This window comes from Malus sylvestris, chromosome 16 (genome assembly GCF_916048215.2).
Source record: "Malus sylvestris chromosome 16, drMalSylv7.2, whole genome shotgun sequence".
In the NCBI taxonomy this organism is placed as follows: Eukaryota; Viridiplantae; Streptophyta; class Magnoliopsida; order Rosales; family Rosaceae; genus Malus; species Malus sylvestris.
Window position 1 is genome coordinate 25,559,612 of NC_062275.1, and position 72,089 is coordinate 25,631,700.

The 72,089-nt window shown below is 36.6% G+C and overlaps 4 protein-coding genes and 1 pseudogene across 4 annotated transcripts; 3 read left to right on the plus strand and 2 right to left on the minus strand.

Moving 5' to 3' along the window:
- Positions 1–5,485: 5,485 nt before the first annotated feature.
- On the minus strand, positions 5,486–11,151 carry LOC126608052 (uncharacterized). Its single transcript, XM_050275811.1, has 7 exons — positions 10,805–11,151; positions 10,036–10,100; positions 9,373–9,407; positions 8,478–9,226; positions 7,894–7,983; positions 7,744–7,805; positions 5,486–5,891 (listed from the first exon to the last, which is right to left on the minus strand). The coding sequence occupies exons 1-7, from the start codon at positions 11,048–11,050 to the stop codon at positions 5,786–5,788; spliced, it is 1,353 nt and encodes a 450-aa protein (XP_050131768.1). The 5' UTR covers positions 11,051–11,151; the 3' UTR covers positions 5,486–5,785.
- Positions 11,152–23,465: 12,314 nt separating this feature from the next.
- Positions 23,466–25,176, plus strand: LOC126608548 (60S ribosomal protein L7-2-like). The gene is made up of 6 exons (XM_050276496.1): positions 23,466–23,783; positions 23,898–23,995; positions 24,231–24,288; positions 24,400–24,479; positions 24,567–24,669; positions 24,765–25,176. Exons 1-6 carry the CDS (start codon positions 23,601–23,603, stop codon positions 24,978–24,980), a joined length of 738 nt encoding a protein of 245 aa, XP_050132453.1. The 5' UTR covers positions 23,466–23,600; the 3' UTR covers positions 24,981–25,176.
- Positions 25,177–25,235: 59 nt separating this feature from the next.
- Positions 25,236–27,483, plus strand: LOC126608549 (uncharacterized). The gene is made up of 2 exons (XM_050276497.1): positions 25,236–25,349; positions 26,974–27,483. Exons 1-2 carry the CDS (start codon positions 25,236–25,238, stop codon positions 27,319–27,321), a joined length of 462 nt encoding a protein of 153 aa, XP_050132454.1. The 3' UTR covers positions 27,322–27,483.
- On the plus strand, positions 27,273–28,565 carry LOC126608550 (uncharacterized). Its single transcript, XM_050276498.1, has 3 exons — positions 27,273–27,397; positions 27,492–27,714; positions 27,971–28,565. Exons 1-3 carry the CDS (start codon positions 27,394–27,396, stop codon positions 28,053–28,055), a joined length of 312 nt encoding a protein of 103 aa, XP_050132455.1. The 5' UTR covers positions 27,273–27,393; the 3' UTR covers positions 28,056–28,565.
- Positions 28,566–51,632: 23,067 nt separating this feature from the next.
- On the minus strand, positions 51,633–52,143 carry LOC126609239 (uncharacterized; annotated as a pseudogene).
- Between the last annotated feature and the right edge of the window lie 19,946 nt (positions 52,144–72,089).

Below are 72,089 nucleotides of genomic sequence, written 5' to 3' on the forward strand. Positions count from 1 at the left end.
CTATCTAGAGAAATCACAACTAGACGCAGGCAAAACTTCTGCCAAACCAGTATAAATCTTATGTGTTTTTAGTTATTCTCTAATTTGTTAAGTCTAGTCTATTGACGGTTACATTAAAAAGCAAAGTCCAGAGGAGAGTCAGAATTATAGTAGAGCCTTGGGTAACCCTATGATTATGGGAAAGCTTTCGATTTGTCCTTCATGAGTTCCTATTATAGTCCTTGCTTCATCATACAAATCTTTTATTGTTTGGATATATGTTACTTGTACTCCTTTCTTCTCTAGAATCCTCTAAAGAATTTCTCTTGGGACCCTATCATACACTTTTTTTTTCAAGTCTATAAAGATCATGTGCAAATCCTTTTGCATATCTCTATATCGTTTCATCGATCTCCGTAAGAGATAAATTACCTCCATAGTCAAGCGCCCTGACATGAACCCAAATTGATCGTCTAAGATCAGTGTCTCTTGCCTTAGTCTATGCTCAATTACTTTCTCCCAAAGCTTCATTATATGACTCATTAACTAGTTTATGCAATTTTGTATGTCACCCTTATTCTTGTAGATAGACACCAAAGTACTTTTTACACCACTCATTTGACATCTTCTTTGTTTTCAAAATTGAAAAGGTTTATAGCTATGCTATACCCGTCTCTTCCAAGGCCTTTTACACTTCGATATGTATTTTGTCGAGACCCACTAGTTTTCTATGCTTCATGTTTTTCAAAGTTACAACCACTTCCTCTTTTCTAGTTTGGCATTAAAAGGAGTAATTTTTACGCTCTTCCGAGTTACTCGACTCACCTAAAGAAGTACTAATTCCATGTCCTTTGTTAAAAAATTATGAAATAAGCTCTCCATCTATCTTTAACCGCATTCTATGTCGCTAGAACATTTCCATTCTCATCATTGATGCACCTTACCTGGTTCAAGTCTCTTGTCTTCATTTCCTTTGCTCTAACCAGTTTGTAGATATCCAACTCTCCTTCTTTGGTATCTAATCGCTTATACATATTGTCAAAAGCCATGAAAGAGCCACTAGCTTTGCTTCTTTCATGGCTTTCTTCGCCTCCTTTTTCTTCATTTTATACTTCTCACAGTTTTCATTGGTACTATCCTTGTATAGAACTTTACAACACTCCTTCTTGGCCTTAACATTTTTCTATGCATCCTTCTTCCACCACAAAGATTCTTTTTCATGTGGAGCAAATCCCTAGACCCTCATAATACCTCTTTTGCAACTTTTCAGATATAACTAGAAGAACGTTAAAACAAAACAAAGAAAAAGTTAAAAAAGGAAGATTGCTAATAATCTAGGTAAATTGTTCAACTACTCTGATATTTATAACTTCGTCTAAGTTTGGTTGTGTATAATTTCACTTCATCTTCCTTGTATCATTTTTCTTGCTAACTGTCCAAATCAGTGGGGGCATTTTGTGTCAAAATTATAGCTTTGAGACAAGATATCATTGTACCATTCCATTCAACTTTGCCTGAGCCTAAAAGGCAAAACCCATCAAGTTATAAAAAAAGAGTGGTTGAGCTGCTCCTCTAACAATAACAACCATGACCCGCAACCACATTGACATTACCTGCTTCTGTCCACGTTCTTTCATTTCATTCTCTTGTAATTTAATCAATTTAAAAATAAAAAAATAACAAAAATATGCATGAAGAGAAAAAAGTTTGTGAATATCACTACCGTTCAAAATCGATGAGTCTATTGTTTGTACCATGTATATTAAAAATATATCTACAAGCAATGTTCTAAAAGGCGCTAGAAGCTAGTCGAACAGCGTGTAAAGACCTAGCGCCTAGGAGTCTAGGCAGGGGCATAATCGGATTTTATAATTTTAATTAAATCTATTATATCATATATATAAATGTTTACTTATATTTAAAAAAAAAACATAGTTGTATTAGGATACATAAATTGCAAGATAGAACGACATAGATTATAAAGTATTAGAATATATTGGAAACATGGAGAACAAGTATGTAATGAGTGTTCATCCAAATATCCAACAAGTATTTTACAATTTATTGAAAAATAAAATGTAAAATAAAAGTTATCTATTTTTTGTTTAAGTAAGTGTCGCACCTAGGCAGGTGGGCGGGTCTAGACGAGCAGGTGGGCGAGTCTAGCAGTTGGGTGGGCGCCTGGGTAAGTCTCGACACTATTTCTTAACTTTTAAACGTCTAGGAATTAATCGTGAAGGTGGCCAGCCGCCTAGGACCTAAGCAGCGCTAGACATAAATTTTTAAAACACTGCCTACAAGATAATCAAACTCTTAAACCAATCCAATTTATTAAAAAATGTATACACACAAACACACACATATATTAGAAGAAAAAGTAATTACTTTGGCCTAAGCTCCAAAAAGCTTGAAACTTACAAGGACATGGTTAACTTTAAAATTTCCAATCTATTTGGGTCGGAAAAGTTATCAATTTGGTTTATTTAAGTTAACTTTAAAATTTCCAATCTATTTCCGTGGAGACTTGCCATATGAATCTAGTTTGATGGCGGAGGCGAATGTGATACGAGCGGCGGGGTTGGTTAGTATTGATAAAGACTGTGCGGTTGTCCAGGTAGAGTCAAACTCCAAGTGTCTTGTGGATATGCTTAATGGGAATATGCAACACGATGTTGTGATTGAAGGCATCCTGTTTAATATTCAGTGTTTGAAACAACAATTGAGGTCAGTATAATTTATCTTCGCTCCTCGAATTTGTAACAAGGTAGCACATCTAGTGGGCTTCGTTTGTTGCGCAGGAAGGGGGCTTTCATTGTTGGGATGATCTTGAGCCACAATGGTTGTTTAATCCGTTGACTTCTAATGTAAACATTTCTATTCGAATTTAATACAATTCTTACCTTTGAAAAAAAAACATAGCTAGATGTACTCTTTTCGGATTACGTAACTTTCTTGGCAAATATATTATGCTCTTGTTTCTTTTCACTAGATGAAATAATAGTCAGAGTTTATAATCAGTTTGTTCTTTTTCTCCTTATTTGATTTTTTTTAACACTTTGGCCTCGCTATTACAAAGCAACCGCACCAACCTTACTTCATATTCAAGCTATGGTTTTATGGTGATTGGTAGGCAAAGTCCTCCTAAATCCCCACAAAAGTATCTTTATATACGGTCCAACTTCCAAGCTTCGCTTCAATTGAAAGCAAGGGACATATGTACAAGAATTTCCAGTTTTCTGTTTTTGGTAAATTATCTTTATTGCTTTTGGAAAGACTAAAGTATCTTGTCACACACACTATATAATCAATATAATTACAAGACTTATTTGTCAATTTGCCTCCGAATTTGTATTGAGCTGTCAATTTGCTCCCTAAATTTTAATTTTATATGATTAACCCACTGATATTTTATACAAGCCAAACTCCCCCCCCCCTCCCCTACTCCGACTTTAGGTTTTGAAAAATTTCATCCAATTTTCAGTCCATCTTGTGTAACATCTCACATCGTCCAGGAGAGTGGATCCTCTAAGCCTTATATGTACATTCCCACCTCCATTTAGCACGAGGCCTTTTGGGAGCTCATTAGTTTCGGGTTCCATCGGAACTCCGAAGTTAAGCGAGTTCACGTGAGAGCAATCCCATGATGGGTGACTCACTGGGAAGTTCTTGTGTGAGTTCCCAGAAACAAAACCGTGAGGGCGTGGTTGGGGCCCAAAGCGGACAATATCGTGCTACGGTGAAGTCAAGCCCAGGATGTGGTGCGGGCCCAAGCCGAGATGTGACATCTTGTCATGTGGACATCACATGTATCACAACAAAAAGATAATTTGATTTGGTAAATAGGGTGCAAAGCCAATACTTTGCAGTTGCTAATTGGACTTCCATGGTTAATTCAAACAAAAAGGATCCAGAGACAACTAGCGGACGAGACGAAGAAGAAAAATTGACAATCTGTTGTCCATATATGGGATAAAATTACTTTATTACCCTCAAACATTTTCCATGTGACCAAAATGGATAGAAAATTGGATGGAAAATCCTAAAATTTAACGTCATAGAGAAAATTGGTTAATTATAAAAGTTCAGGAGAGTAACAATACAATCAAAGTTAAGGGAGAAAATTAACAACTCAATACAAGTTCGAGAGAGAAATCGACAAATACCTCTAATAATAGGGACTCAAATACATGGATAGATATAGCATAAGATGTTGAAAATATGATAGAAGCAAGCCTTTTTTTCGGCATGATGCCTGGAATGTAATCTTTATAGGGTACCGTCGCCTTCCCTTTGTCAAAAGCCAAGAAAAAGTGATTAAGTGAATATTAAACATTAAAGAATTAGATTGAGAAAATGAGCATAGTCCATTGAGTGGGATAATACTTGGATATTCATTAGTTAGGGGCACTTTTGCTCTTCATCATAACTATGGTGTATACTCACTATACACCTAATTATTTGCCATGTGTTCTTTTACTTAACTCTAGTTAAGTTTCACATTTAAAGTTACTTTTTCACTTTTGAAGATAAGTAATTAAAGTTAAGTGAAATGACACGTGGTATATGATTAAGTATATGATGAGTATACGCCGTAGTTTTTTATGGTGAGCAAAAAGTACTATTTAGTGAGTACTTATCTTTTGATTTTGTCTAAAGATATCTTAACATACGTTTTATTGTTTAAAAAAATGTAAACGTTATTAATTTTTTTTGGGCTTTAAAAAACAAAGAACACGTGAGATTTTTTATGAGGCCAAGTCAAAAAATGAGTAACAGTATTCATTAGTGAAAACCTAAATTTTATCCGATTATGTGTACTGTTTAAGTTGTTATTGGAACTCTAAGAAAATTCATCATGCACTATTATTTTATGAAAGCACGAGGGAGAAAATTATACTTCAAAGCATGCAAATACCATTTTGCCCAAAAAAGTAAGAAAGAATGCAATACAATTAGCACACCCGCCACTTTACCTAAAAAATGTGAAACATATGAATTTACAAACACATATTGAGTGACGCAGGAGCACGAGTGGTTGTGGTTTTGAGTCAAACGCATGAGCAAAAATATCCAATCCAACGATGGGCAATTCGTGGAGACGTGGAAAATCTATCAAATTCTAACTCACCTATATTCTCCAATTTTGGCCATGTTTTTTCAATTTGATAACGCTAGAGGTTAATGGGGGGGGGGGGGGGGGGGGGGGCATAACACAACCCAAACACAGAAGATAAAGATTTAAGAGCATTTATCCTTGCACTCCAAACACGTACAAAAATGCGATAAATACATGTAAGCATATCTTCAAACAGCTCCTACAATCTCTATGGGGAGAGGACACAGCTTCCTCGATGAGTTCATTTTATATGGAAAAAGCACCAGTCATGCATAAACTATTTGCGGCTAGACATACAAACTTTTGAAAACCAAAGTCTTTCAAGTTAACAATTACTAGCACGAAAAAAAAAAACAACAAAAGAGAAGAAGAAAAGAACAAATAAAACAGTTACAAAGAAACTTAACTCATCACATAAATACTTTATAGTACATCCTTCGGACCACAATTTAAGAGAAAAATACTATCAAAGGACTGGAGCCAGCCTTCCGTGTTTCAGAAGGGAATAAAATGGCACGTTCCCTCAATAACAGGAAGAAGAGTTATAATAAACTATAAATAGGTAGAAGCTAGCCCCTACGTTGAAAACTTTTGTAAATATAAAATCGGCCGGTATCATGCTAGGTCAAGGAAGAAAATGTTTCAGCAAGTGAATACCGTTCTTGATTTGTGCCTTAGAAAACTTTCCGATTAATCTTCATCAGAATAATTGAACTTGACCGAGTGTGACTGCAGATCAATCAGCCCTCCTCTGTATGTCCCACGCTTCTTCTTGGTCTTTTCATGCCGAAAATCCCTGCAAATTCAATGTAAAGCATAATTAAGAAACAAGTGCCTATAGAGCGCGAGGCATTCTAGCGTGGTGTATGCACATGTGCATGTCTGAATGAAGGACATAAAGCTTGAAGTCTACTATAGTTCTCAACAGGAAGCATCACAATTAGCTCAATAATAATAAGAAAGACTAGTTATTATTTTTATTTTTGAATATTTATGTTTAAGAGTGTCAAATCATTCAGCTCTTTATGTACACAAGAAATATATTTTAAAACCCTTTCCCCATCCAAACCCTAGTGGGACAGATAAAATATAGTTCAGGAGTCCTGCTCTACTGGATGACAGTTTTTGCGAAACTGTGAGCGGCAATTAATTTACACTATAGTGTTGGATTACAAACAAAAGGAGGGGTTATTAGCCATAGGATCCATATGTTGTGCACAGGCGCTCAAAAACAGTGCATTAGTTGAAACTTGAAATACGTAAGAGTTTTCCCAGCAAAACCAATTTCACTATAGTAGGGTCCACAGGAGAAAAAGAGAAGGATGGTTAGAGGTGAAGAAATAGGAGAGAGCAAAGACTTAAGAGACGTGGTCCCTGTTTTTCTGAAAATAATGTAACTCTTAACTTATGCATTTGAAAATGTGGAAAGAAATAAAATTTTGATTAATAGGTCGTACCCAGTGCACAAGGCTCCCGCTTTACGCAGGGTCTGGGAGAGGTGAATGTCGGCTAGCCTTACCCCCATTTTATGGAGAGGCTGCTCCCAAGTCTCGAACCCGAGACCTACCGCTCATGGGCGAAGAAGTAACATGTTTTTTTAACAGTATAATTATTTCCTAACAGACAATATGTACAAAGGATTTATACCATTTATGTTTGTCACAGCTTTCATAGCTGATCCTCTAACCCTTAACCTTTTCCCTCTTCTAGTATGATAATGGATTTTTCTTCTCTGAACATTTTAATCTACTGAACCCCCATTCCATTCTTTATCCAAGTTGACTTGCAAGGCAGTATGAGGGGTCTCCGTTCAAACAAATTAAGGCACAAGAGACATCTAAATGTAGCTTTGATTACAAGTCAGCTAGATGATTTTTTTTTTTAACTGTGAACCCCACCTGCTATTTACCCAATTAACACCCAAATTAACTGTCCGTCTACCTACAACCTGTCTATAGCCTGACTCCAACTTAAATCAAATAAATCCTATCACATTTAACGCCTTTCACTAAACATGACCAAACCATTTCAAACAATTATTCCTCACAATTCATTTTATCCAGGATTGGTGTCATCCTCACCCGATTGCATATACATGTGTGTATGTATATATTGTATATCTTGATTGAGTCATTCACATGAAATCCTTATCTCAACTACACTGACTTAATGGGCATGTTGGTTTGAACTTGCCAGTGATGTGCATCTTTTTTTCATAATTACAAACATGTCCATGCCACCAAAAATGGCAGGCCTTGCAGCAATGCATTAAAGCTTCACAGGTGTTTTATCATCATAAAATACAATATTTTTATATATGCTATCTAATATAACCATAAAAGTTTTCACCAGATAACTATGGTGAAAACTGCAAACTTGTTCAGTTTTTAATCCAACCAACCACTATAAGATTTAAGAATACAAATGGGAACAACACTTTGGACTACAAAAAACTGACCCACTCTCTAATAGAGGTGTGCCCTACCATTTGTATGTGGGAGCCACTTCTATCAGAGTGTCGGTTTTGTTTATCTAACTAGCATTGCTCCAAAAGGAAAAGCAAGATGAAAATTCAAAAGAGCATAAAACAGTTTAAAATACAACATCTTTAGTTAACTTTAATAACAAGTGGCAATCAGCATACACACCTTCCTCTGACTTGCCCAAGAATCTCTTGTGCTTTTGCACCATAGCCAATCTCCGCACCATCCTGCACAGAATTGAGAGTGAGAAATTAGTGGGGACAAAGATAAGTACAGATTACAAGAAGATAATACATAAGGTAATCATTCTCACACCTTTGCCCAGTAAGAATTATCTCGAAGCTTCTCATCAATAAATTCCACCTCATCGGCTTTTACCCTTTGAAATGCATTAACAGTCTTTGGCTGCACTAACAGCATTTATCAACATTGTTTAACCTTGAAGTTACATAAGTATAATGCACAAGAGAGAAATTGAGATATAGAGAAAAGGAAACAAGCATGAATCCAACAACAACATCAGGCACCACATGCAAAACTCATGCATAATATAGAACAGAATAATAGTTGAGAAGAAAATTTCCCAAGAAAGAACTCATTTGAAATGACTTAGTGAACAGTTAAAAGAATACGACTTCATACCACCTGCAAAATAAGTAAAATTAGATCTAAATAATAATAGGACAATAGAGCTTGAAAAAAGTAACAAATGAAGATAAAGAGTTCAATTTGAGACGAGATTTTAATTGATTTCGACATAAAAAAAATGAAGGAAAATGCATCTGACAAGTCATGTAGAACATGTCAAATCATGTAGAACCTAGAAAATCTCAAACGAGGCTGCATGAATAAATCACATCTCAAATGGTTCCTCTCACACATAAAGATAAAGGAAATACCTCAGCTGAACCATTGTGTTGGTTCTTGTTTTTCTTAATAAAAGACTTTTTAGCACTTTTATCTAGTTCACCAAAATTTTCAGCTTTTCCTAGTGATGCATTGTTATTTACTGGTTGCTCACTTCCCTTGGATGCTTTTGAGCCCTCTACCTTTCTGCGGTTGGATACTTCATCTTCTTTGTTGTTGGCAGGCTGTGAATCATATCCTTCAGAAGCTAATCTTTTTCTTTTTTTGGAACCTTTATTCTCCTTATCAGTAGCATCCACATCTGATATCTTGAAATCATATTTTCCAGAACTAGTTCCATTCGTATCTCCTATACTAAGCGCCTTCCCTTTCTCACCACCTAAACTTTCAGAAACCAAACCATCTTTCTTTTTCTTCTTACTTTTAGGTTTGACACTCTTCCCATCCATTGGATTGTCATCAGCAACTGATTTACCCCTTTCAATCGCATCATTTTTTCCTTCCAAGCCATGCTGCTCTACACCAGCACTGACAGAATCGGTACTTGACTTGTTCTTCTTTTTCTTCTTATCCCTTGGTTTCTTTTCTATCTCAGAATCACCCACACCATTTTCCTTTAAAAGTACAGCATCTTTAAAAAAAATTTCAGTTGCACCAAGAAATTGCTCTGATTGATGTTCTTCTGCTGCACCAGCAAGAGAACCAGAAGCTATCTTGGACTTCTTTGCCTCCTTGGATAACTTATCCGCCGTTAACAGCAATTGGAACGTATCCTTCAATACTATGCAGAATTAAAAGACTAACATAAGCGCTACATACAAATAATGAACATACTCATATTCATACGCATGAGAGAGAGAGAGAGAGAGAGAGAGAGAGAGAGAGAGACACGATGAAAACCAAAAATATTTATAAATTCCTGCATACCCTTCTCCTCGCTGTGGACATTTGTGCCTCCACTACTACATAACAGAGAAACACAAGCTAAATTAGAATAGAAACTGAAATTTAATGTTTATCTAAACAGCAGTATAATCACCAAATGTATTTGAGGCATTAGGGCAGTCTGCCAGACAGCATCAGGATTTTTCCCATTAGATTTCATGCTAGTGATTGCCATCAGCACAATTCTAGGATGTTGAACAAAAACCTAAGATAACCCTCTAATTAAAAGTATTATTTAAAAGAAAATCCTTTAATTTGAAACTACTTAAGCATTAAAACAAAATCTATCACAGTTGTGATAACATTGATTTCCTACTATAAAGAACACTACATAATCATCAAATCCCAAATTCTTCTTTCTAACTCCACATCGCTGAAAGATTAGCATGATAACATCCTTCTTTCTAACTCCACATCGCTGAACTTACAAAAAATCAGAAAAGAAAAAAAAAGGTTCGTAATTTATGTTGCCACACAAAAATTATCATCTGTATTAAACTCATACAGTTGAATACTTTAAATAAACGAGTGTAAAGATTTAGAGAACCATTTTAAAAAGTATTTGTGAAGATGTTACAATTGATGACCGTCTTCATATAAATTCATTAAGAGAAGAAAAGAAAGTTGAAGAATTGGTCAACTCACCACATCTCAGAATACTTGCAGTACATTTCTCCCAAATCCAGTGGCAAATCCTTCAGTTCACTTTTCTGCAAAAGGGTCAATAACCAATTCTGAATTCAATTCACTATCAACCACAGAATACAGTATACACTTATCGTTTTGAAAGTCTAATACTTGGTTAAGAAATTGTCCAACTCCATCTTATGCGACAATGTTACTAGTGCATTACTATCCCTTCATATTAGATATGAACCAGGCCAAGGAAAAAATCATAACAGATACGATAACGACACTGGATTAACTACTGAAGGTCCAAAACAAACAGTAAAATACTCTATAAAGAATGCTTCGACCATTTAGGGATTTTTCATGAGTAAATTGTACCTTCAATTTTAATCGAATTGGAGCAGTAATGGAATCTTCGCTCCAATTGGATTAAAGTTGAGTAAAGTTAAGGGATCATTTTTCCCGTTGAATTAAAGTTGAGAGATCATTAATACAAATTTTTTAATTTGATTTTTCATATTTGCCCCTTAATTTAACTTCTCAGTTTGATAGAAGCTCTAACGGAGTTGATGAAAATGACCTTAACTGCACATTTTGATGAGATGAAAAGCCAATGGTAATTAATTTTTAGTTGACCTTAATTGCTACAATTTACTCATTTTTCAAAGACGGTTTCTATCAATTTTCGAAACAACTTTTTGAGAATGCAACAATAAAAATTCATGTATGCTCTGCATTTTCATATTTTTCTAGGCAACCAAACAGAAAATAGACAAGTGCCCACCTCGATTCCAGCTTCAGAAATGAACTTTTTCAAGGTTTTGGAGAACCCATTGTTTTCCAGGAACCGAGCCACGGCGCGGAGGAGTGAACCCTTCTGGTCGGGACTCGGAGTTTGTGCTCCGTCTGCAGAGCTATTGGGCTTCCTGTGCTCCATGTCTCGGTTTGCGAGCAGAACTTGGCGAGGCTTGAATGCGAGAAGGGTAGGGTCGATAGCGTCCTCCTGCGTGCTTGTTAGGGATTTGGGCATGCGAGGATTCTGCTCTGAGTAGGTTTATTGGAGAAGGACGAGGAGGGAGAAGGCACCAACGCCGACTGAGGGTTTTAGGAGGAATTAGGGTTTATTTGTGGCTGTGATTCAATATTCGGACATGGAGTTTGGCATAATTACGAACAATAACATTATATTGGAGTGCTCATCACTCACCGTGAAATGGATTTTTGTGGTTTTTTATTTTTTATTTTTTGGGTCAAACGAAATTACTTTCATTCAAAAACTAGTACAAGAAAGAGAGACCCAAGGGCCTCTCATAAACAAGAGTAGGTAAAGTAAACGGCCCAAACAAAATAAAAGTTGTAACACAAGATACTACGGGAGGTCTAAACAAATTTAGGCATGTAGGCAAAAAAGCAAACAACAAAATACCTAATCTAAAGCAGTATAAACCAAATCATTGTCGCCGTCGCATCCTCAAAGGAAGCTGTTTATACCATATTTAGGGCCTCCGTATTTAGATCTCGTACAAATACTCGGGGGATTTAAATGTAATTACGTAATAAAGGAATGGGCAAATATGTAATAAGTGATGAGCTCTTATTCTATAAAAAGACTCCTCACCCTCACAATTAAGGGGAGGTCATTTCCTAGGCCTGAGGTCTCTCATATTCAGAGGAAGCCTCCTCACCCCCAGAGGCTTCACTCTCACCTCACAAACTTTCTCTCCCTCACCTCTCAGATAAATACAATATCAATGTGGACGTAACCCAAACCTTAAGGTGAACCACGATACATCTTGTGTTATTTACATTTCTTGCAGATTCACGGTCGGATTTACGTTGTTCCAAGACCTCCGGTTTTGTGCATCAACATTTTGTGCCGTCTGTGGGAATCGACACAAAAAGCTATGTCAGTTCTCTTTCATTTTTTCATCTCACCACCATGAGACCTCACCACTGTCCACCATGAATCTGGAAAAACCCAGAAACAATAAAGCTCCAAAAAAGCTCCAAAATTCCAAATCAAAGCAAGCAGCGAAAAAGCTAATCGTACATACCTTAGCTGTGCTTCACCACTGAGCCCCCAGTGTAAGTTAGCAAGCCCATATGAGTGTGGGCAAGCAAAAGTAATCTAAGTCGTCGTCGTCGTCGTCTCCGATGTTGTGCTCTTTACAAGGATCTCTCTTGACTCTCGCCATTTTCACCTTGTTCTCCTTCATCTATTTCTCCCTCAATCCATCTTGTCGAGCTCTCCCGCCTCTTGGCATTGTTCAAGACCGAGCTCTCTCTTCCTCCTTCCATGTTTGTGGGTTTTTCTGGTAATTTAATTATGATGTCGGTGGCGTCGCCGAGAAAATCAATAACAGAGAATTAAATAAGCTGGATATACAAGAGAGGAGAACTTCTGCATGCTATTTCTGGCCAGGATCTGAGACCCTACTGGCATATGTTGCATCCTTTTTCCTATGTTATAGTTTCAGGTGTTGTTGGATCATTCTCAGTGTTGTTTGCAAAAGCTCTATCTTCCTCCTTTAAAGCCCTTTCTCTCCAGGGTCCCCGGCTACACAACCACCAGCGATGCTGCTACTAACAACCACCAGCAACAACGGCGCCGGACCGCCAGCAACAGCTCCCTTTCTTCCCACTCTGATGAGGGTAGCCACCACTCCTTAGCCACCCAAGTTTGATGACGTCGTGCACGATGACGTCGGCGCTAAGCTCACCATGGTCTCCACCGAAGAGATCTTCCTCGAGCGCCCCAGGGTTCCTGACTGTCAGGATTGTGTACGACATCAGTAGGAAGACCATCTGTTTCAAGGTCTGGTTCAAGGTCTGTTTCAAGGTCGAGATACAATGGTTCCTTTTCGAAGTCTGTTTCAAGGTCGAGATACAAGTCAACAAGTCCTCCGTCAATCCTCCCAAGCCTCTCGATTTCGCCACCGCCAAGAAGATCTTTCGTGCCTCCATTGGTTCCCGGAATAAAACCAAGTCCCAGAAACGCCACGACTGAAACTACGTCACTCTCTCATTGCAACTGCAACCACATCCTCAATTTCCTCCGCTGCCTGGATCAGTTCGGAAAGACTAAAGTTCACTTACACGGTTGCGTCTTCTTTGGGCTGCCTGACCCACCTGCCCCGTGCACCTGCCCTCTCAGGCAGGCATGTGGTAGTTTGGATGCACTGATTGGACGTCTTCATGCTGCCTACGAGGAGCATGGATGGTCCCCGGAGACAAACCCTTTTGGGAATAGAGCTATTCGAGTTTCCTTACGTGAAGTGAATGAGTGTCAGGCTAAAGCAAAAGAAAGAAAAGCAAAAGTACGAAAAAGAAAAAGGAAAAGAAGGTCCGTAGCTAATGCCAAAGCAAAAGCAGAAAAGATGTGAGTCCTATTAAAGCGGGGAGATCAAGAAAAGCATCAAAAACAAAAGCAGAAAAGAAAAAAGAAAAGAAAAAAAAGAAAGCAAAAGAGAAAACAAAAGGAAGGAATGAACACCCCACCAGAATGATATGATTTACTTTTCTTGTTTTTGTATGATGTGATTTATTTTTCTTATCTTTCGGAGATATCTGTATAAACCTCATCAGAGGGTAATAATAAAAAATAAAAATAAAAGGCAAAGCCCAAAATAAATAGGCTGGAAAGTTGTGTGGAGGGCGAAGGCCCATAAGCCCAAAATAGCACCAACCAGATTATCAGAAGTACGTCCAATACTACAAAAAATTATTCGGCATCTTACCTCTATTATCACCAACCAGGTGACCAAAAGTACGTCCAGTACTCCAAAATTATTCGACAACCTGCCACTATTACCACCAACCAAATGATCAAAATTACGTCTAGTACTCCAAAATTATTCGGCAACCTGCCTCTGTTATCACCAACCAGGTGATCAAAAGTACGTCCAGTACTTCAAAATTATACATGAGCATTACTCATATCAATCATACATCAACATTCATGAGTATCACTCATATCAATCATATATAAACAGTCATGAGCATTACTCATGTCAATATTCATGAGCATCACTCATGTTAACATTCATGAGCATCACTCATGTCAACATCCATGAGCATCACTCATGTCAATCAACATAAACATTCATGAGCATCACTCATGACAATCAACTTCAAAAGCTTCATTTACATAAGCTATAGCTTCAAAAGCATCATTTACAGAGCTCTAGCTTCAAAAGCTTCATTTACAAAAGCTTTAGCTTCAAAAACTTCATTTACAGAGCTCCAGCTTCAAAGCTTCACTTGCAAAACTTCACTTACAAAGCTTCAATGCAGAGTATACAAATACCGCCTCCAAACAACCGCCTCTTCGACCCATAAATGGATTCAACTTGAAGTCTCCAGCTAACAGACTTTATTGACTGAAGACTTGGTGGACTACACTATACACCATATATTGGGCCTCAACTGGGCCTCATGAAAAATACTTGGGGGACGTAGCCTGTTATTTATGTATTGAGGAGCGATCCCTTATTCTATAAAAATGACTCCCTCACTTTCATTAGAGAGCACCCATTATTCATGTACTGAGGAGCGAGCCCTTATTTTATAAAAGGGACTCCCTCACCTTCATTAGAAGGCATCGCCGCCAGCTGAGCAACTACCTCGCCGCGAGCATCACTCCTAACCCATCAGATATGTATTGAGGAGCAAGCCTTTATTTTATAAAAAGGACTCCCTCACTAGAGAGCATCAACTCTAGCCCATCATTCATGTATTGAGGAGCGAGCCCTTATTCTATAAAAGGGACTCCCTCACCTTCAACGCCACAAGCCGAGCCAACCAAGGCAACATAAGCCACGAGTCGAGCAGCCTCGCGACATGTGCTACTTCTAGTTGAGCATCATTTCATATTGAGCACCGCCTCATATCGAGCATCAGTTCAAGACAACATCTGGTTACTTCGGCCCACACATGGACTGAATTTCAAGTCCCTAGCCAAAATAGTCTATTGACTGAAGACTTGAGAGACTACTATTTATACCATACTTAGGGCCTCCGTATTTAGATCTCGTACAAATACTCGGGGGACTTAAATGTAATTACGTAATAAAGGAAATGACAAATATGTAATAAGTGAGGAACCCTTATTCTATAAAATGACTCATCACCCTCACAATTAGGGGGAGGCCATTTCCTAGGCCTGAGGTCTCTAATATTCAAAGGAAGCCTTCTCACCCCCAGAGGCTTCACTCTCACCTCACAAACTCTCTCTCCCTTACCTCTCAGATAAATACAATATCAGTGTGGACGTAGCCCAAACCTTAGGGTGAACCACGATACATCTTGTGTTATTTACATTTCTTGCAGATTCACGGTCGGATTTACGTTGTTCCAAGACCTCCGGTTTTGTGCATCAACAAAAGCCAAACTCCGAATCTAGAACATATACACCAAATCCAAATTCTCTTCATGAACCCCTGCAAATATATACAAACAAATTATCATATGGATAGAAAGTGAGGTTAATGGGTATGCAAAATACCCTTACTATGACGGAGGCTATAAAACACTTGCCCTGGATAGGAATTGACATGTGGGTTGGGGGAGGGAAAGTGAGGGAAGGAAATGGATTTGATATCCAATTTCAGATCGGAGCCCGTAGATCCAAGCACATGATGGAGGTGCATATGGATATCATGGCTAAGGAGGGGGGATGAAGGAAAAATAACAAATAGAAAGTAGTAAAAACGGATGAAAAACACTAGATTAGGGGCATGAAGCCCAATTTGAGACAAGCTCAGGGTTATTGAGACCAAACTCAAAGAAGACTATGAAGGGAAATGGGGTGGGAAGCTATAAGAGGAAAGGTGTAGAGGAGATGGGATGGGAGGAAAAGAGGGAAAGGGAAGAAAAAAAAGATATGGGAGAGGAGATGAAGGGGAAGAAGGAGGAGAAGTGGGAGGGTATAACGGATTGTGAGAAAGAGGGAATGAGAAGAAAATAAGGGTGGGTTGCCACCAGCACCCAAGCCAAGGGCTAGGGCTGGCTACGAAGGAGAATGTTGGGTTGGTGTTTCAATAAAGAGAGTTTTTTCTAGAAAGAGAAACTAGAGAGAGTTTGTTTGGTCTCATTCTAACTGATTGAGCTTTGTGTTTAAATAACAACCAAGTAAAAATTGAAAATCTACATATTATTGGATCCTACGTCCATTATCTCAGTCTCTCTTTTTCATAATCGTTTGGTTCCAAAGTTAAGAAAAGCCAATACACACTCACACCACAACAGAATTTTTACTTGTTGACAACATCTAACAGCGACACACTCGTAACTTTCTCCTTCAAGCATTTTTGTAGCGTTGAGTAACAAAGAAACAATTGACGAAAATAGTTTGTTCGAACAGTAATTGAGTCCAATTTAAAGCAACACTATCAAATAAAATTTCAAAAATATCTAGTTAATGGGTGAAGTGGTTAATTTATTAATATAATAGGTCAAATTTGGATTACTACTTAAGCTTAACCGGTCGGATTTGGATCACCCATATAAAAACAGTTTTTGCTCAATCCGACCCAAGGAAGAAAATGCCGATAATATCGACGAAATATCGCCGATATTATCGGTTGTTCGCGCAATGGATATTTAAATAGGTATCCGAATGGTTTTCATCAAAATATCGCGATATTTTTTTAACGGTGCAATCGGAGAAGAACGCCGGAGATGGTGTGCCCATTCCCGAGCCGATTTCGTCCCAAAAACCTTGCAAAAACACGATTTTGAACTTAAATTTCACATATAAGGTTCAAATTTCACACATGCAAGAGGTAATCAACATATGTGATGTCGATCAAAGTGCTGAATTTCAATGGAATCTTACCTGAAAACTTGTTATCTTCGAGTCGAAGACGAACCAGAGAGTCACGAACAGTTTGACAGAGAAGTGGAGAGATCGCAGGAGAAATTGTTCGAAATCTGTCAACAACCTCCTTGCTCAGCGGTGCACCGCCACAAACGAGAAGCCGAAGCGAGCTGAGATCATGCTTCTGAGCCAACTCCGACTTCGCCAGAGCCACGATCAACAGCGGCGACACCGGCATTTACGATATTTTGTGCCTCTCCACGGCCCTCAGCATAGCTTCGAATTCGAACCTCTCCATCAAAACCAAGGTTTCGCCCGTAGCCACCGCCCGAACAACCACGAAGAACCCGAACACGTGGACCAAAGGCAGTGTGAACAACAACACGCCTTGGCCGTCAAATAGGGTCGGGTCAGGTTTGCGCCGAAGGGCATGGAGCGCGGCCATGAGGGCGATGAAATTGCGGTAAGTCAACATAACGCCTTTGACACGGCTGGTGGTGCAGGAGGAGAAAAGAATCTCAGCTCGCTTCGGCTTCCACGTGTTCGGGATCCACCCAGAAATCAGATTGTCGGAAAGATCCAAGCTTTGGAGAGCTCCGATGTTGCTGAGCTCAGGCAGAATTGACCTAGAAAGCTGGTTTCTGAAAAGGAAGAGGGATTCGAGATTGTCAGACTGAGGAGCAGAAGGATCGAGAGAGTGGGAGAAGGATCGAGAGACCTTGGGTCTCTGTACGTGTGTGTGGGAGAATGATCGAGAGAGTAGGAGATATGTGTGTGTGTGGGAGAATGGAGAAGGGGGAGAAGAGAGCTCAGAGAAGAAGAGAGAAGGATCGAGAATTCGAGATTCGAGAGAAAGAGACGTATATGTGTGAGATCTGTGTGCGTGTGTGATGGCATGTCTGTGTGTGTGTGTGGTTGGGTCATCTTATCTGACTCACCTGACTGATTTTACAATCACTTTTTACAATTTCAGACAATGGACAACAAATAATTGAGCTTTAATAATGAAACCGTGTGCCACTGTGAGTCTGTGATATTCTTTCACATGCAAAACCATATGCCACTGTCTGTTATATACTTATATTCTTTCACCTTATCAGAGGTGGAGTATCAGAGGCATTCAGAGCATTTTCGTTTCTTCTTCTTCCCTTACCATTTTCAAAGCCATTCCAGATCCATTCCAAAGCTTGAACACAAAGGGTTCCATATTTAAGGTAAGTTTACAAACTTATATTTATATTATTGTAATTTATACAACAACAAATAAATTTGTATGGACTCGTATGTTAATTTTTTTAAGTAATTAATACTTGCATGTTAATTTTGTAAGTAATTAAGTAATGTTAACAATTACATGTTAATTTTTTTAAGTAATTAAGTAATGTTGTATAATTATTCCCTAGGATAATTTTAATATGTTTAATGTTATTTATTATTTTATTTCCCTTACCATTTTCAAAGCCATTCCAGATCCATTCCAAAGCTTGAACATAAAGGGTTCCATATTTAAGGTAAGTTTACAAACTTATATTTATATTATTGTAATTTATACAACAACAAATAAATTTGTGCGGACTCGTATGTTAATTTTTTTAAGTAATTAATACTTGCATGTTAATTTTTGTAAGTAATTAAGTAATGTTAACAATTACATGTTAATTTTTTTAAGTAATTAAGTAATGTTGTATAATTATTCCCTAGGATAATTTTAATATGTTTAATGTTATTTATTATTTTATTAATATTAGGTTTTATTATCAAATTGGATTATTATTCATTAATATTAGGTTTTTTTTTATTATCAAATTGGATTATTATTCATTAAATTAGATTATTATCAAATTGGATTATTATTCATTAAATTGGATTATTCATTAAATTGGCTTATTATCAAATTTGACTATTCATTAAATTGGATTATTATCAAATTAGATTATTATTAAATTGGATTATTATCAAATTGGATTATTATTCATCACTATGTTTTATATTAGGATTTTTTTTATCAAATTGGATTATTATTCATTAATATTAGGTTTTTTTTATTATCAAATTGGATTATTATTCATTAAATTAGATTATTATCAAATTGGATTATTATTCATTAAATTGGATTATTCATTAAATTGGCTTATTATCAAATTTGACTATTCATTAAATTGGATTATTATTAAATTGGATTATTATCAAATTGGATTATTATTCATCACTATGTTTTATATTAGGATTATTTTTTTATCAAATTGGATTATTATTCATTAATATTAGGTTTCTTTTATTATCAAATTGGATTATTCATTAAATTGGATTATTATTAAATTGGATTATTATCAAATTGGATTATTATTCATCACTATGTTTTATATTAGGATTATTTTTTTATCAAATTGGATTATTATTCATTAATATTAGGTTTTTTTTATTATCAAATTGGATTATTATTCATCACTGTGTTTTATATTAGGATTATTTTTTTATCAAATTGGATTATTATTCATTAATATTAGGTTTGATTATTCCATGTTATTTTTTTAATTACTTAAATTTTTACAATCATTTTCTTTACTTCGTATTTAATTCTTCTGTAGAATAACTTTATTATTTAGGTTCTCTTATATAACCGTCATCACTACTATATTTTTTGGCCAAAAAATATTTGTCTAATTTTCATGAAAAATAAATGTAGGTACGTTTAAGATGTCCAGTGGAGCTACTAAACGTGATCCAGCTTGAGAACATGGAGACCCAATAGACGGAAACAAACATGGCACAATTTGCAAATATTGTGGTCAGGTAATGAAGAGTGGCGGAGTAACACGACTTAAGTACCATCTTAGTGGATTCTCCAGCAAAAAATGTCCAACGATGCGATAATGTCCACCCAGAAGTGAAGGCATTCATCAGCACATTATTAAAAAATAAAAAATAGCAGAAGGAAAAGATAACACATGGAATGGAAAATATTCGAGCTGGGCTACGAGGAGAAGTCATTGGCCAAGCGGTTGACAGTGATGATGATGATGATGAGGCCGAATGTGATAATGACCTAGGACCTGAAGAACGACGCAATTTGAAACAAGCATTACATGCCTCCAAACAGTCAGCATGGGAAAGAGAACACCTTCATAAAATTCCTAATAGAGCACAAGGTTCTGGGACAAGTGGTGGTGCACAAATGAGACGGGGAGGCAGTCTTAGAGAATCACAACCAACACCACCAATAGCCCCAAGTTTATATAAGTCATCCAAAGCACGTCAAAAGAGTGTTTGGAGTTATTTCACTGGAGGTAATGTGAAGGAGGGAATGGGGCGTCTAATTAGCAAGTTCTTTATCTATGAAAATGTCTCTGCTGCGAAGGCATCATCACATCATTTCAAAAATATGGTAGTGGGATGTCAACAAACCGGTGTTGGAGTACAACCTCCCACTCCCTATGAGATAAGAAACAAATATTTGGATATGGAGTATAAAGACATTAGCGAGTATGTTAACAAGTTGAGGTCAAAGTGGGAAACTAATGGTTGCACAATCATGTGTGACGGATGGACTGACCCGACCAAATTGTCTATCATAAACTTCATGGTATACTCCAAGGGAAAGACAATTTTTTTTAAGTCTGTTGATGCTTCAGACCATATAAAGAACTACAAGTATATTTACAAATTATTGAGGGATGTAATCATGGAGGTGGGAGAGCATAATGTTGTCCAAGTCGTGACCGAAAACGGTTCTGCATTTGTCAAAGTTGGAAAAAAGTTAATGAAGCATCATAATGTGTTTTGGACATCATGTGCAGCATATTGTATTGATCTCATGTTTGAGGCAATGGGGAATTTTGCAAAGGAGAAATTATTCGTCCAGCTACCACTCGATTCGCCACCAACTATATTGCATTAGACAACCTACTTAAGAAGAAAGTAAGGTTGAAGCAACTATTCACTAGTGACGATTGGGCCAACCACAATTTGAGCCGCTCAAATGCAGGTCGTATGGTGGAAAGTATAGTGCTTGATCATGTTTTTTGGACTCAATCAGAACATGTGTGCCAAGTGTTTGAACCTCTTTACAAAGTTTTACAGATCGTTGACACAGAAATGTATCCTACTATGGGGGCAATATATAAGTTGATGCGTGTAGTGAAGGATGAAATGGAAAGAAAACATGGTGCAAGGTGGGTCATAAAGATAATTGAAGACCGATGGTATAAAACATTATACCATGATTTGCATGCAGCAGGTATAAATTATGTCATAATTTGCAATTCATTTCTTTAGTTGCATAAGTATTATTTCTCTTATTAGAGTATGTGTTTATTTGAACAGCATATTATTTGAATCCCCGATACCAATACAGACCTGATGTTGGAGATGATGGTACCCTTATACTTGCTATACATAATGTATACTCTAAATTAGACCCTGCATCACCATCAGTTGGCCAATTTGGAAATAAGGTACACAATTACTTAAATTATAATAATTACTTTGTTGGATTAAACTAACATGATTTATTGAATTCAGCTAACATGGTTTAAAGATGCAAGAAGAACTTTTGGAGAACCAACATCAGTTGCTGCTCGAACAAATATATCTCCTAGTGAGTATAAACATATTTCACTATAAGTTTATAATAGAATTTGTTGGAGTTATTAGGCTTATCAACATTGTTTTTCATTGTAGCTGAATGGTGGATCATGTATGGGACCGATGCACCAACTGTGAGAAAGTTAGCAATCAAAGTATTATCACAAATAACTTCCTCATCTGCTTGTGAAAGAAATTGGAGCACATTTGCACTCATACACACAAAGCAAAGAAATAAGTTGGCTCATAGTAGCTTGGAAAAATTAGTTTATTGCTACTACAACATGAAGCTTCAAATTCGAGATAAGGAAGCAGAAATAGATCATGTCAACCGTGGTGACCCACTAGATGTGTTTGATATTGTTGGTGAAGATGATGATACAGAGGGTAACCAACTTTATCAATGGATTAGACCTCTTCATTTAGATGATGATGAAGGCAACCCAGCTCCCAGAGTTGCTGAAGAAGCACGTAATGAAAGGATAAAATGTAGAAAGAGTATTAGAGGAGGATGTGGGATCTAGCAGCGCTGACTCTTTGGAAGAACTTTTGCGCCCAAGACCAAGAAACACTGGAATTCCACATTCTTCCAATCCTACACAACCATTACATCGTGCTGATACTAATGATAGCTCTAGTACAAGATCAGGAGACTCACCTACCACCGGAGGTGGGAATGATGAAGGATATAGTGGAGCTGAAGGTAGTGGAGCTGGATATGGAAACTATGTTGGACCACCTCCCGGATTTATGAGCCCCTTCACTGGTGAGGCAAACTTCACGCATGCAACACAGGATGATGACCATGGCAGTAGGCGGGCAGGACCAGGAATTGGTGCCATAGGGAAGGACTATACTCGTAGAGAAAGTGGCAAGGAGATTTTGTCAAGTCAAGAAGATGACTCGTTATCTAGAACTTCGGACTCTGTTGGAATGGGAAGTAGTAACTATGTTAATACTCATAACCAACCATTTCTCTATCCTTCATATCCCATTCCTGTTGGGATGGAATCGAGCGACTCATAGAAACAATTTGAGATTCAATCTTCAAATGATTTTGTTTATGGACAATGTTAACCAATCTCGGATCCATATGGGTGGCATGTTAACAATTACATGCAAAACTATTTTGGGGATTTATCATTTGATAACTACTCTTCACAATACACTCACTCTACACATAGAGATGATGAAGATAGTGAAAAATTTGAACCTCATAGGAACTCTATGTGGTACTAAGTCACTCATGTATCTTACCATGCAATGTATAAAGTGTAAAATATTGTACTAATTCATTATATATAAATGATTATGATGTGTTTAAACTTCTTTCATTAATTACTACATATTTTCTACACTCACAATATTTGTCAGCTCGCTATATAATCAACTTGATAATGTTAAATCCATCATACAATGCATTTCTTCCAATTTTTTGTGATAAACTAATAGATAATTGACTAAATAAACATCCTGCAAAGTTTCAATAAAAATTTCCAAGTTTTTCTTACAATTTCCATGGTTTCCATTTAATTTTTATCGATATCGATATTATCCCGATATTTCCATCGATATTTTCGTGTTTTCGGACTACTGATATTTCCGATATTACCGATATTTAATACCTTGATCCGACTCATCCACTAAGACCTAGTTTGGGAGTGAGATGCTTAAAAAAAAAGCACCTATGAAAAAAAGCTGTGAGGGTTTTAGGTGTTTGGTAAACTGAAAAAAAAGGGCTTATTTTGGAAGCTGCTGTGAGAATAAGCTGAAATCAAAGGAAAAAGCTGAAGCTGCTATTTGCAGCTTTGGAAAACTGGCTTTTTTTTCAAAGCACACGGAGCTACAATGCTTCTTTAATGAAAAGACCCACTATTAGACTGCTTTTTTTTTTTTCCAAAAGCACTTTTACAAAAAAGTTTACCAAACACTCTGCTGATTTATTTCACAGCCGCTTATTCTCGCAGCACAGCCGTTTATTCTCACAGCAGTTTTTTTTCAAAACACAGTAATACCAAATCAACCCTAAATGCGACGCCTTGTCAGCTGTAGATTATAGCCAACACCTAAAACCCTAATTTTTATTTCTTCCATCTCTCTTTATCTGCAGCCGCCACCCGCACGCTCCTACTTTGTACTTCTTCTACTCCTGATACCATTTTTGCAGAGAGAGAGAGAGATGGGCGAAGAAGTGAAGGCGGCGCTGGTGGTTCCGGAGTCAGTGCTGAAGAAGAGAAAGAGAGAGGAGCAATGGGCCCTTGCTAAAAAGCAAGACCTCGAATCTGCCAAGAAGAAGAGCTCCGAAAACCGCAAGCTGATCTACAACCGGGCCAAGCAGTACGCCAAGGAGTACGATGAGGAGGTACATATGCAATACGCGTTTGATTAGTACCGGTCTATTTATTTGATCAATTTTGGAATTGGTACTGGGATTTCAATTGGGTTTTGATGGTCTAATTTGTCCCCTTTTTTTCAGCAAAAGGAGTTGATTCGATTGAAGCGCGAAGCGAAACTGAAGGGTGGGTTTTATGTAAACCCAGAGGCCAAGCTGTTGTTCATCATCAGGATTCGTGGGTATGTATCAATTTGGTTTAATGCTGATTGGGTTTGTTTGTTTTTGTTTGTTTGTTTTTTGTTTTCGTCAAAAGAACGATTTGTTAGATAAAATGTTGGATTAGGGAGCCGACAGGGTTCGAACCCATGCCAAACGCTCCTCTCTACCACTGTGGTAGAGGGCCACTTGTTGATTGGGTTTGTATTTGGTTTAATGCTGATTGTGATCTTTGTCTTGGTGTTTTTTAACATTCAGAATCAATGCTATTGACCCAAAAACTAAGAAGATTTTGCAGCTTCTTCGTTTGAGACAGGTAAAATCCTGATCGAATCTAGTATTTCTGGAATGGGTAATTGCAGTGGAGTAATAAAATGCAATTGATATTTTAATTCTCTGGTTTTCATTTGTTTTTTGGTTGTTGCAGATATTCAATGGTGTGTTCTTGAAAGTAAACAAGGCCACATTGAACATGCTTCACAGGGTTGAACCCTATGTGACCTACGGGTATGTCATTTTTTTTCGTTTCGAGCTTCATAGTCTCATGATCGTTTATCCCGGGTTGTTTTGTTAATTTGATGTAATGGACTTCAGGTATCCTAATTTGAAGAGTGTCAAGGAGTTAATCTACAAGAGGGGTTATGGGAAACTTAACAAGCAGAGAACTGCTTTGACTGACAATTCAATTGTTGAACAGGTAGAGAAAGTACATGATTAGTAAAGTTTAATAACGTGATCAATTTTTGTTTAAACACATTGGCGTTCTTTCATTGACATTTCTTGAAATCACAGGCTTTGGGCAAGTTGGGAATTATCTGTGTGGAGGATCTTATCCATGAGATCTTGACTGTTGGGCCTCACTTCAAGGAGGCAAACAACTTCCTTTGGCCATTTAAGCTTAAGGCTCCTCTCGGTGGTCTGAAGAAGAAGAGAAATCACTATGTTGAAGGCGGTGATGCTGGAAACCGTGAAGACTATATCAATGAGCTCATCAGGAGGATGAATTAGATTTATGCAAGTACATTTCTTTTTGAAATTTTGAGGTGTTCACTTCTTTTATTTTGCATCCATCAACCTTTTACGACTTAGTTCTCCTATTTCGTCGTGAAATCTAATTGGTGATATCTTTACAAACATGGTTTGGCATTGATTTTTCTTACCATGAAATATTGTGGAATGCAAGTTTAGGAGCATTGGATTCTCAGTACTAGTCCTATTTCATGTAGTTGATGCCAAGCATTATACAAAGTATTAAATAGGAGTATGCATACTACATTTTTGGTTTCAAGTTCTCATGCCATCAGAATCTGCTGTCCTTGCCGATCAGTTTCTTCAAAATTTCAACGTACCGGAGAACAAATTATACCAAATTCAAAGGTAAGGTAATTTATCACAAAAATATACGAAGAACAAAGGTTTAGATTTTGCAAAAAATCTAGGATTTAGGGTCTTGCAGAATCAAAACTTTGGAGTATGAAGATTTAGGGTTTAAGGTTTTGTTTTTGTTGTTGGCATCAGAACTTTGTATGAATCGAATCAGAGTAGCAAGTAGTGACTGTTTGGTGGACATCAAAGCAAAAGCCCTATCTGCGCTCTCTCTCTCTCTCTCTCTCTCTCTCTCTCTCCCTCTCTCTCACACACACACTCATCGTTCCTCAAACCCTGAGAGGCTCTCTCTTGTAGAACTGTTAGACATTTGACCGAACGAATCTAATAGCTCTGGTTAAGATGTGCGACTTTAATGTGCGCTTTTGCTGTCCATTGACGAATTTTCACTAACGCTCAACCCTTCCCCTCTTCGGGTATGATGACTCTAGACCGTCTTCCGCAATGTATATCTTATAACAGGTTTAAGAGTCAATCCTCTAACCCTTAACCCTTCCCCTCTTTTAGTTTTCTTTTTTTCTGAAACAATCGGTGGTATCCACACTAAGGGGATGAGAGAGTGTGTTAAGCCTTACAATGGGCTTGCCATAGTAATGTGATTCAACTTCGACTTGGCGAGAATCGAATCTAAAACCTCTCTTACAAGTGAAGATGAATATAACTAGATTGTAGTGCTAAGTGGTGCTATACCATTAAACGTGTACAACATATTTACATAAAATAAATAGTAGTTGTTGATAGTTTTACCATTTACACCAATATTATACAAATAAAGAGTTGTTCGAAATATAACCGCATTGTGGTGCTTTGACCACTAAGCAATAGTTAAACTATATTTACACAACTTGTCTAGTGCTGCTTTTCAATGCTATTCCACTCTTAAGATTGATTCATTTTTCTCTTAAAAAACTAATTATTTCATTACTAATCAATATAGCTTACAAATGTCAGTTACAAACATTCTCAAAATAAAAAAACTTCTCGATTTACCAATAAGCAGAAATAATTAAACGTAGAAGCTTCAAATATGTAATACGATTCCTATATATGGGGTAATCATCAAGAATCAGAGTAAAATCTAGTTGGGTCTTAGACTTTTGGAAGAACCTAGATTATAATATCAGTAAAATCGATATTGTGAAATTATGAAATTGTGAAATTGTGAAAATGTCGAAATGTGATCTTGTGAAATTGTGAATATGTCTTATGGTGAAATTGTGAAAATTGTGAAAATTGTGAATATGATATGTGAAAATTGCAGTTAATATGTGAAATTATAGGAAAATACAGAAATTTGAATAATTGTAGAAATATGTGAGAATTGTAAGAAATATGTGAAATTTGTTGAAAATTTGTAAAAATTGTATAAATATGTGAAAATTTGTGAAATATTACGAAAATAGGAAAGAAATTAAATTTGTAAGAAAGAAATTAAATTCATAGGAACAAAATTAAATTTGTAGGAGAGAAATTAAATTTGTAGGAATTAAATTAAATTTGTAGGGAAGTAATTAAATTTGTAGTAAGGAAATTAAATTTGTAGGAAAAATAAATAAAATTGTAGGAACCAAATTAAATTTGTGTGAACGAAATTTATTGTGTTATTTTTTCATAGATATCATCGTGGTTGATCAATAGTGGTCGCCACTCTGCCTCCACTTTGGGCCAGAGTGACCCGGCGGCAGAGATACCGAGTAGAACCCAGGCGGCCAATGCCGAGTCGTCGGCATGCCCCAGTACATTTGCTGCATCAGGTTGGGTGCCTCGATCTGCCAGGCATGTTTATAGCCAGAGACGGCACGAGCATGTGCCAGCCCCACCTCACCTTGTTAAAACTGAGGAGGCTGATGCCGATTCGGTAACTGTGCGCCCGAAAGTAGACGGAGAACTCACAACTGGGAAGAAGACCAAAGTGTGGGGGATGAGATTTGACCTCCAACCAGATCACTGGCTTATAGCATAACCAGATCGTGATCGATTACAACCACTCAATTGGCAAGTGAACCTGAAAGTCAACAGCTTGTTGACTCACGACATGAGTACCATCGTCTGCACCAAGTGTCCCATGCTTCTTTTTTTTATTTATTAAATGCATTTTTTAAGCTAACAACACTTTTTTTTTGTTTATTTCAGACCAATGTATCCAATTATCCATCGACATGCACCACCTGGGTACGGAAGAGTACATAAACCGGGTGTGGGCTAAGCGGTACAAGGAGTGGAAGTACGAGACGCACTTGTACTACAACACTTGTGCATTTCCTGTTGATGTTTCTATCGATCACCCCCAGAGTTTGCAGAGAAGATTGCCAAGTGGGAGTGGTTATGTGGTCATTTTCAGAGCCCGACATTTTTGGTAGGTTTTCTTTATATTTTTCTTCCATTTTTTTTGTTGATATTTAACTTTAATTAAAATTTTTAAAATCGACAGCAAATAAGGCTAGCCGGGAAGCAAAGCCGTACCTTCATCACTCCGGTTCTGGCCCCTATCTTTTCAAATCGGGGAACAGTGTGAACAGGGTTCATTTTTTTTCGGAAGTTGAGGCTTGGGGGATATACATGCAATTATAAATTTCAAAACTATGATCGATAATTTTAATTGTTTTTTTAAGCTTCTATGTTGCAAAAGAAGGACTAGTACCTCGCCTACCTCTCCCAACAATGACTAGATACGCCAATGGAAGAGCTGACACCTGATCTAGATGTGTCTTTGCAGTTGCTGATGGATGGGGTTGGGCGAAGAAAAGGCAAAATGACCTAGGAGCGAGTTGGATCGGGTTTGAGATCTCTGAAGGCTCATCTAGCGGTCTGACTATGTGCAAGGTGTCTTCCAGACTACACTAGTTGGAGATAGAGCTAACAGTCATGTGCCAGTGAGGATAAGAAGCTAGAGAAGAAGCACGCCAACGAGAATAAGTTGTGCGCCATCAAGAAGAAGCTCGGGAGGTAGTCATGCACTAGCGAGAGGATGGCCTTCTGCTTACATTGCTGGGATAGCCCAAACAATGTCACCCTCTTACGTTTGCCTTCTTGATCCTCTGAGCGACCTTCAGCCACCATCCCACCAGCCACCTAGTAGTCGTAGTTAGTTTAGTATTTTACATATAATTGTATGAATATTTTATTTATAATAATCTAAAGTTTTAAAATAAATCAAAATATTAAAGAATAGAATAAATAAATATTTAAGGGTAAATTACACTTTCATACCTTAGGTTTGGGGTCCATTTCAACCTCATACAACAACTTTAAAACATTTCACTTTCATACCTCAAGTACTATTTTATTTCAATATAATACATCCGTTAGATTTTCCATCCATTAATCCGTTAAATGCTGACGTGGCTGACACATTTGTGCCACGTGGCAAATAAAAATATTTTTTTAAATTTTTTTTTAAAAAAACCTGAATTTTCTCAAAAAAAAAAAACCCAGATCTGCAAGAAGAAGAAGAATAGGGAAGAAGAAAGAAAAAGAAAAAAAAAATTGTCCTCCCCCCCCCCGGGGCGACCCAAAAGAAGAAGAAGAAGAAGAAGAGGGAGGAAGAAAAGAAAAGAAAAAAAATTTGTCCTCCCCCCCCCCCCCCACCCAGCGACCCAGAAGAAGAAGAAGAAGAGGGAGGAAGAAAAGAAAAAAAAAAAATTTGTCCCTAACCCCCCCTCCCCAACCCCAGCGACACAAAAGAAAAGAAGAAGAGGAAGAAGAAGAAGAAGAAGAAGAAGAGGGAGGAAGAAAAGAAAAAAAAAAAATTGTCCCCCCCCCCCCCCCAACACCCACACCCACACCCACACCCAACAACCCAGAAGAAGAAGAAGAGGGAGGAAGAAAAGAAAAAAAAAATTTGTCCCTAACCCCCCCCCCCCAACCCCAGCGACAAAGAAGAAGAAGAAGAAGAGGAAGAAGAAGAAAAAGAAGAGGAAGAAGAGAAGAAAAAGAAGAGGGAGGAAGAAAAGAAAAAAAAAAATTTGTCCCCCCACCCCCAACCCAAGCGACAAAGAAGAAGAAGAAGAGGAAGAAGAAGAAAAAGAAGAGGAAGAAGAGAAGAAAAAGAAGAGGGAGGAAGAAAAGAAAAGAAAAAATTTGTCCCCCCCCCCAACCCCCAGCGACAAAGAAGAAGAAGAAGAGGGAGGAAGAAAAGAAAAAAAAAAATTTGTCCCAAACCCCCCCACAACCCCAGCGACAAGGAAGAAGAAGAAGAGGAAGAAGAAGAAAAAGAAGAGGAAGAAGAAGAAGAAGAGGGAGGAAGAAAAGAAAAAAAAAAATCGTCCCTAACCCCCCCCCCCCAACCCCAGCGACAAAGAAGAAGAAAAAGAAGAGGGAGGAAGAAAAGAAAAAAAAAATTAAAAAATTATTTTTTTGCCATGTGACAGACATTTGGCAGCCACGTGGCACAAATGTGCCAGCCACATTAGCATTTAACAGATTAATGGATGGAAAATCTAACGGATGTATTATATTGAAATAAAATAGTACTTGAGGTATGAAAGTGAAATGTTTTAAAATTGTTGTATGGAGTTGTAATAGACTTCAAAACCTGAAGGGCTACTGTGTAATTTACCCAATATTTATTTAAATATTGTTTTAGTTAAGAATTTTAAACAAAAAATTTAAAAACGTTGTTTGACGATTCTTTCATTGGGAAAAATATTTTAAAATTTTTTGTTGCCGAAAACCTGGCGAAATAACAGCGTGGCACATGTTTCATTCGTTGGGCCAAGTTGATCAATGCACTTTACTTGATGAAATAATTTTGTTGGGTAAAATACAATTTGTTTGACGATTTTGTACTATTCGTCGGGTGAACTCTGCACCAACGAAAAAAAAATTCTACCCAAACCCCCCTCAACCCCAGCGACAAAGAAGAAGAAGAAGAGGAAGAAGAAGAAAAAGAAGAGGAAGAAGAAGAAGAAGAGGGAGGAAGAAAAGAAAAAAAAAAAAAATCGTCCCTAACCCCCCCCCCCAACCCCAGCGACAAAGAAGAAGAAAAAGAAGAGGGAGGAAGAAAAGAAAAAAAAAAATTTAAAAAATTATTTTTTTGCCATGTGACAGACATTTGGCAGCCACGTGGCACAAATGTGGCAGCCACATTAGCATTTAACAGATTAATGGATGGAAAATCTAACGGATGTATTATATTGAAATAAAATAGTACTTGAGGTATGAAAGTGAAATGTTTTAAAATTGTTGTATGGAGTTGTAATAGACTTCAAAACCTGAGGGGCTATTGTTTTTGTTAAGAATTTTAAACAAAAAATTTAAAAACGTTGTTTGACGATTCTTTCATTGGGAAAAATATTTTAAAATTTTTTGTTGCCGAAAACCTGGCGAAATAACAGCGTGGCACATGTTTCATTCGTTGGGCCAAGTTGATCAATGCACTTTACTTGATGAAATAATTTTGTTGGGTAAAATACAATTTGTTTGACGATTTTGTACCATTCGTCGGGTGAACTCTGCACCAACGATATTTACGCGACTAACATTACACGACGGAATGGTTTTTAACTTATAAAAAAGGACTTTTGTTTTTTTTTTTTTTTTAAAGATGGGTTTTTCCCTGTTTTGTTTATCTATAGAAAAAAAAAATTTACTAAATGTATCTAACTTTTTATTCATGTATAGTTTCATCGAGATACAATCTCAATCATGATGTAACTTTCTTATTCCTAAATGGGCTTCTTCAATTTTTATAAATTGTCGGACCAAAATTATAAACAATTTGTCTATTTTTAGTGCAAGTTGCTACCTTCATACGTACGTGCGGTCGCCATACCTACTTACGTAAGTGCGGTCGCCATACTAGAGGAGACGCCGTTGTATTACACCTATCCCCTGCATGTAGATTTATCATATGCCCGAGGGACCGCGTGTCCTCTCCTTTTCATATTTTATTATAAGGTTCGTTTGTGTACATATACAAACCAATACACACACACACACACATATATATATATATATATATATATATATATAGAGAGAGAGAGGGAGAGAGAGAGAGAGAGAGAGAGAGAGAGAGAGAGAGAGAGAAGCAATGGAGGCTTACAAAGAGAGAAGAGAGCAGCTGATGGAGGAAGAGAAAAAAGAGGAGGAGGAGGAAAGAAGAATAATACAATAACTGACGATGAGTCTGCAACAAGCAAGAATATGAGGGTTGGATTTGACCCAGTGGCTAAAGCAATCATTCAAGAGTGCATAATCAGTCATGACGGCGGAAACCGCGGTGTAGCTAAAGGCCCTGATGATGTTCTTGCGTTCTCTCGATCTGATCACAAAACTGACTCTTCACTTGAGTGACTGCGTACTGATCAGGGTGAATAATGTAACATTTCTACTGTATGCCCTTTGACATATTATATATCTTGTTTTTTAATTAAAAGTTGAATATTAGAGTCCGCAACGAACAAGACTAACAAGAATAATAAGAATATTATTAATAGAGAAGAATGTCGGAACGGCTACAAAACCCTAAGAGACTACATCGTGACTAGCTTGATATTCTACGAGCTACAAAACATCATATATATAGATAACTAACATAACCCTAATAAGCAAGAAAATGAAACCCTAATAGTAATGGGCTAAACCCAAATTCAAACAATAAAATAATCATAAATTCCAACACTCCCTGTCAAACTCATGGTGGTACATGTCATGAGTTTGCCAACAAGCAGATGTGGATGCAAGCTTCGTTAGGCGGACAAGACAAGACAAGCTTCGTTAGGCGGACACGAAAAGGCAAGTTCCATTAGGCAGACACGACAAGGCAATCTTTTATCTTTTTCTTTTTCTCTTTTTCTTTTTCCTTTTTTTCCTTTTTTTCCTTTTTTTCCTTTTTTTTTTGTTTTCTGGTGGGCATGATGGCGGGTTTGATGCAGGTTGATGGGTTCAACAAATCTGATCAGGTGGGCTTGGTTGGCATAGCGACAAATGTACAGCAGCAGGTCCGGGAGCGAAGCATTTTGAGTTAGGGATGGGAGCAGGTACATCAGCGGTGCGAGACAAAGGGGTAGCAGTGGTATGGTGGATCGGTCAGATCGGCGGGTTGGGATTTGGGTTGCAGGTTCCTTCAGTGCTGGGGTTTTCAGGTATGGGGGATGGATGCAAGCGGTTGCTTTGGTGCAAGTTTGGGTTCTGGCAGATAATGAATGGCGAACGGTGTGGTGTGCCTCCTAACCCCAAGCAAACATATTCAACTTTTTTCCTTTGTTTCCAAACAACAAAACCCTAATTAAAACAAAACTGATACTGAACGAACAAACAAATCGATATCAACCCCAAAACAGATTAATTCCCGAAGGATTTAACCTGCTCTGATACCAAGTTGAATATCAGAGTGCGTAACGAACAAGACTAACAAAAATAATAAGAATATTATTATTAGAGAAGAATGCCAGAACGACTACAAAACCTTAAGAGACAACATCGTGACTAGCTTGATATTCTACGAGCTACAAAGCATCATATATATAGAGAACTAACCTAACCCTAATAAGTAAGAAAACGAAGCCCTAATAGTAATGGGCTAAGCCCAAATTCAAATAATAAAATAATCCTAAATTCCAACAAAAAAAATATATATATCTTATCTGCATAATTTAACAGTATAATATATATTGGGTTTATGTGTACAATATTAAATTCTCGAGTCTCCAACACTCTTGAGGAATACAAAAACTCACCACTTGAAAGTGTTGATCTTGGAGATACAGAGTTATGGAGCTCACTAGTCAAGTGAATCCATCTAATAAATACAGAGTTTAAATTGTAAAGTTAAAAAATTATATATAAAAAATTAAATTTCAACTCTCACTTCCGCTGCAAAACATGTAGAGAAGGGTAAAAAGCATCCCTTGAATCAACCTTTCATGAACTGCAGGTAACTTTTGAAACGAGATTAACATTTGAAGTCAATATTAACGGAGTAAGAATTATTACCAAAAATAAAGACTCCTAAGATTCTAAAAGGGTAACTATTTGAAGACGAAAAAAATAACACTTTCTAATACAAGTGAATCCAGTTGAAACAACTTAAATGCAGAGCATGGCTGGTGTGACAAAAAATATAAAACAATATTGACAAATAAATCAAGGGGAGTGATATCACACATCCCTTTTTACTTCTCCCACACCTTTTTAGTTTTCAACCGTCAGATCGGATGAATTGAAGAAGATCAACGGACATAAATTAACAAAGGGTGTGTGAGAAGTACCACACACCCCTAAATCAAAAGGTATAATGGTTAGATTTGCAACATATGGACACGTCCTGCAGATATATCTACACGAAGCATGATCCAAATTATGACAACCAAGAAGGATTTCCCGTGAGTTATCAAAATAGCTATCTTGTGTGTGTACGTATATCAGATAATATAAACAACAAGAAGTTTCAGATAATATAAACAACATGAAGTTTCTTCATCATATAATTGAGAGGATAAGGTGAAATTCAAGGCCATACCGATTGGTACGTATTAGCCACAGATGATATTTCTAAATATCTAAATGCATGTGAGGACATTGGACCCTAGTCATCTTCCATACAACATATGTTTACGAGACATACCGTTTTATATCCTATCTCATATTTAGGGGTGGTTCAGTATGGGATCCCAAACCAAAAATGGAATCTCGAATCCTAAACTGAAAATTTTGGGGATGAGAATTTGAAGACCAATCCCAAACCAAAATTTCGGTATTCCCAATTTTCGGGATTTCTAAAATATTTTCGGTATTTCGGGATGGTTTGGTATTCTCAAATTTCATACAAATTGAAATAAAAATCTTTCATACCATGCAACCCAAATAAAATAAGTAACAAAACCCAAAAGTAAAAAAATAAGTTACAAACCTAATATGGTTTCGTATTGAACAAATAGACACATTTGTGAGAGGTTTGTACGGGTAAATGTGGCGATAAATGGTTATGGTTACTACCTGTAGGCCACACCAATTATATTGCTAGTAGTAGTTAGCAACCGTTCAAATGTATATTATATATATATTGGAAAACTAACCAAAACCCCCCAAATTTTTTCATTTTAATCATAAGGACAAAACAATTCAATAATACCCAAAATGGGCATGTAAAAGAAGACAAGAGAGAGAGCATTTTAAGGGAGAAAGCGTTTCAGGGATATCACATGCAAAAATTGTGCACCAGGAGACAAACCATGCAGCAAATTCACATGCAAAATAAGACAAGCAAGTTCACATGTAAAGCAAAAATCAGGCCACGTTTCAAAAACAGTGCTGACAATTTCAGCAACAGTAGATGCATAGTGACAAATGACAAGTACCAAGGAGATGTCCACACTATTTATTTTTAATACCATTGTATCCTCATTCAGTCTATATACAAGGGGAGTTTCATTCATTGAAAAGACATCTCAACCACTCAACACCTGAACACCCTACTCTCATACTCACACCATCTTCATACTCTCAAGCATCCGTAGTCTTCATAGCATCCTTGTAAACACTTTCTTGTAAACAACTATCTTTGTAAACATTCCATATATCAATAAAAGTTAAAGTGCACATATTCAAGCAATCTCCAAGTCTTAGGTAAGCTTTCTTTACTTTCTTTAGTGTGTTTGTTAAATTAGACTTCTAGTCCAAAACAGGGAAACACTATTGTAGTTATATTATTAACCTGCTAAACTAACGATCATATTTTGTTCGAGCACTCTGTTATAGTTGAATGTTTGCCATATAAATAACTGGACATTAACCAGGGTACCTCTGAGTTCTTCGCACCTCTAAGTTCAGCCATTAAGGCCTTATACTTGTACTGTGAGTGACCGTCATGCTGAAACATGTCGAGTTTTATGTGCAAGGTTTTATGTCTAGTTGTTATAATAGCCATCCGACTATTTAACTGGGCCTGCTGTGCGAATCTGGTATCAGAGCCAAGTTTAGCATTTTAATAGTATAATTATAATAGTAAAGTACCTTGAGGATGGAAATCATTGATTCAACTAATATCATATTTGTTTATTGTGTATGAACAACAGATATTATTGTCATTGTAGACCTTGCCAACCACAACCACCAAATATTTATTGTTCTAGACACCCAACTATAACTAGTATAAAGAGAAGATTAGTATATATATATATATATATATATCCAAAAGAATTACCAGTAATTTGAAGAAGCAGAAGTTTTATCTTGGTTATCTTGAGTATACTTCATTTATTCGTAAATATAATAATACAGAAGTGCAGCATAAAATTTTAGAAGCAAAAGGAGCAACATATCAAGTTTTAGAGACCATGAGAGAAGAAAGAGAGTTTCTAAGAAACCAGTTAGCCGTAACTCTAGAGAAAGGTAGATTGTAGTTTATGATAAATTAACTTAATTTAGAAATTAGTAAACCTCAAAAAAGAAAAATAACCTTAGACCAAAATAGTTTAGTTTATTATTTTCCATTGAAAAAGCATAATCATATTTTGCACAGTGAAGAAAATCCACAAGCCAATAGTATTGTAGATCTTATTATTAGTCAAGCAGAAAATATAAAATTAGAAAATAAAAAGTATAATAATTTGTTAAACCAGTTGTTAGAGTATTTTCAGAAAAATTCCATAAAAACAATTAGACAAAATTTAGACTATATTACATCGCAGTTAGAAGTTAATAATAAAAATATTCAAAAGTTTCCTAGCAAAATAGAGATAAAAGAGCTTGTTGATCTCATATATAGTAAGCCGAAACAAGTATAACTTAGATCATTAGAAGTAGTTGAGCAGTTAAAATTAGAAGTCCAAAAAATTCAATTAGTGCAAAAAGAGCTAAGTGAACAAGTAGATAAGTTTCATAATAAAATAGATAAATTATTAGTTTAATTATTAATTTAATGACCGATTCTAGAACTAGCATAAAATATATCCAAGCTTTGAAAGAAATTAGTAAGTTGGACAAAGAACCAGTAGGTTTAACAGATTTTTCAACACAAGTAGCTAGTAGTAATATTCTCATTAGGCAAAATAATTTGATTATTCAATTAGTTTTAAGTTTGGCTGAAAAATTAGATCAAGTTGAAAAACAAATAGCAGAAATAAACCAAGTTTTACATAACACATCTTCATCACTTCCACCATCTTTGCTAGATAAATTAGAAAATTTAACTTTAAGTGCAAATAACAATATTAGAAGACCTAAGCTAAATCCTTTTGATAATAAAAAATGGAACTCTTTAGGAAAAAAAAACAAAAGAAGTAGTTAGAGCTGAAAATATTTATCCAAATAAAAAAGAAGCACAAGAATTTATTAGAAGAGGTTTTGAGAGAACACAGAAAAATAAATATAACTTGTACCAATTAGGTTTATTTGAAAACAAAAGTAGAATTGTAAGTAGCACCAGTCAACATGAAGTTAGCTGTATCGATAAAGAAGTTACCCTTAATTTAATTAGTAAGGAAGCAGTTATGCATTTGAGAAAATCACATTTTAGTGCACAAAAGCATTAGTATACATATATGATGATAGATGGGGTAATCACCAACAAGCAGCAATAGCAATAGCTGAAGTAGACTTAAGTTCAAACTTAGCAGTCATAGGTTGTATTCCAAATTATGTTATGACAATTAATGAATTTAGTAAATATATTAAAGTAAGCATAAGAACAAAAAATTATAATATGAAAGGAGAATATAAAAATTTATGTATTAGCTTAATGTATATTGGTAAAGTGTCTGATAAATACAATCATAAGTTTAATTTAGAATTTCAAAATTTAGTTCAAACATTTGGTAGTAAACATGTAAATATAATAGAAGCAAAACCCGTAGATAATAGCTTTTTAGAAGGAACTCAGTGGACATTACATAATTTACAAGTAGCAAGAAATAGACAACCAGATAAAATACAAATATATGAAACTAGTACAGGTCAAGCAACAATTATGTTTAGTAACTACAAGCAACTAGAAAAAATAGAAGATGATGAAAGTGAAATCGAAAATGAGAGTATACATGTGGCTTTTGATAATTTAGATATTAATTTAGTTGAGAATTTTTTTGATCATATTGTAGATAAGCTTATAAAAGATATTGACCATTTAGATGAAGAAGAGTACTTAGAAAAATATAGGACATATGATTAGGACTACATAGAATTTTAGATGAAGAGACGAAAAAATTAATTTTAGAAATAGGAGTAGAACATATTTTAGGATTAAAAGAATATAATAATTTATAAGAATTGAAAGAAGAATGTAATCGAGCAGAAGAAAGTAGTACATCAAGAGTAGAAAACTTAGGGCACGCAAGTAGGACTGATCAACAATTTTTTAAACCAACAAATGAACAATATAATGAAAAAGCAAAAGTAGATTACATAGAAGAAAGTATGATAAAACCACCTAGAAAAAATAGGATTCCATATTTGAGAGTGTTAGAACAAATAAATATAGCAGGTAACATATTAAATTTAGATAATGTAGATCCCCAAGATTGGGAGAGAACTATTGAGAGATGGCAGAAATGTTGCGTACATGCATAATTAATGTTAGATTTTAGCAATTCACAAAATATGTTAGATTACTTTGAATATACTTTGGATGGTTTAGTTTTTTATTATTTCTAGTAATGAAAAATCCAAAATCCAGAATAGCATCAGGCAGCTAAAACATATTTTAATATAGATGGTTTTGTTACTTTGATTAAACAAGAATTTTTAGATCATAATAGGTTAGATGGCAGAAGTGAACAAGAACAAATAAGAGCAATTAGAAATTTAGAACAATTACAAATTTGTGATTTATAGTATATAGCTAAGTATATCACAGATTTCTTTAAATATTTAGGAAGAACAGGTAGAATTAGTGATATTAATTTATTAGATACTTATATGACAAAAATAAAAGGACCAATAGGAGAAAAGATTTGGAATGAATGGCAAAAGCATCCAAAGAAAAATGATATTGCAATAGGATCTAGAATTCAACATGTATATGATATACTTAGACAAGAGTGTAGCCAAATAAAAGCTAAAAGGCAGATTAGGAAACAATTTTACATGAGCTGTAAAAATATAGATTTACCACAACAGTATGGTTGTAATAAGAAAAATAAGCACAAGAAAATATACAAAAAGAAATATAAGTCATACAAACCATACAAACAAAATAAGAATTTCAGCATAAGACCTTCAAGAACATATAGAAAGAGAAAATTTATTCCAAAACAATTTAGGAAAAGAAGTTGCAAACCTTGGATTAGAAAATATAAAGCACCAAAAGATAAGAGTAGTTGTAAATGTTATTCATATGGAGAGACTGGACATATTAGACCTAAATGTCCAAAAGTAGGAAAACAGTCCAGAGAAAAAGTACATTTAATGAAGTTGTTTAAGTTAGAAGAAGATGAAGATATACAGTCAATATATAGTTTAGATGATTTAAGTGATAATGAGAGTATTTATAGTTTAGAAGAGTATATGTGTGTATTCATGGAAGAACAACATGAAGAAGAATATAAATACATTAATTTAGGTTAGCCGGAAAAATGTCATAAGTGTAGTAAATTAGTTGCAAATAAATACTATAATACATATTCAATATTGTGCGAAATGTGTTATAATAATAAGTTATTAGAAATTAATTCAGCAGAATCACAAGAAAATACTGAAATATTAGGAAATACTATTTATAGTATAGAAAAGCCAAAAAATAGTTTTTTAATTACCATAAATTGTGAAATGGAATTAGCAAAAGAACATAAGATACAAACAACAGCTATGATATATACAGTGAGTACAAAGAGTGTCATAAGAGAAGAGTTAGTACCAGAAAAATATAGATAAAAATTAGCAAAACCGGTGAGAATAACACAGTTTGATAAAAGACCAGTTTTCTTAACACATTGCATTAATAATGAGTCTATTAAAGTAGAAAAACAACAATTTAATTTACCGTTAACATTTGTTTCACCAGTAGGATCATACCCATTCATTTTAGGTTTAAATTTTTTGAAAAGTTTACAAGGTTTTTTATTTATAAATCCTAGCATAACATTTTTCAAAAGAGGTATTACAATAACTGACCAAAATAATGTTGTAGAAGCATACAAAAGCATAAGTATAGAAGAATCTACTGCCCAAGATAATTATTATTTAGAAAACTCAAAAGAAAATGATGAGCATAATAACATAGAAGAGTTTGATGAAGAAATATTTGAACATGAATATCCAATTATAGAAGAAGGAAATCGTATAAAAATATTACAGTTAAACAAACCAATGAGTTTAGAAGAATTGTTACAATTAGTAGAACAAACTAGAATTATAGGAGAAGATCCACAGTTGCATTGGAATAAAAATAAAATATTAGCAAAATTAGATATAATTAACCCAGATTTAACCATAAAAACAACTGATATGCCTTTTAGTTTATTAGATAAACAGGAGTTTGAGCAGCAAATAAAAGAATTGTTAAATTTAAATGTAATAAGACCCTCTAGGTCTAGACATAGATCATCAACATTTATAGTAAGAAAACATTCAGAGCTCATGTCATGCCCTGATCCCGACATACATAAAAAATCGACACGTGGCAAAGGAAAAATAACGTTCGTTGAATATGACATACCATACGGAATGAAATAACATTAACTGCAACCCAAAATAAAAAGAAGGTGGCTATGTTCTTCACAAGATATTTACCAATAAGTACATCCCAAAAAGAAGCATAATCTTTGCTTTACTAAGAACAAGTTTGAGATGCTCAAAAGAAAGTCCCAAAAGATAAAGTACAAGATAGGATGTAGGGGTAACCTAACACTCCAAATCTCTGATAACTGAACTGCTACCCCACCTACGAACCCCTCGAAAGCTACTCAAACTTGTTACCTGAAAGATCAGTGCCTACACCATCGGAATGGTGCATCGGGCAAACAACAACCCGGATAAGCTACGAAACTTGTGAGAGCGACAATAATACAAAGTATATGATATCAATAATAAAACTAGCCATCAATCATAATTTATAAACCTTGAACATAAATCATGCATAAGAAATCAATACCAAACCTTGCAATTTCGAAGGAGTCACACAGACATCCAACGACTTTTTTTTATTTTTTATTTTTTTATCAAAAATCAAAGTTCTCGAAGCCAAAATTTACGAATACACTCAAAGTTAGAGCTAGAGAGATGTCATTCGGCCGAAGCCTATGCAAGTAACCAAATAGGAAGTGGCCCCCCCAAAGCGGATCAACCAAGCAGAGCCACCCTTGAGAAAGTAACCAAGTAGGTAGTGATCCCCCAACGCGGATTAACCAAGCAAAGTCACTCCTACAACTATTGGGAAGTGATCACCCAATGCGGATTAACTAAGCATGATCACCACTAAATGTGTATGGCCATAACTAGGATATAAGGATTGCCCAACGCGGATTTACCAAGTGCGATCCACAAATAGTATGGTCCCCTAACACGGATTAACCAAGCAGGACCATCCATGTACCATTGTTACGTGGTGCAGACTTAGTGTCACCTAACCCCATGACGCTAGGTTAATGGTCCTTTACAATCCCTCATGTTTATCAAACCATCAAGTATATATATCAAAACACAATCCATCAACAATTCAAATATCCAAGTCACATAAGTAGATCGATGGCAACTTTAAAACAACAATGATTTAGCATAAGACCTATTTTACGAATCCATGGTGTAACCACAAAATATATTAGCACAAAATATTTCAAAGTAATAACCATATCACATAAATTAAAATCACTCACCTAAGGTCCACACTAACGCACTCTAGCATGGAATTCATGGCATCAAGCTCTATCACCGCCTAAAACAAAGTACAAGTCCACATTTAGGTTTCTCTCGATAAATTCACATACCTGAAACTCTCATAAGTCTTCCACAACAAAGGTCCTTAACAATATTTACAATAGCATACTAAAATTTGGTGTTAATTCAATGGTAAGATCGTCAATTGTTATAATATTCAAGTGGCGGACCTTATCGAAAATATATTCAACCAACAACATTTCATAAATCGAATGTCACACATCGGAAAATTTGACTTTTTCCAAAAATTTTCAAATTTTACAAGAATGAAGATCTCAACAAGTAGAGTAAACTTTATACTTGTGGCCGAGTTCAATTTGGCCGGGAAGGCCCTCAAATTGGCTCGCACCCGTCGAAACCCTAAGGTGGGTGTTCTTCAATTCGGCTTCCTTGGTGTTCCTACGCCCCAACCACTAGTTGGGTCTTGTTCCTGGGTCAAAGGGAAGTTGATTAAGGGTGATGGTGAATGGTGATACTCACCGGAACGACGAATCGCCGTCGAAAACCCCCAGGTTCTTCGGTGGAGTTCTACCCGAATTAGACCTTAAAAATCCTTGATTTTTGGTGGAGATGGAAGGAAGAAGATAATTGAGCAAGTTGCAGGTGAAGGAGATAGGAAAATCAGCTGGGAAATGGAGGAATTGGCCTGAAATTGGCCGGTTTGAAATTGGTTGGTAGAGCTCACGGTTTCACAAAATAAGGGGGGAGAAAAGTGGCCCTTCTTTTCCTAATTAGTCCTTTCGTGCCCTTTAAAAATCTGATAGGTCCCCTCCCCCGCTCCTTTTTTTTTAACTAACTTAACCTTTAACCCATGATTCCCACAATCTATAGTTCACAACTTCAAACGTCCGTAACTATACCATTATAATTCGGACTCGCAAACGGCGTTCACCTATGCGTTCGTGGGTTCAAGATCTATTTAAAAATACTAGTTGCAACTTCGAATTGTCAATGAAAGATAAAGATTGATTATGAAATTTCCAACTCGATAACTAATCAATTACTAAATTTAAAATTAATGGAATTAAAATTAACTAATAAAGATAACGTAATCGCGAAATACGAATTTAAAATACGAGATACGTAATAAATGGTGAAATTCCAAGGATGGGATTTCACAGCTCAAGAGAGGCAAGGCTAGAATAGTTTATAATTACAAAAGATTAAATGATAATACATATGAAGATAGTTATAAGTTACCAAATAAAGATAAGCTTATAAATAAAATTCAAGAGAGTAAATATTTTAGTAAATTTGATTGTAAATTAGGATTTTGGCAAATATGATTAGCAGAAGAATTAATTGAGTGGACAACTTTTACTTGTCCAAAAGGACATTTTGAGTGGCTTGTTATGCCATTTGGACTTAAAAATGCTCCATTGATCTTTCAAAGAAAGATGGACCAAATTTTCAAGAAACATGATTACTTTTGTAGTGTTTATGTAGATGATATATTGATACATAGTAAAAATAGAAATGAATATAGGAAGCACTTAGAGATAGTTTTACAAGAATTTTTCAATAATGGAATTGTGATTAGCAAAAATAAAATAGTGTTAGAAAAGCAAGATATAGAGTTTTTAGGAATGTATATCAAGTCAAGTACGATACAATTACAAGATCACATAGCTAAAAAGGTCTTAGAATTTCCAGATAAGTTAGAAGATAAAAAAACAGTTACAGGCATTTTTAGGATTATTAAATTATGCAAGAAATTTTATCCCTGATTTAGGAAGAAAAATAGCAGTATTACATAATAAAACTAGCAAAACAGGACACAAATATTTTAATAGTGAAGATATTAAATTAGTTCAAAATATAAAAGAAGAAATTACTAAATTTAAGCCATTAACATTACCATTAGATGATAGTTATAAAATAGTTGAAACATACGCTTCATCATTAGGATAGGCAGGTATACTATACCAGAAAAAGCACAAGGAGTCTCCAAAGTCTGACAAACAAGTTTGTAGATATTCATCAAGAAAATTTAGTGATGTACAGTCAAGATTACCATCAACGGATTTTAGGAATAATTAACTCACTTGAAGCATTCTCTTTATTTTTACATAATAAAGTATTTACGATTAGAATAGATTGTCAAAATATAGTTTCTCATTATAACAAGATAAATGCTAATAAACAGGCAGCTTGAAGATGGGTTAATTTTGTTGATTCAATTACAGGAAATGGTTTAAAACCAATTTTTGAACATATAAAAGGTAATGACAATACATTAGCCGATATCTTATCAAGATTAATTTGTTGAATAGGTATGGAATATCGTGGACCATCATCCTTAAATAGCATAAGACCATAAGGCAAAAGAGCACCTTTCAGTAGCATAATGATGCACCATCAACCTCCACCATTCAGTGGATTCCAAAATAGCATAAGTAGACCAACATCACCACCAATACATACTTTCAACTTTAATGGCAATATTGTTGAAGGAATTAGAAATCCAACTCTGAGGTATAGGTCAAGGGTACCATGGCTTTCTGATAGGCAACAGGTTCTCCTAGATAATTTTTGGAATATCCAAATCAAACAGCCAAGCATGAGATTAGGTCATGAAAAATTAATTAGAGCCTTAGAACAAGAATTTGATAGCTTTAATTTTAATTTCCACCAAAGCCAGCATCATATTCATTCTCTTGAGCATAAACTTCAACCCATTTCTAGAGACCATGAGTAATTACTTAGTAAGTTTACAAAAATGAACCAAGAACTCCAATCTCTTAGAATGCAGTAAAAGGCAAGTGACACCCTGAAAAGAGAATTGAAAATAAGTTTGGAAATTGATCAACATAAGAATAAAAGAAAAGAGGTTATTGAACCCATAGAACAAGAGGCTAATGAGCTCATAGAAGAAATTAAGATTGAGCTCCTAGAAGAAGACATTGAAATGGAGCAACATCAAAATAATGAACAATATCAACTCCTAAGTGACAAAGAAAAACAAGAAAAATATGAAAGTTTTCTTAGGAATATATCTTTAGACTTAATAATAGATAATATTTTATTAGAAGAAATTTCAAAAGCAAAATTAAGGATAACTGCACCAGATATGCAAAAGGAGATCATGAGTAGAGCATCACAGTCCATGAAAGAATTGCAATTACAATTACAATGTGCTTTGTATCAGTCCATCTTTGATTCAAAACCAGGGATGGATATTATTACAAAGATGTATTCACCATGTCTTTGTGATAGTATAGAGAATTGTATTTGTAAACCGGAGGTTAGCATAGCTGTAGTCAGGATTAACATGAGAGATTATAGACCATGCATTTTAGTTATGAGTATCATGAAAAGCATAATGTGGTAGAAGTTACCCCAGCTTTACTATTAGAGTTTGGCTATCTTGATAAAATATTTATCAACCATGTCTCCCAACTAGAATTATTTCCTGAAAAGCTTTTGAAAGTAGCAGAAGATTATCTAGAAAGATAGAAAGAAATTTGCATAAGTTTTATTAGTAGTCCTCCAGATTGGTATGTACATATGCATAAGGAGAAACTTAGGTATATAGCCATGATTAACGAAGAGTCCTTTAAACTATCCCCTATCTCCTCACATAGGTGGACTCCTTCATATAAAAATATCCTAAAATTTCGAGGAATCCAAATGCTAGCCTTAGATGATTTTGAAGATTTTAGGTATGATATGGTATTAGTAGCAGAAGAAGAAGAAATGTATATTTACAGCAAGACAAAGATCAGTCATCAGCCCTATTGGAAGCCTCAAAATTTCAAAGAAGAAACAGCAAAAATGTACTTCAGGGTGAAAGAAGATAGAGAAAGAGATGCAGAGCTAGTAGAAGGAGATGAACAGTATTGGAACAATTTGACAGAAAAAGAGCTGCATAACATCGACAACATGATGGATGCATGAGGAGCTGGTAGCAAATTAGCATAAGTTGAATAGCATCATGTAAAATAATGTATTTCCAAACGGAAATGTCAACATCATTGTGGACTTTGATATAATAATAAAAATGGAATAAGAGTAAATAAAGAAAACAGTTTGATCCATTATGGACTTTTCATACACAAAATGTCCTTTTGATTAAAAATGAATAGTGCCAAGCCATTTTCGTTAAAACTCCATATATATATATATATATATAATACTTATTTTTGGTTTGGTATGGGATTACCAACATATTGAATAGACAATATCGAATCCCGTACCGAAATTTCAGGATCGGTTTGGTATTTCATCCTGAAAATTTGGGGAATTTTGGTTTGGGACTTTTATGGTTTGGGATCAGGATTTTTTTGGTTTTGTTCGGGATTTTCGAGAATTTTTTCCAGCCCTACTCATATCACTTGATACCAAGCAAAACAAAACAACGTTTGGCTCAAAAAATAAAAGGTATTTCTCCTCAAAATGCTTCGTGACCAATTCATAGATCTTCGAGATTATGATCAGATACGAAAATATTGTAAATTAAATTCTAAATATCATCTTTGCAAAAATTCAATCACAACAAAAGCAATTTATTGACTTAACTGTAGCAATATATAAACTATTCGTAAAAGTATTTACCGATTCCCACCATACGTTTTTTATACAAATTGATGACTAAATGATTACATATTTTGTACTTTTTTATTTAGAGAGATGATCTTTATATAGTGATTCATAATGTGAACGGTTTTGATCATAAACATGAAATTCTATTAATCGGGCCACAAAAGAGTTTGGGGAGGAATTCTTTCTTATTTTTTAGGAGCCAAGTATTATTCTATTATTCTTCTTATTTTTAAAGTAAACTTTACACAAAAGAGATCATTTCAAGATTTTTTTTTTGTTTTTAATGTTTTAAGATCAAATCGTAGCTTTACTATTTTCAAGAAGATATTCCACATTAATCCACACTAAAGGAAGGGTGAAGATTTTGAACTCGGAAGACGATGGGTTGAAGATGAGTTCTTAAAATGAGGACAATTCACCATTGCGAAGCTTTAAGATTTACATAGGGGAATTTATAGTTTTCAGATCAAGAATTTGTACCACAATAGGTTTTTGCTTTATATTTTTATTATTACAAATGTTGTTATTGATTTAAGTTACACTAAAGAGGGAATCAGGGTTCCAACCTGGAAAGTAATAGGTTGAAGAAGATGGTTAAAGAGAAATAGTGAGTTGAAAGAATGACGCTATTCAACAGAACAATCCACCATTTACTTTTAATAAAGTTTGTTATCTTGTAGTTTTAGAAAACTATGATGTTCATTCCTTGAAAATTGGTCGAATCTAGTCATGGTGAGTTGTTCTGTCATTTAGTTGAACAAGTGACTAATTGAGCCTTACTAATAACATATTGAAGACAATATATATACTTTCAGATTGATACTGAATTTAGTATATGTTAATGGAAAATGAAGTTTATATAGAATACTACGTATGCCTCTACTTGTATACACTAGCAGAAAAAACTGTTTGCAGGATCAAACTTTAGGCGATGAAACACTTTTTCATCGACCAAGTAACCTTTGTGCGACAAAGTAAGTGCCAAATGTTCACGGAAAAAAAAAAAGCAACAACTGTATGTGACAAGGATATTTGTCGTGCAACAGCTGTTAGCCTGACGAACTCAACTATTCGTTGCACAACTTTGAAAAAGTTTGAGGAAAAATGAGAATTTGGCACATTTTTTTGTGTGATGAATAGTAGGCTTCACTGTGCAAAGTCTTTGAAATGGCTGGTGAGACAATAATGGCAAAAAAAAAAAAAAAATGCGACGAAGAAGACTTAGGAAAGCTTCGTCGCATAAGGGTTTACCAGAATCATTAAAATCCCAGATGCTCACATTTCTCTCCTCACTTCCTCTCTTCCACATTTTCTTCCCCAATTCCCATTTTTTTTCTCCCCCAAACTCCAAAACTTTCTCTCCCCCATATCCCAAAAGTTGGATTAAGAAAATATCTGATTTAAATAATTTATTTGATTACTTTGTTAATAAAAATTGAATTACTAAACAAATGTGCGCGATGAAGGATCTTTTGTTGCTCAAAGGCTCCTTACGCGACGAATTCGTTGCCTAATGCCCATGTGCAATTAGGGTTTCGTTTGGGTTTTGGTGACGACGGTTTACTTTAGGTGACAAAGTACTTTGTCGTGCAAAGATTTCGTGTTTTTAATCACTTCTTCGGTCGCGAGAGGCAGAACTATAGAAATAAAAAAATTTCTAATAGCATGACTCTCTCCACATCCTCTCCATCTCCCTCCATCTTGGTCCCTATCTTTCTCTCCATCTCCCTCTCTCTATCTTCTCTCCCTCTCAATCCAAGTTTGTCCATCTCCATCCCCATCTCCTCTCCCTTTCTCTATCCCTCTCTATCCCGTAAGCAATTTGATTTTGCCATTTATATTTTAATTTTGAATTCGAATTAACGAAATTACATTTGTTTTCTATAGGGTTGTTGTAGATGATTATGGTTGGAGAACGAATTTGAAGGTAATTTCTTCATTATTTGTGATTTAAATTTTTTAATTTATGTGGTAGTTTGATATAACTAATACATGTGTGTATTCAAATATTTTTGTATTGTACAAAATTATTTTGTGTTGTACGAAGTTAATAATACTTAACTTCGTAAACTTTCATTCCAGAAAAACCTTAGTATTCTATTTGAGAATTAGTTGGATTTAGCATATAGATGAGAAAACATGACTACAATCCAATTGATTATTGAATTGGCCCATTTTTGGAAAGTTCGGGAGCATAGTTATATGTCGTAGTTTGCAGTTCACAAATTAGGTTTCGATCGGGAATTTTTGGGGAAAATCTCTTTATGTTCTTTGAGTGCATGCTAGGTATTTTATATTTATGTTGTATACTTGGAGAACTATATGGAGATTTTGCCGAAATTTTTGCACGTTGAAATCTAATCTTGATGAAGCTATAAATTACGACATGAAATTATGCATTCCTGAATGGGATAAGGCCTTTACTAGAGGCATAAGATGACAAGACATAGTTGAAGATGTTGTAATCTGTGTATATTTTATTTGTTTGCAGGTAAAATGGACAGAGAATGGATACAAAATCCAAACAAATGTGTTGCTGAATATTTGGATGGAATAGATCAGTTTATTGAATTCGGCATTAGACATAATCGGGTCAACTCAAATCAAGTGTCCAAGTCGGAAGTGTACCAACTCAATCAGGGAGACATTCGAAAATAATTTATAATTAATTAAAAACATTATGCGACGAAACTAATATATAAGCATCTTTAGGCAATGAAGCTCTTTAGTTCGTCACCTTAATATACGTTACATGACAAATACTTCGTTGCACAAGGCTAAAATTTTTTGGCGGTACACGAAAAAATGGGCGGTTTTTTTCATTTTCATTTGCGCAACGAATTGTTCATCGGGCAAGGCTTTAAAAATTTTGGCCATGCATGAAAAAATGGACGAGTTTTTATTTTTATTTTTTTAATTTCATTTGTGTGACGAAGGCTTCGTTGCACAAGGTACTTTGAGTAAAATTATATCCAATCCCCGTTTCTCTTTAATTCTCTTCTTCTTTCTTTGGCCTGCACCTTGAATCCCCTTTTCTTCTTTATTTGTAAAATTAAGGGGGGGGGTGTAGTCAATTTGGATTTCAGAGGATTTTAATGAATTTTTTTAAAGTGATAGATTTTAAAGGATTTTAATAGACTCTACATTTCTATATGGATTTTGGGAGATTTCTGTTATAGATTTCTATAGATTTGTTTGGACTCCTTTCATGGATTTCTTTGGATTTGATTGACTCGTAAAATGAATTTATTTTCTAGTGCACAATCCAAAAGGAATATAACCACACACACACACACATACATACATACATACATACATAATATATATATATATAAACACACACATGCATATATATATATTGATATGGAAAATATATAATGTTTATATTTCCCAACTTGCTGATTGTTGATGCACAAAACCGGAGGTCTTGGAACAACGTAAATCTGACCGTGAATCTGCAAGAAATGTAAATAGCACAAGATGTATCGTGGTTCACCCCAATGTTTGGGCTACGTCCATACTGATATTGTATTTCTCTGAGAGGATTGTGAGGGAGAGAAAGCTCTGAATATGAGAGTGAGAGCTTTGAGAGGATGATGGGGGTTAAGAAAATGGCCTCCCTTAATGAGGAGAGTGAGGGGTCCTTTTATAGAATAAGGGCTCCTCACTTATTACATATTTACCCCTTCCTTTATTACATAATTATATTTAAGTCCCTTGAGTATTTATACAAGATCTAAATACGGAGGCCCTAAGTATGGTACAAACAGTAATCCCCTAAGTCTTCAGTCAAGAGAGTCTTTTGGCTGGAGACTCGAAATTCAGTCCATGTGTGGGCCGAAGTAACTAGATGTCGTCTTAAACTGATACTTGATATGAGACGATGCTCAAAGTGAAATGATGCTCAACTAGAAGTAGCGTATGTTGCGAGGCTGCTCGGTTTGTGGTTTATGTTGCCTTGGTTGGCTTGGCTTGTGGCGTTGAAGGTGAGTCCCTTTTATACAGTAAGGGCTCGCTCCTCATTACAAAAATGATGGGCTAGAGTTGGTTCTCGCGGCGAGGCGGTTGCTCAGCTGGCGACGATGCTCTCTAATGATGGTGAGGGAGACCCTTTTATAGAATAAAAGCTCGCTTCTCAATACATAAGTGATGGATTAGGAGTGATGCTTGGGCGAGGTGGTTGCTCAGTAGGCGGCGATGCTCTCTAATGATGGTGAGGGAGTCCCTTTTATAGAATAAGGGCTCGCTCCTCAATACATAAGTGATGGGTTATGAGTGATGCTCGCGGTGAGGTAGTTGCTTAGTAGGTGGCGATGCTTTCTAATGATGGTGAGGGAGTCCCTTTTATAAGATAAGGGCTCGCTCCTCAATACATAAGTGATGGGTTATGAGTGATGCTCGTGGCGAGGCGGTTGCTCAGTAGGTGGCGATGCTCTTTAATGATGGTCAGGGAGTCCCTTTTATAGAATAAAGGCTCGCTCCTCAGTACATGAATAATGGGTGCTCTCTAATGAAAGTGAGGGAGTCCCTTTTATAGGATAAGGGCTCGCTCATCAGTACATAAATAATGGGCTAAGTCCCCTAAGTATTTTTCATGAGGCCCAGTTAAGGCCCAATATATGGTACATAGTGTAGTCCCTAAAGTCTTCAGTCAATAGAGTCTGTTGGTTGGAGACTTCAAATTCGAACCATGTATGAGCCGAAGTGGCGGTTGTTCGGAGGCGGTATTTGTATACCCTGTACTGAAGCTTTGTAGGTGAAGCTTTACAAGTGAAGCTTTGTAGGTGAAGCTTTACAAGTGAAGCTTTGAAGCTGGAGCTTTTGTAAATGAAGCTTTGAAAGTTGGAGCTCTGTAAATGAAGCTTTCGAAGCTAGAGCTCTGTAAATGAAGCTTTTGAAGCTGATTGACATGAGTGATGCTCATAAATGTTTATGCTGATTGACATGAGTGATGCTCATAAATGTTGACATGAGTGATGCTCATAAATGTTGACATGAGTGATGCTCATGAATGTTTATATATGATTGATATAAGTGATGCTCATGAATGTTTATGTATGATTGACATGAGTAATGCTCATGTATAATTTGAAGTATTGGGCGTACTTTTGATCACCTAGTGGGTGATAATAGTTGCAGGCTACTAAATAATTTTGGAGTACTGGACGTACTTTTGATCACCTGGTTGGTGATAATAGCGGCAGGCTGCTGAATAATTTTAGAGTACTGGGCGTACTTTTGATCACCAGGTTGGTGGTAATAGAGGCATGGTGCTGAATAAATTTGGAGTACTAGATGTACTTTTGATCACTTGGTTGGTGATAATAGAGGGCCTGGCTCTTTTGGCCATATGGGCCTTCTCCTTCCACATAGTATTCCAGCCCATTATTTTGGGCTCGCTGTTTTTTTTAACCCTCTAATAGGGTTATACAGATGTCTCTGAAAGATAAGAAAAATAAATTACATCATTAAAAAAAGAACTGCTGGGACTTGGCGACAACAAGATTTCTCCCTTCATATCAACTTTAGCGGTCTAGCTGTTGGAGGAAAACTTCACGTGAAGGCAAGTTTAGTCAGCATGCATGGTCTCTCATACTTTGATACTTTTGCATGATCTCCGGATGGGTTTTTCAAAATGGGAATATGCATGATGAAATGTCAGTATACTTATCCAAGTGCTTTCCTCTTTCCTTTTTTTCCTTTATTCCACTTTTGCTTTCCTCTTTTCCACCACACCTCTCTCACTCAGTCTCTTTTTTCTTTTCCATCTACAAACATCTTTACCTGCACAGACTTGCTTTTGCTTTTTTTCTTTTCACTTTCTGCCTTTTTTTTTTCTGCTGCATTGCAGGTTTACAGCAAAACTAAGAAAGCAGCGAGATGGTCTTCAGCAAAGCCAAGTTTAAGGGTAAGTTTGTGACGTCAGCAAGATCCGTACGAAATAGAGTCCAGAGCAGCACGAGCGAAAATGGCGGCTACCGGCGATCGCTTCCTCTTCATTTTCGGCACCAGTTTTTCTCTAGACGAGCAGTCCCGGAAGCAGAGTTGGGAGCAGAAACGACGCCGTAGGGTCTGCAATCAAAGGCCAACGATGGTGATTGTTAGAGTTGCAAGTACTGGACAACGTCATGGCTGGGGCTCACAAGAGCAGGGGCGGAGGTTGTGTGTTTCCAGGAGGAACATGAAAGAAATGAGTTTGGTAGTACCTTTGCCCTCTTTCTCTTAATTGAACTTTATCCTTCATGCCCTCTTTGTAGATCTTCTTGTATCCGTGCATGGAAATGATCTGATTGAGATGAGCGACGGTGAGATGGAGGTGGGAGTTGGATTGAATGAGGAGCAGGTAATCTTCTAGAGTCATCTTCTCGCTGTGGAAACTCATCGTCTTCCTTTTGCTCGCACTCGAACTCGCACTTGCACTCACTATATCCATCTTTGCTCTGCTTTTATTATGAAAGTCTGAAACTTTAAGACTTAATTGAAGAGTTTGCGGTCTCTGTAAAAAGAGAGAGAGAGAAAGGTTTTTGCGGGTGTTTAGATTTTTGGGAAAACTCTGGGTTATTGGGTTTTTTTGCAGATTTTGCAGATTCAAGGTGGAGTGTGGTGAGGTCTCATGGTGGTGAGATGAAAAAATGAAAGAGAACCGACATAACTTTTTGTGTCGTTTCCCACAGACGGCGCCAAATGTTGATGCACAAAACCGGAGGTCTTGGAACAACGTAAATCTGACCATGAATATGCAAGAAATGTAAATAACACAAGATGTATCGTTGTTCACCCCAATGTTTGGGCTACGTCCACACTGATATTGTATTTCTCTGATAGGATTGTGAGGGAGAGATAGCTCTGAATATGAGAGTGAGAGCTTTGAGAGGATGAGGGGGCTTAAGAAAATGGCCTCCCTTAATGAGGAGAGTAAGGGGTCCTTTTATAGAATAAGGGCTCTTCACTTATTACATATTTACCCCTTCCTTTATTACATAATTACATTTAAATCCCCCGAGTATTTATACGAGATCTAAATACGGAGGCCCTAAGTATGGTACAAACACTGATCAATGCCAAGATTTGTTGGAGAAGTCCAAATCATTGGTAAAGAAACTTGGGAAATAAACAAAAATGACTCATTTTCTTAATCTTAGGAAAAAAAATAAGATAAACTGGCCATGCACACAAAACTGAAATTACTAAAATATTTGCATATAAATACTAAAAATCCTCAACTAATTGCATCATTTTTTTTCATTTGGAAGATAGGGAAATTGAGAGAGCTATATGATCTCTGAGTTTCTAGGTTGAGCTCGGATTTTGAAGAGAAGGAAATCGAGAGTGAAGTTTCGAAGTGAGGGTTTTTAGTTTGCATCAGTGTTCGATCCTTAAAGATATGACCTTTGTACCATATTTTCTGTTTTGGCTGGAAAGTTCCATATTTTCAGGTGAGTGAAGCTTCGACATCCATATTTCCATAGCCATCTCGTCGTCTCTCTCCAACTCGATCATTGTCTCCATTTCTATATCTAATTACTTGTTTTTTCAATTGGTTTTTGGGATTTGCAGAGATGGGAAGTCGAAGAAAAGAGGGATAGGGAAGAGATAGCTCATAATGTGTTCTGGAAATTTTCATTTGTTTGTGGGTTTTGTTATTTTAGTTCTAAGTTTCTACATAAATGATTTATGGAATAAATGGGTTATTTGTAAGATGAATTAATACTTAGAAGTTAAATTAGGGTTTGTGTTCCATGTTTGGATCAATGGGTTGTGGAATAAACTTTACTTTTTGATGTGCTACAAAACTAGGATGGAACAATTTCTGGTTCAAGTGTCCAATGCCGAAATTTGTGAAATTTTTTCCGTAATGTACATGTGGTGTGCATATGGTATGCATGGCTATAACTGAATATGAGAAACAGAAATGTTCACTAGTTATAGTGCACGTATGTTGGGCCCCAAAATTTAGTGAGTATGACCACAACCTAGCTTGCCTCAACGCAAAACAAACTTAAGAAAAAGCTTAGAGGACGTTAAGGGTCATGCATGTCCATGAAATAAAGACAACAAGTATCATGTTTTCCACGTGCACGATTAAGCGGTGGTTGATATACATTATAAGACTTTTCAAACTGCCACTGTACCTTTATATATGTAATAATTATGTTTTAATTATATCCACTGTATCAATGGGTTGTTGTTAAAGTTTCTTAGTAATTCGAAAAGCAGCTCGTTGTTCGATCTCCAGTTCTGTGTATATCATGTGTTGTACATATGATGTGTATGTGGTGTGCATATAGTGTATATGGTGGTGAAGTCACAGGTGATGAATTCATTTTTCTGATTTCGAAGAGAAAGCTGTGAGCTCTAGATTTTTGGATTGGCTTAGATTTGTGTGCATATCATGTGCATGTCCTGTGCATGTCATTAGAAATAGATGATTTTTAACGGGATTTCTAGAATCTAGGTTTAGGTCAAAGATTTGTAAGCTACAGATCTTTAAGGGATTCCAGAATCTAGGCCCCACATATCCCCCAACACCGTTAATTGCACGATACACGTTCACAACAAAACCGATGTCGTTGCACGTATATAGCTAGTAAATTTGGGATTTTCTTTGAACTTAAAAGGAGAAGGCATTCATTGGCAGAGGAAAGATAGAGATTGCAACAGAAAAATGGTGTTTTTAGTTTTTCATAATGGATTTTTTTCGACATCTGAAAATGTTTTGGACTACAGATTGGTTTTGACCTAGATGGGTTTTGAATGAGATTTCGAATTTGGGGAAAAAATGATGATTTGAGGAAGAAATTCCCAATCTGCAACTGCAAGCACATAAATATGTTCACTTCCAACCAAAGCATATATAATCAAAATTAAATCTTCCAATTGGATTTTCTATTATCTTTCACTAATCTAAGAACAGCCAATACATATCAATTTTAGATAGAAATGGAGGGAAAGTAGAGAGAATAGAGAGAGAGAGAGAGAGAGAGAGAGAGAGAGAGAGAGAGAGAGAGAGATAAGTCAAAAAATGGGAGGAAATAACTCATTTATATATGAGGGCAATTAAGTCATTTCAAGGTGTAGGAAAAATCCTATTTATGTCCTATTGTTGTGCATGACGTGTGCATATTCGAAAAAAAAATCATATTTCTGTCCCAAGATTAAGAACATGGGTTATATTTTCTATTTCCCAAGAAACTTTCAAAGGGAGGAAAGGATGATTACAGAACATGGTCTCTTTTTTGGCTTCAGGATACTATAAGAATGGTCAGATGATAGTGGAATCATTAAAAACGGCAGCAAACATGGCACGTCAACCAGGGTGTGTGGATATTTGACGTTAACATGATGGTTGAGCATTGTAGAATTAGAACTCAAGAAAGATGGGATTGAGGACAGTGACGGTTGAGAAGTAAGGAATGAAGGAAGACGGCTAGAAGAACATAAGCTGGATTTGAAATCCTAAGGGGTGAGGCACGATTCTTTTTTTTATCTTAGTTATATATACTTCTTGCTTTCAAGTTCCACAAAATCCACAACTTAATGAAATACTACCAAATCTTTGATTTTTTTAATACATATAGATTTATAATCACTCTAAAAACATCCATTAAAATCTCAGTTGAATACCCATGGATTTGGATGTATTCTTTAAAATCCTCTTAAATTCTAATCTGACTACACCATAATTTCAAAGTCTTTTAAATATTCTTTTAAAATCCTAATTGATTACACTCTAATTTTAAAGTTTATTAAAATCCTATCAAATCCTAATTTGACTACACCTCCTTAAACCCATCCGCTGCCCCCCCCACCCCACATTTCTCCCTCAGACCCAACCCTCTCTCTTTGTAATCTCCCCCTATCTGGATTCTTTCCCTTTTAAATTCGTCCCTCTCTTAAATCCTTACCTCTCGAATCCCCTCCTCTCTCAAGCTCAAGGTAATCTGTGAAATCTCGTCCCCGGATTTCACTATTTAAAATTTTGTTTTTTTGTATTATTAATTTCAACACTTTTATATTTACGATATATGTTTTTTTTGGAAAACATCTCGATCGCTTATTGTGGAAAAAGGAAGCCATGTGAGTGGCTGTAAAATAAAAAATAAAAAAAAATAAAAAGAAAAGGGAGGGAGATCAGAAAAAAGAAGAAGATAGGAGAGAAGATGAACAAAGAAAGAAGAGAGAATATGAGAGAAAAGGGAAGGGTGCAACGAATCGGGAGAGGAGAGAAGGAGAGGATGGACCAATCAGAGAGGGAGAAAGAAGGGAAATGAGAGAAGAGAGAAGAGAGAATGAGGTGAAAACCCGGATTCCCCTTTGACCCACAACTTGGACCAGACTTCTCCATGGTTTTCGACACCTTTTCAGGTGATTTTTCTGACGAATTGAAGCCACCCACTACCTGAACCAACTTAGCATCATCTTCTTTTCCATATTCATTAAAAAATTATCACGAATTGATCTCGAATTCGTGAGATAGCACCGGCGGGTTCACGAGTGCACGGTGGTGGAATCCGCCATTTGTGAAATGATTTTTATCGATCCTCACCATCAAAGTACCTCCCTTTAGCTCAGGAACAATGCCCAATCATTGGTTGGAGCGTCGAAGTCGATTTGAGTATGAATCAAGGCACACCTAATTCTAGGGTTCCGGCGGATCAAGGCTGATTTTGGGTGTTTTTCGGCTGAATTGGATTTCGGCCCAGGTATGAAAATTGCTCCCCTCACTGAGAACTACTTGCCTGTAAATTTTGGTAATTTTTGGAAATAGTTAAATTTTTTCAATGAGACGGGGCGGCTGGCCACCACGTGTGGCGGCGCGTGTGGTGGTGTGTGGGTCGAAACCCCCAAGGAATATTCTATCAGTTGGGTTGGGCCGGTTCTCTCTAGGGTTTGGGCCTAGGCTCATAATGGTTTTGAGGTTGGGCCCTACTCGCCCTTCCTAGACTAATTTGGATACTCTGATTCCATATGTGAAGTTCAATTGACGAAATCTCATCGTATGACAATAGTTTGGATAGAGATCGCCCCTTGAACCTTAAGTGAATCGACGACCTGACCGTTGGATAGTCACCAAACTTTAATAAACTATAGTACATAGTATTTGAGGACACTAGGAACTTACAGATCGAGAATCCAACGTACGGATCTTCCCAAATTGGATTTGTAATTTCGTAAAATAAAACTTTGACCACCACCGAAAATCGTGATTGGCAGAGATCCGACCATCAGATCGTGGTGAGATTTTAGTATGATGTTCTATGAGTATAATGAGGACCTTTGGAAGTTACGGAATCGAAATCCGATAGGTGGATCTTTTGGATTGATTTACGTAGAGTTGTGGACCACCGTTGACCGAGAGTTGATTTTTGGTCAACATGTCTCGAAATGTTCTAGATATTAGAATTGGTATTACGGAAGACTAAGTGAAGTCTAGTGGACCCACATTGGTTAGAGAGTGACTTGAATATATAGGATAGGTTCATTATGTTAAATTCTTATATTAGTATCTGTTGTGCATATAAATTGGTTTTATAAGTGTGATTTCTATTGAAATGTGATTTTTATATATTTAGCCATAGACCTATGTTTATTAAACATGATTTTTAGAAATGTGAATGATGTGTATGACTATTGTTATGACAATGTGAGCCTAGAAGCTTATTAGAAGTATGTTGTAGAACTTATAGGCTTGTGTGACATATTTGTTGGTGGCCATGAGAAGTTGATGGTGTAAGTAACTACGTTGTAACTCATAGGGGTTGAGGTATGAGTAGATGGTGTGCTAAATTGATTGCACCAGGTAGCAGTGGTACTTAGATGGTCCTACTTGGTATATCTGCGATGGGGGACCATACGTACTTCAGGGGTGATCATGCTTGGTATATCTGCGATGGGTGATTACTGCTTGCACGACTAGACTATGCTTATGATCCTACTTGGTATATCCGCGATGGGGGACCATATGCATTCTAGGAGTGATCATGTTTGGTATATCCGCGATAGGAGACTGTTATTGGTATATCCGTGATGGGTGATCACTGCCTATATTATTAGATTATGCATATGGTTCTGCTTGGTATATTCGCGATGGGGAACCATATGTATTCAGGGATGATCATGCTTAGTATATCTGCAATGGGTGATCACTACCTGCACGATGAGATTATGCCTATGGTTCTGCTTGGTATATTCGCAATGGGGGACCATACGTATTTTAGAGATGATGATGATTAGTTGTACTTGGCATATTTCGATAGGCGATCATAATTTAGTTTAGATTCCGTTGAGTGGTCCGGAATCCCTACTCTTGCTCATTTCCATAAGTTAGACTAGAACCCTGGATTTGAATAAATGAGAATTACCCACAATAGACCTTGTGAATATAAATTAGAATTATCAGGTTATTACTTGGAATCCATGCAGGGAATTATGTAGAATTCCTTTATTAAATTTCGTGCACTGATATGATATCTGGTTGACTGATTAACATAATTAAATGTTAATATCGTGTCTCCTTGATTCATGGAATGGGTTACTTAAGGTGATTGTGGAATGATGTTGAATATGATTGTTATTAATACGATTAGATCAGTGATCAATGCGTTGTTGATTCTTTGATATCTTACATGTTATGAATTGCGATTTTATGTTGAAACATAATGGTTTATATGATGGATTAAATAGAAACATTGATTGTCATGTGGGTTCGTTATGTAGCTTGAATCAAATAATTCATGCTTGTCAAGTCCATATGTTTGATGGAGGAATGTTATGCCTTTCGACTTGAACGGACTATGATATATGTCGAGTTGTAGCGAAGGACGAACTACGAATGACTTGATCCCTGTTGAGGGTACGTAGGCAGTCTAACGAGAAGGTTATATGTAGCCATAACATATACGAAAATTACTACGCAATTTGGACCTTGAGTGATGCTTTATTCATATCCCGAAGGCTGGGTATGTTAGATATACGAGTATTTGGTGACGTCGCGTGTCGATCCATGACGTATGTCGGGATCGGGGTGTGACATAATATCTCACTCTCAAATCTCTCTGTAATTTTAATTTTTAGTTATTAAAGTTAATTAGGGTTTACAGTTCTATAGAGAGGATTAAGCGTCTCGGTGGGGATATGTCGGCTGCTGGGTCGGGGTTTTGGCAGCTGGGGAGGATTGGGTGGGGGTGGGAGCCGGCGGATGGGTTTTGGCAGCTAGGTAAGAATGGGTGAGGGTAGGCAAGGGGAGGAGGAATGAGGTTTTGTAGTGGAAGCTGATGATAGTAAGGAGGATGGGGGTTGGAGTTTGTTTTTCTGTTATCCTTTTTTAATTTTTTTTTTTACAAATTTTAATTTAGTTAATTTGTTTTAATAATTTTGAGTTATTTTTTGGTAGATTAGGTTTGTTAGGATTTATTTTAGTTTTAGTTTAATAATTTTTGGATTTAGGATATTATATAGTTTAATAATTTGTGTATATTAGGATTTAGAATGAATTTTAGATTAATAATTTTAGTTTTATTTCTTAGTTTTAGATTGAGGATAATTATTTAATATTATGATTAAGATTTTAATTTTATAAATAATTTTGTAATTTTAGGATAAATTCATTATTTTGTTGTTGGTAAATTTTCAGATTTTGCATAGTGTAACTCTCACACCTCAAGCACATCCTGATCCGATTGGTAGTGCTCTACCAATTGTACAGCCTACAACTGTTACACCGGCTGCTCCCCCAGTTTTTGAGGTGCCGACATCATCCACCGCTTCAATGATGCATATGTAAAGTTATGAATGACAATGAATGATGCATTGGATTACTTGTGTTGTAAGCCACTTGTTTATTGAGTTGTTAACGCATAAGTAATCTGATAGTCCTAGTAAAATAAGGATTATGGAGTCTTAACCTTTGCAATTGACCTTAAAGAAATCTAATAGGTTTCTATACAAAAATATAGAATCATGGTAGGACTCAATCACTTAAGTGTTAGGGTTTGATTTTCGTTGCTTTTAATAGGCTGGCTAATAAGGAACCCCAATGGTATATAAATACTAGGTTAAGTCCCTACTTCCATGCGTTGAATTGCTCAGAATAGTAAAACCTATTCATATAGTAGAAAGATATTTTGGAGTATTGGAAGGAGAAGGCAACCTTGTGAACTCATCTTTTATCATCCGGAAGAGTCATGTCTTTTGTATTCTAAAGATAAGTTCAATATATTTAGTTCATCTCTATTTTATATTGATTTGATTTGTTCGTGATCCTAATGTCTTGTTATTGTGATTTCAGAATATGTCTTACATGTGGTATCAGAGTCGCATAACAAGCTTAGGGTCCGATATAAAGATATAAGCAAATTTGTTTATTGAAGATGATTCACATACTAAAGAAAATTTGCTTATCTTTTTGGTTTGATGCCTTCTACTGTTCCATCTCATGAAAATTTGTTTTGATGCTTCCCCAATTTTGTGTTGGTATGCAATGATTTTTCGTGGTTAATAATATATGGATTGGTCTGGGTGGTGACTATGCATACTGCTGCCCTTAAGTAGTTTTCATGAAATTTAATTATTTATTTTTCTTGTTGGCTCTCATTTAATTATTAAGAGTGGATTTGTTTTGGTTCAACAAATCGTGCTCTTGTGATATGATTCTGGGGTTTTTCTTGCTTCCGCGTTTTTTCTTCTTGTATGGATACGTTAACCTTGTATTGCCGAGAAGATCGTGTCATCTATGTTGTGATTTTTCCAATTATATGTGTTTGTACCATACTTGACCAATCCCGAAACTATTGAGCACCGGTCAACGTTATACCGTCAAGGACCCTGAAGAGTTTCCCTCCAACCAGGAGGCCAATCATAGTGCGACACGTGTCGACATCAGAAGCCAATCATAGCGCGGCACGTGTTAACATCAGAAGCCAATCACAACACGACATGGGTTTACAGACTCTCTTCTATAAATAGAGATCATTCTCTCACAATATTTCCGAATGTCATTTGTACTAACTCATTCATTAGTACTCACAAAATGAGAGCTTGAACCTATGTACTTGTGTAAACCCTTCACAATTAATGAGAACTCCTCTACTCTGTGGACGTAGCCAATCTGGGTGAACCACGTACATCTTGTGTTTGCTTCCCTGTCTCTATCTATTTACATACTTATCCACGCTAGTGACCAGAGCAATCTAGCGAAGGTCACAAACTTAACACTTTCTGTTGTACCAAAGTCCTCATTGATTTTGTGCATCAACATTTGGCGTCGTCTGTGGGAACAACACTTATTCCCACTCTCTTCAGCTTTGCCAAGCTGGTTTCCACCATTCATACACTCTCTTTTGACTAGGCATCCCTCTCCAACATGGGAAGCAAAGGAAGCCACAACACACAGAATGACACCTCTCTTGCACCTAGTGCGAAGCAACGAAAGAAGGAAGGAAAGAGGGTTGCTCTTCAAGCTAAAGTAGATAAGCTAGAAGCTTATAACAACAAGATAGCAATGAAGAATGAGGTCCTCTAGGAGCAGTATGAGAAGCTCTTTGAGACGCTCCACGAAACTAGGCGTACTCAAACACGCGAGCTCGTTGCTCCTGTGGACATCAACCATCATCTAGGTGCCCTCCAACACAGAGGGTCACCTTCCTTCGACATGGGTATCCCTGATGAGGAGCGAGCTAATCATCAAAACATTGATCAATATGAGACTTCTCTTAACCCAGATGTTTCGACCCGAAGTAGAAGAAGTGGAGGAAGACATCTTCTTGCAGAAGGGTTGGAGAAAACCGTTTATCGTGACTGCCGAGACTTCCTAAAGCAACGTCGAGATAATCCCCTCTACATATGCTAGAAGATCAATGATCCAAGGGTTTTTGAAAGACCCCCCACGACCCAGGCCAGCTGCTAATCTATGGAATGAACGACAGGTCCCAGAGGAACATGAAGGTATGGGGGACTCTGAGGTATTTCGATAGACTCGCCTTAGAAGTCAGTACGGCGAGTCCAAGAAAAAACCACACGCTCTTGCTCAAACTTTCCTACTTCCAAGAGGCGATGGAGACTTACGAAAGAAAATTCCAGTGGTACATGACTCCACTTAGGACCCCCTTGTCCTACAGCTCATTGAGCAAGTAAACAAGTTGAAGGCCGAACGTCAGGCCGAGATACTTGACTGGAACCAACCCAGGCCTGGCCCTCTCACAAGAAGGATCCTCGACACCCCCTTCAAGCGAAGACAAAACAAAAGCTTGGTTTACAACTCTATACTGGAATGGATGACCCAATTGAACACCTTAACCTTTTTGAGTCCACCATGGCATATCGGATGCACACCAACGAAAAGCGATGTCTTCTCTTCCCCTTCACCCTCTCTGGCAAAGCTCTAAATTGGTATTGCCGTCTTCCACCTGAGACAATAGACTCATTTGAGGAATTGAGGAAACTGTTTGTCTCTCAACACATCTTCCAGACTGATCACTTGCATTCTGCAGATGACTTGTACACTAGTCACCAGAAGTCGGACGAGTTACTACGAGAGTATGCCGGTCGCTTCAGCCATGAGTATTCTCGCTGCGCTGAGGCAGATGACAAGACCGCCCTTAAGGCCTTCACGGCAGGCCTATGTGATTGTTTCTTTAAGTACATAATCAATGCCAACATTTGGAAGACTTACTCTGAGGTGATGGCACATGCTTACAACCATGCCTCCGCCGAAGCAATGACATACCAAAGGAACCCCGATATGGTTAATCCCTATCAACAAATGGTAAGTGGAAGTCAAGTTCTACCAAGTGAGGAGATATTGGCCATTCAGATACTTATTGCATCATCTCCTGCCTTATTTAGTTACTCGCTAAGTCACCAAACGTATCCGTCTCCTGGTAAAAGTAAGGATTTTTACTCTTAGCGAGCCCATTACAACAAGAGGGATAAAAGTTCGTATTAAGACAGCAAGGGGTGAACGTACCGTCAACTATTATGACTATAGGTCCAAGCCTCACTTTTTCAAAGTGGAGGACTAGGTACTGAAGGAAATGCTATTATAAGAAGGCATACACATTACAAATGTTTTGACTCTTAATCGCTTGAGATCTTTTGTCACATAAGCCATTCGGCAAATATTTAAAGAAGAGGTAATTCAGACAACTTCCTCTGAGTCTTTTACGTTCCTAGCACTGGAACACTTAGTCTACGCTGACCTACCCTTATACTCCAACTCAGAGCTTCAACATGCGTACTTTGACACAAAGTATGTAATACTAAGTCTTACAACCAACATGTTTCACATATCAAAAGCATGGATCCCTTTAAGCATAGCAAAACATTCATAACCATCACTCATATCAATCAACATAAACATTATACATTCCAACACATTCATACATAAACATCATACATTCCAACATATCCATACATAAGCCAATTGTGCTTCAAAAGGGTTCAACATACTTTGTGTCTTCGACACTTGCTCTAATGTGCCTCGACACCTTGCCTTTATTCTTACCAACTAGGTGAAGAAAGAACTCATCTTCGTGCCACCAACCAAGTGATGAAATGTACAACCCGTACTCTCCTTCATGCCACTAACTTGGTGATGAAATGTACAACCCGTACTTTAATATCATTTGGCAACTTGCCACTCACGCCACCAACCAGGTGATGAAATGTACAACCCGTACTCTCCTTCATGCCACCAACTAGGTGATGAAATGTACAACCCATACTTTAATATCATTTGGCAACTTTCCATTCATGCCACCAACCAAGTGAAGAAGAAACTCATCCTCGTGCCACCAACCAGGTGATGAAATGTGATGAAATGTGATGAAAGAACTCACCTTCGTACCACTAACCAAGTGATGAAAGCAACTCACCATTCATTCCACTTACCAGAAGACAAATGGTACAACTTGTACATGTGAACTCCTAGCATTCACAAATAATCAAAAACCCTCAAGCTTGACAACTTAACTTGGGGAGCACTTATGCCCAACAAGAGTTATAGTGACCAACAAAGTCTTATTGCAAGCCAACAAAAACTTCAGTGCATGGCATACGAAGATCAAGCTATTCAGCCCTCTTGCATCTGTTTCGGACATTTCCCCTCTGTAACAATGCAAACACTACAACTCATAGAAAGCTTCACACACTCTTGATCAAGACAATGTGAAGCAAAACCAATTTATGGTGCTAACAAGAGCTTCATCAAAGGAGTTCAACCACAATTCTCAAAAACTTCACACACTCTTGATCAAGACAGTGTGAAGCAATACCAATTTATAGTGCCAACAAGAACTTCATCAATGGAGGACAACTACAAATTCTCAAAAGCTTTACACTATCTTGATCAAGATAGTATGAAGCAAAATCAATTCATGGTACCCAACAAAGCTTCACCACAAAAGCTTTACCAATAAAAGCTTCATCAATGGAGGACAACTACCAATTCTCAAAAGCTTCACATTATCTTGATCAAGATAGTGTGAAGCAAAATCAATTCATGGTACCCAATAAAAGCTTCAACTCCAAAGCTTCACCTACAAAGCTTCAACTCCAAAGCTTCACCTACAAAAGCTTCACCTACAAAAACTTCACCCACAATAGCTTCACCTACAAAAGCTTCACCCATAAAAGCTTCACCAACAAAAGCTTCACCCACAAAAGCTTCACCCACCACAAAAGCTTCACCTACAAAAGCTTCACCTATAAAAACTTCACCCATAAAAGCTTCACCAATAAAAGCTTCACCCATAAAAGCTTCACCCATAAAAGCTTCACCCACAAAAGCTTGACCTATAAAAGCTTCACCCACAAAAGCTTCACCCACTTTCACCAACAAAAGCTTCACCTGCAAAAGCTTCCCCCACCACAAAAGCTTCACCCACCACAAAAGCTTCACCCACAAAAGCTTCACTAACAAAAGCTTCACCCGCAAAAGCTTCCCCCATCACAAAAGCTTCACCCACCACAAAAGCTTCACCCACAAAAGCTTCACCTATAAAAGCTTCACCTACAAAGCATCAACACAAAAGCTTCACCTACAAAAGCTTCACACTATCTTGATCAAGATAGTGTGAAGCGAAATCAATTTATGGTACCCAACAAAGCTTCAACCTCAAAGCTTCACCTATAAAGATTAATATATATATATATATATATATATATATATATTCAGAAATTCGAAAATTAAAAAATTTGGAAATTCGAAAAAAAAAAAAATTAATGAAGTGCCTAGGCCTCCTTTTCTTTGGGCCTAACAACTTTCATACCAAATATATATGAATGAGGAGTTTTGGGCTATCACTTAGAAAGGAAAATGGTGAAGTTTTGTTACTTTGGAAACTTGGCTACTAGCAGACACCTCATTCGTCAACTCCCTCGACTGGAGACTTGGGGGACTCCTACCATATGCTACTGCACCTTGATACTCGGAAGTCTCATGACCACTCAGTGACTTGAATTTTTTCAAGTCTCCAACCGAGAAGTTTTCCTCACTCTGGAAATTAAGGGAGCACTACCTCAACCTACATGCTTCACTCACAAAGCTTCAACAAAAGGAAAAATTCAAAGAACTTAGTGAAGAAGGCCTTGGTGTAGTTAACACAATACGTTGAAATGAAGCAAAGCTTGTTTATTGATATCTCCAATAAGTTACAAATATGTACATATACATGAATCAAAATAAACAAACAAAAGGGAGCCTTCAGAAAGGTTGCTCAGGAGAAGTCTCAGCAGTCGGCAGAGCCTCAGAAAGAGGAGGCACCAGAGGGTGATTATTCGGAGCCTCAGTACTAGGCAGAACCCCAGAAAGATGAGGCACTGAATGTTGATCATTTAGAGCTTCATTACACGGTACAGCCTCAGAAGACGAAGGCAATAAATGCCTTTGGAACAAACCCACAAACCTCTGATGATCAAGTAAAATCTGACCATCAGATTCCTGCAGCTGGTCCAGCTTCCTCTTCATGTTTGTAGCATAGTCATGTGCGAGCCTGTGCAACTGTTTATTCTCATGCTTGAGCCCTCTAATATCCTGTTTGAGACTTCTCACTTCAGCCGCTAATGATTCAACTTGGCGGGTTCGAGCAAATAGGCGTTGAGCCATATTAGACACAGAACCTGCACACTGAACACTGAGAGCCAAAGAATCCCTAATAGCCAACTCATCAGACTGTTTGGAAAGTAGTCTGTTATCTTTGGGAGTGGGAAGGTTCCTGGCCACTACCGCAGCGGTCATATCATTCTTCATCACAGAGTCCCCAACGGTAAGTGGACCAGTAGGGGATAAGAAGGATGGGCGCCATATGTTGTCTAGAGAAGGCATGGGTACCTCTTCACCAAAGTTCAAGTCAAAACGATGGTCGGATGGGCCAGACATTCTAAAAAATGATGAAGGAGTAATGAGGTGCAATAAACCTCTTAAGTAAGGGGAAAATTCCTACAAGCAATAACTCTCTTAATGTACTTCTTGCACACAATTAGTGCCCTTATAAAAGAAAGGGCGACAGGGCCGTTGGTTCAAAAATTGAAGAGGCATTACTCTCCGGATTTCGAAAAGGCACCACTTTCCACACGCAACATCAGCTCATCAGGTACCACAGATAACTTTGCCAAAGATCTTTGACAAAGTTTAGACACATAAATTTTGAAGGTCCAGCTACCTTACTATTACCCACAAGGGTAAAGGACCAACACCACTGCTTGATAACTAGAAAGTCCCAATGTGTGTCAACCTCCGTGCTCCGTGGTAAAGCAGACTGGCAAAAATGCCCAACCTTTACTCACATTCGAGAAAACACTCCCAACAAGATTGCTTGATTAAAAATCGAAGAGGCATCACCCTCCGAATCTCGAGAGCCAAACTCCCAACAAGATTACTTTCTCAAAAATCGAAGAGACAATGCTATTCGAATCTCAAGAGTTAGACTCCCAACAGGATTGCTTTCTCAAAAATCGAAGAGGCACCACTCTCTGAATCTGAAGAGCCAAACTCCCAACAGGATTACGTGCTCAAAAATCGAAGAGGCACCCCCTCCGAATCTCGAGAGCCAGACTCCCAACAGGATTACTTTCTCAAAAATCGAAAAGACACTACTCTTTGAATCTCAAGACTCAGACTCCCAACAGGATTGCTTTCTCAAAAATCAAACAGGCATCGTTCACTAAATCTCGAGAGCCAGATCACTGACAGGATTGCTTGTTCGAAAATTGAAGAGACACCACTCTCCGAACTTTAAAAGCCAGATTTCCTTGGATAAAACTTGTCTGCAATCTTCACACGCAACATCAGCTTTCCAGATACCACAGACCCCTTTTTCAAAGTGCTCTGACAAAGTTAAAACACGTGAAGCTTGCAGCTCCCACTACATTGCTATGACCAAGAAGGGTAAAGGAGTAGCACTACTACTTGTTGTTAGAGAGACTCTTATATATGTCGACCTTCATCCTCCACAGCCAGGCAGACCTGCAAATAAAAAAAAATGCTCAACTTTTCTTCACATCTGATAAGGCACTCTTAGCAGAGTCTCTTGAAATACTCAGCGTCTTTTTCCCCTGATAATACCTCTGTAAACAAGCCACACCAGAGCAAGAGTATCTCATATCATCAAGGTTAAAAGCAAGAGTATCCTATATCATGCTTTTTCCCTGCCTTTTCACTTAGAATCAAGCTTCCAGTCAGGAACTGACTGCCTAGAACCCCTTGCCTGATTACTTACTTGACATTACTCTCGAGTATTCATCTTCAACATCTTATGCTTCCAAAGAAGAAACCACATCTGCCTGAGGAACAGATAGGGCAAGTGAGAATGATACAGGGAAGCATGGGGAGACAAACGGTATAGAACATGTGCTGATACATCCACTACTTTGTTAACAGCAAAAGTATCCCATATCATAAGGGTCGAATGTACTATAGATTTGATGGACTTGTTTTGACCCTCAAATTCTTAAGTCGGCCTTATACTCTGGAGGAAACCAGAAAACCCTCCAGCCCAGTTCAAGAATAAGTCTGTGGAAAGTTACTTATTCAAAAGCAAAAGTATCTCATATCATCTCTTCTCCATTTGCTTCTCCTTATCATTGTTGCTGTTTACGACATAAGGAGAATGAGAACAATCAACCAGAAGCCAAAGTTGAACCTTCGATCCAGGTTGCTTGCTTGGAAGTCTGATTGTTTACCTTGTTTGTTACCTCATTCAGCATATCTCCTAGCTTGGCGACTTAGGGGACTCCTACTACATGGTTTGTATTGCGCTTGACCAAGCCTGAAACTACAAGTAAGCTTCAAGTGAAATTGATACATTACCTTGTGCATCTCTACCGGTTAAAGATACCACCCCTGGATGAAGGAAGAGTACTTCCAGAGAAACACACCACATCTACCTATGAGACAGATAAGGCAAGTGAAGACGATACCACACTTCGGTACTTAGAAGTTTTGTGATTACTCAGCGGCTTGGATCTTGCAAGTCCCCAACCGAGGAGCTTCCCTCACTCGAGAACGTGGGGGAGCATTGTTTGTACCATACTTGACCAATCCCGAAACTACTGAGCACTAGTCAACGTTATATCGTCAAGGACCCAGAAGAGTTTCCTTCCAACCAGGAGGCCAATCACAGTGCAACACGTGTCGACATCAGAAGCCAATCACAGCGCGACACGTGTCAACATCAGAAGCCAATCACAACATGACACATGTCACTGTCAAAATGAAACTAGAAACTCTCTTCTATAAATAAAGATCATTCTCTCACAATATTTCCGAATGTCATTTGCACTAACTCATTCACTAGTACTCACAAAATGAGAGCTTGAACCTATGTACTTGTGTAAACCCTTCACAATTAATGAGAACTCCTCTACTCCGTGGACGTAGCCAATCTGGGTGAACCACGTACATCTTGTGGTTGCTTCCCCGTCTCTATCTATTTACATACTTATCCACGCTAGTGACCAGAGCAATCTAGCGAAGGTCACAAACTTAACACTTTCTGTTGTACCAAAGTCCTCACTGATTTTGTGCATCAACAATATGAATCAAGTGTCATTAAATGAATTATCTATCTAATGCCAAAATAAAGAACTAGGAAAAGGGATTGTTGAATCTGGGCAATGAGGTTTTTCTTTCATAACCATGCTTCTGTCTTTCTGCAATTTTTTCTTGCAATTTTTTTTTCTTAATTTTTTTAGGGTAAATCTCTATTTACTACCCTCATGTTTCGTGGTTTTCAACATTTAGTAGATCAAGTTTTTTTCATCCCAAAGTCATACCTAAAGTGTTAATTTTGTGACAGTCTCATACATCCGTTAGTCAAACTGTTAAGTCTGTCGTTAAGTGATGACGTGGCGCTTATGTGGACAATGACTGGATGCCACGTGTCATTAAGGGTCCACGTGGATTTTTTCTTTCTTTTTTTAGAAGGGGTTAAACAAAAAAAAAAAAAAACCATCTTCTCCTTCCCTCATCCCCCACACCCTTTCCCTCCCTTCTCTCTTCTGCAACCTGCACCACCCTTCTTTCTCTCCTCCTTCCTCCCTTAACCCTCCATTCTCTCATCTACACCAACCCACCATGTCGCGGTTCTCGATCTCACCAAGTTTCGATCTTTCAATTCTCTTCAAGCTAGAGTTTAATCATTTTTTTCATAGCACCAAGAACAAAAATTCACCAACAAATTTATCCCACCAAACAAATCAAACCCAGCAAAAAAAAAATCCAAAAAATCAAAAAATAATTCAAGAAAAAGTGAAATAAAACCCAACCTAATCAAATCCCACCAAACAAATCAAATCCCACCAAAGAAATAAAACCCAACCTAATCGAGTACAACTCTGAGAAAATGGTGCACTACAAAAGAAAAGCACATGGGTCAATATACGCCCAACATTTTCAATTACGCTACAAAAGAAACCCTTTGGAGGTGTTGTGACGACGAGATAGAGGACATCGACAAGAACCACGTTGGGTTAGATCTGGATGCCGTCGACATCGATCTCAAAAGTGGCGATCTGGTGAACTCGTGGATCGAGTCCGACGGGTCAAGTCAGGTGATCAATGTCTCAGTTTCGTACTCGAATGTGAAACCCAAAAACCCAGGTTGCAGAAGAGAGAAGGGAGGGAGAGGGTGAGGGGGATGAAGGAGGGAGAGGGTGCGGGGGATGATGCAGAAGAGAGAAGGGAGGGAAAGGGTGCAGGGGATGAGGGAGGGAGATGGAGGGAGGGAGAGGGTGCGGGGATGAGGGAGGGAGAAGACGATTTTGTTCTTCTTTTTTTTGAACCCGTTTTGAAAAAAGAAAAAAAAATCCACATGGACCCCTTAGTGACATGTGGTGCCCAGTCATTGTTCACATAAGCGCCACTTCATCAGTTAATGGCAGACTTCACAGTTTAACTAACGGATATATCAGACTGTCTCAAAATTAACACTTTAGGTATGACTCTAGAACGAAAAAAAACTTGATGTACTAAATGTTGAAAATCACGAAACATGAGGGTAATAAACAGAGATTTACCTTTTTTTTATCACGTTTACCTGGGCATCAAGATAAACAGAAATTAGGTATACAACTCTAACTAGGTTTATTGTATGTGACTTTATGGACTCCTATTTGATAATTATGAATTAATAATTAATAAATATATATATCAAGGTCACTATTGTTTTCGGTGAACGATGACCTAATCTTATCTTGGGTAATATTTTGATTTATTATATAATTTTCTGATTATTAATTTAGTTGATAAATATTACTGGTTCCTATTTGATTATTAAAAAAAAAAAAAAAAAAAAGGAGGTTAAAACATGCGAACAGTAAAGGGTTTCTCCCTTTACTATAAGAAAGTTTTGGTTCTTGGTTATGAAGTGATAGTCGCTTCTATTATTGCAATGAATATTACCTATAGTATTCTCTGAAATCGATTGTCCGTTTCAATTATGACATAGAAAAGAATAAACATTACTTAAATGTTTTTATGTGACTGCTGTAATTTTGATATGAAAATCATTCATATCAATAATCTCCATTTGATAAGACTTCCCTAACTTCAATAACATATTAAAATTTTGCCATGCCATAATACTAAATGGAGTTTAGACGATGGTATTTTTTCACGTTTTTTGGACCAGAAAATGGATTTATGGTAAGTTTTTAAGTGTGATATCATATTGCTTGAATTCTGCAGACTTCTGCATAAGAGTCTTCTTATGATATTATTTTGACATAAATTCATGACATTTAGTATGATATACATTCAGATGTTTATTTTAGGTCTGAAAATTTTCACGCACATTGGTTTGAAAATGACTTATTGGTGAATTTTTAACCTTGGGACTACATTACAGAATTTATGCACCTTCTGCAGCACATTCCATTTCGATTTTATTTTAAGCCCACTTTTAAGATTGCAAAAATTATGGAACTTTGGGTAACAGTAAATTGATATGTCTAATTCATTTCTGAAAATCTTCATGCATATTAGAGAAAAAATGAATTTTTGGTGAATTATTTAGTCTCCAGTATGTACTGCAGAATTTTTGCCGTTTCTGCAACACATCTCATTTCTAATTTTCTTTTAGTACACTTGTAAAGTCTCAAAAATTATGAAATTTCGGAAATTAACAGATTTGTATGTTTACTTTATGTCTGAAAAATTTCATGCATATCAGATGAACAATGAATATCTGGTGAATTTGAAATCTCATTTTTGTACTTAACATTTTCTACAGTTTCTAAAGCACCTCTCTTTTCGAATTTATTTTTGGCTCGCCTATAAAATTTTAAAAATCATGAAATTTTGTGAAATAGTAGCCATATGTCTAGTGCATACCTAAAAATTTTCATGACAATCTAAAGAGAATTGAGTTTTTAGTGAATTTGCAAACTAAAGTAGTACTACTGAATTTTGGTACTTCAAAACTAGTTTTGTTATGTGATATTGTTTCACTGATTTGTGCACATCTATTGGTACCAATTATTGTACAAGGTTATGGTTCCAATATGTCTTTATTTTATGCAAATTCTCAATACTAATGAATTTTGATTTAAAGATGTATTGGTTTGTTTTGCTTAAACCAATGTTTTGTTTGGTCATCAATTCTGATTATGATGATAATTGTCTTTTGAGAGAAAATTGGAAAGTGACATCAGTTTACTAATTGATCATTTTGGTCCCTATCGAACAACGGAATTACCATGTTTCCTTTTTCGAGAACTCTATTGTTCAATGTCAACAACGACATACTTTTTGTGTCTGATTTAATCTTTTAAGAATCGTTGAATATCCAACAAAACAGTTATTTAATAATGTTCTAAACGATTATTTTGAAAACTCAGTATTCTAATTTATATGGTGAATACTTTTGTCCCAATGGGAATTTCAGG

What these genes read in the sequence shown, in the direction of transcription:
- LOC126608550 (XM_050276498.1), top strand. An exon ending in TTCAGAGCCCGACATTTTTG is followed by an intron (nt 27,715 to 27,970) that starts GTAGGTTTTCTT and finishes TGTTTTTTTAAG; the next exon opens with CTTCTATGTTGCAAAAGAAG.
- LOC126608052 (XM_050275811.1), bottom strand. Translation starts at nt 11,050, where the DNA reads ATGCCCAAATCCCTAACAAGCACGCAGGAGGACGCTATCGACCCTACC. An exon ending in AACACAATGGTTCAGCTGAG is followed by an intron (nt 7,984 to 8,477) that starts GTATTTCCTTTA and finishes CTGTTAGTGCAG; the next exon opens with CCAAAGACTGTTAATGCATT. An exon ending in CTTGGGCAAGTCAGAGGAAG is followed by an intron (nt 5,892 to 7,743) that starts GTGTGTATGCTG and finishes TTGAATTTGCAG; the next exon opens with GGATTTTCGGCATGAAAAGA.
- LOC126608548 (XM_050276496.1), top strand. Translation starts at nt 23,601, where the DNA reads ATGGGCGAAGAAGTGAAGGCGGCGCTGGTGGTTCCGGAGTCAGTGCTG. An exon ending in TTCATCATCAGGATTCGTGG is followed by an intron (nt 23,996 to 24,230) that starts GTATGTATCAAT and finishes TTTAACATTCAG; the next exon opens with AATCAATGCTATTGACCCAA. An exon ending in AGCTTCTTCGTTTGAGACAG is followed by an intron (nt 24,289 to 24,399) that starts GTAAAATCCTGA and finishes TGGTTGTTGCAG; the next exon opens with ATATTCAATGGTGTGTTCTT.
- LOC126608549 (XM_050276497.1), top strand. Translation starts at nt 25,236, where the DNA reads ATGCATACTACATTTTTGGTTTCAAGTTCTCATGCCATCAGAATCTGC. An exon ending in AAATTATACCAAATTCAAAG is followed by an intron (nt 25,350 to 26,973) that starts GTAAGGTAATTT and finishes ATTTTTTCATAG; the next exon opens with ATATCATCGTGGTTGATCAA.